This window comes from Xenopus tropicalis, chromosome 1 (genome assembly GCF_000004195.4).
Source record: "Xenopus tropicalis strain Nigerian chromosome 1, UCB_Xtro_10.0, whole genome shotgun sequence".
NCBI lineage: Eukaryota > Metazoa > Chordata > Amphibia > Anura > Pipidae > Xenopus > Xenopus tropicalis.
This window is the reverse complement of record NC_030677.2, coordinates 142678805-142748023: the sequence shown is the minus strand read 5'-3', so window position 1 is coordinate 142748023 and position 69219 is coordinate 142678805. Positions and strand designations below refer to the sequence as shown.

Below are 69219 nucleotides of genomic sequence, written 5' to 3'. Positions count from 1 at the left end.
CAACGTGACAATTCTTATGATTTATTTGTAATGGTATTGCTTGCAGTCTTGCATAGTTAGTTCCTTTTGTAAGTCGAGTGTAACCCATCAAAAAAGATCACCTGCTATCTGTCTAAAATGCCCTCTTTTGTAAAGGGTAATCGTGTCCCATATTTTGAGAAAACAACAGTACTTTGCTACTTTGCTTTAGTAGCCACTGACTGACACCTTCTAGATTTACTGAGTTTGTTACACACACAAAAAATGCCCCCCAAAATCCCAAGATTCTTCTTAATAAGGAGGCTCCCTACACACTATCATTTAGTGTATAACTAGCATTGATGTTATTTCTGCCAAAGCTCATAATGACTTTAATTAACTCATGACTTTAATTAACTCATGACTTTAATTAACCACAAACAATTAACAGGTTAAGAGAATATTATTTATTTGGAATCATTTCATCAGTAATAATTCAGGAGTTTAAAACAAATTGGCGGAAAATAGGTTTTACATTAAAAACTTATATACAGAATAATAATGTAAATAAGAAAAAACGCATGCATTTTGACGCCAGATATGATGTTTTTGGGGGAAAGCAGGATTTACTTTCATTAACACAGTTACTTTACATACCTAAGTTAATCATAAGTGGGGTGGGTTTTGGCCTGAAAATGCACATGAACATTTTCTGCATGAAATCCACCCTGTGTGCACAGTGACAGGCAGATTCCATACACTCCAGTTACTTCACACACAGGTTGACATGGGGTGCCATTAGCTTAAAAGATAGGACAACACTAGCTGATATCAGCTGAGACACTTGGCAAAGTGGCTGTTAAAGGAACAGTAACATCAAAAAATTAAAGTGTTTTAAAGTAATTAAAATATAATGTGCTGTTGCTCTGCAAAAAACTGGTGTTTTTGCTACAGAAAAGCTACTATATAAATAAGTTGCTGTGTAGCCATGGGGGCAGCCATTCAAGCTGGAAAAAAGGAGAAAAGGCACAGGTTACATAGCAGATAACTAGTAGATAAGCCCCATATAATGGGGTTTGTCTGTTATCTGCTAAGTAACCTGTGCCTTTCTCCTTTGAATGGCTGCCCCCATGGCTACACAGAAGCTGACTTATATAAACTATAGTAGTCTTTCTGAGGAAAACACACCAGTTGTAGAAATGCAGGGCAGCAGTAGATTATATTGTCATTACTTTTATACACTTTCATTTTTTGGTGTTACTGTTCCTTTAATTACAGCAAGTATTATTACTTGTGGGTAAGAATAGTTAGTATTCTTAATAACTGCTTGATGTGTCCAGTGACGCATGTAGTCAAGTTGGACATTGGCCGAATGTCAGGAAGATGCTGGAAAAACACTGGCAGAGGAAGGTTGTCCATGAGTCAAAAACCTAATATAAGTTTCACATTAATGGTTAACCGTAACTATTCTGTCCAACAGACACAGAACTATTTTGTGAGAGGGACAAGTGGCCTGTAGTTCAGATCCAAAAGGTTATACTTCTTTTTAGGGTCAGTTCTCCTTTACATTTATATCTTGCACCACAGGAATGCTAAGCATGCAGTATTTTCACCACAACAGTCAGTGAACTACAAGTTCCAGCAATCACTGGGATTGTAGCTGAACAACTGTTGTAGTGGCAAAAGGTGGATATTACTGCTGTACACTGAGAACAATTCATTCTAAAGTGGTTTTTCCACAGAAAACAAATGAACCAAAGCTTAAAAAAAAAAAAAAAAAACTTACACAGTTACTATGTGAATGATTTTTTTTAAACAATACTGTGCCAGGAGTCATAAAGACTCTTGTACTGTAGCAGCGTCCTTGAACACTGTCCAACACACGCTGCCTGCCCCATAATAATGTAAAATAAACAGCCAGAAGGTATGCTGGGAGGCGTGTCAGGCGGTATGTCAGAGGCGTTCAGGTCACAAACTCCAGGAAACCTTTGATTAAACAGGGAAATATTATTTTCACATGTTGTTTCACATTTTTATATTTCTATAAAAACAGAAAAAAAGTTCAATGTTTGTTTTTAATAAGCAATGTATTATCAACTACTTCAAAATTATTGCTCTAGACACATTGTTTTGTTCATGCTCAGATATGCCACGTAGATTTGACGTAGATTAGCTGCTGTTCCAGTGGGCAGCTTTCCAGGCACAAGTAAAAGCAAAAAGAGGTTTCAGAATTATTTCCTGTGTAGCGGCTATGTCCTCAACCTAGAATTCAGCGTTAGGACCATTTCCATATACTTTGTACTTATATTTGTGTTCCTGCAAAAGGCCTGATAAGAACACTGATCTGCACAATGAATGCCCCTCCTGTGCACCAAATATTTGACACAAAGTTGTGCTTTTTTTGGGGGGGGGCGGGATCAAACTAGGCATGTGACATTTGTGACTCTCCATTTTTGAGTAAAGGTAAAATTTAAAATATGTTAACTTCTATAAACCTCACTCAATATTGACTGGGAAGTAAAACCCCTCGCAAAACCCCTGGTATGTAATAATGCGCCACCTCTTTACTGGGAATGGAACATTATCAGTGACACAAAACTGACATACATATATTGTTTTTTTTTCACCCATGGTCTTACAGTGCATTGTAGGACGGGGCAGCCATGGTGGCTACAGCAGAATTACAGCTCTTAACCCCAAAAATAATCACAGTGGAAAATAATACAGGTATGGGATCTGTTATCCGGAAACCCATTATTCAGTAAGCTCTAAATTATTGAATAGACATTTCCCATAGACTCAATTATTAGGGAAGCAGCGAATCCACTATTTTGGGATTCGGCTGAACCCCAAATACTTCATGAAAGATTTGCCCGAATACCGAACCAAATCTGAATCCTAATTTTCATATGCAAACTAAGGCAAAGAAGGAATAAAAAGAACCATGTGCGGCGAATACATTTTAACCTCCACATTTATGTAGCAAAAAGTCACATATTTTAAGGATTCGGATTCAGTTCGGCCAGGACCGTGGATTCGGCCAAATCCTGCCGAAAATTGTGCATCCCTATTAATTATAAGCAAATTATTTATCAATGTTTGGGTAATTTCTTTGATGAATGATGGCCTGGGCAGAAAAATAAGAAGGCAGGAATGAGTCCCACATTCTAATCTCTAATAACTGCACAAATGGCCCTCCCTAAACTGTATTACCCCATCAACAGGGACATGAGACTAGAGCAGTGGTGAAGGCTGATCTATGATTACAAGAAATGTTGCTGGAAGTAAATATAACAGATATATATATATATATAGCAGAATTCCCCTAACAAAACTTAGTTTAATGAAGCACTTCTGCCTTTTTGTTCTATATTTGCACTATGCATGACATGCTGATTGAGCCTGGTTTGTAGTGTAGGGGAGCCATGTACACCTTCCTTAAGCAGAGTTAACTATAACTGTGATAACCAAGAGTAATTTTGGCAACCCTTTATTTGTGTTTAGAATATCTTTCAAGGTATGAAAGGAAGCTGTAATGTAATTTTCCAGTAGTGTGTATATGATGTAGTATATATATATATATATAAAATTGCACTCCACCACTCAACACACTTGAAGCCTGTTAAAGCTAAGCTTGGTAGTCTCATGATATGTTACAATGCCAACTATAGGTCACAAGATTTCAATTTTGTTTTGCAGCAACATCATTTATGAGTCTGATGAGTCTTATGACTGGAACACTGTCTCTAAAATGTCACCATTTCAATAAACGATATAATAGAAAAGGGACAGGCATTCATTTTGTAAGCCAGATGGCAGTAAAGGACATTAGGGAACATCTCAGCTCTTTTGCTGTTTGACCCTTATGACTTGAAACAGGGGAGGGAAAACTTTGGTGCATAATATCTAGCAATACTGCCTGCACCCTGTAACTGCCTGTAACTGATTGATGCATTGTTAGTCAGATTAAGATGTGTCAGTTATGACGTGCTATACATACTTCTGCCCCACAGTGCCTGGGATTTAGCTATACGGTAAAGTATATATCTTTTTTTGAACAGCATGCTGCCACAAGTAATAGTTGAAATTAAAAACAAGAGCTTATTGCATAAAATCTCTTCAGTTGATTGAAATCCCCTGCAGCTCTAGTGAGACCGGGACAATCAGCGTGATGCAATCATAACGAACAATTCTGTTTGCACCCTTATTTGATAAATGCTCTATTGCTTATTGGGCTGGGAGTTGCACTCTGCAATAGCTGACTTATTAGATGGGGTAGCCTGTAGTTATGGGATAAGGCAAAGCAGACTATGCAGGACACCATTTATTCCCGATTTATATAAAATAATTTAGTAGCATAACTTTAGGGGCAAGAAAGGTTTTTGTGCTCGACCTACCCCCTGCTCATGGGTTAGCCATAACCCCTACCTAGCCAGTACCAGTCCAAACTTTTCCCACATGGCACACACAAATCCAGCAATGTGCAAAACACATTCCCAGCCAGTGCCCAGAATTGTAAAACAAAAAAGGAAATCAGAAGTAAAAAGAATTCATGGAGGAGTTTACTCATTCATGCTGAGCTTTTGCAGCATGGCAAAGTGAGTGTTAATTGATATAACTCTCCCCTTTCTAAATTAAAATTAAGTATGTAATTGGCCTAAAATACCACAAGAAAGCGTATATGTAACTTACTGTAACATGTGATGTAAAAGACAATAAACTGACAGCTGTGAGTACAATGTACAATACAGTAACTCAGGAGGAGAATCTGCTTGGAATCAATATACCTTAAGGTGGCCATACACGCACCGATATTATCGTACGAAACCTCGTTTCGTACGATAATCGGTGCGTGTATGGCATGTCAGCGAGCCGACCGATATCGCAGGAAGCTGCTGAAATCGGTCGGCTCGCCGATCGGCCAAGTTAGAAAATTTTGATCGGGCGCCATAGAAGGCGCCTGACCAAAATTCTCCCTTCAGAGCTGAATCGGCAGAAGGAGGTAGAAATCCTATTGTTTCTACCTCCTTACCTGCCGATTCAGCCCTGAATGGTGTGTGGCGGATCTGACGATGTTTCGTGCGACCGACGGTCGTACGAAACATCGTGAGATCGCCACGTGTATGGCCAGCTTTAGTTATAGTTCACCAGTCTGTAGACATTGCACATCAGTGATAATCAGAATCTCAAGAGTTGGAATTCCAAAGATAATAGAAGGAGTTTGAACACCTGTATTTCTGTATATTGATGTCAATGTCAATATTATCTGTACACATGCATTTCCACTATGGTGACGTTGCTCAGTGTGTTAACATGAAACTGGCCCGAAGAAAAAAGACACTCTGACCATAAATATATTAGATACCAAAGTCCATACTCATCTAAAATACATAGAAAATCACATCAAAACATCAAATACATTGATATAAATATTTGCATATTTGTAAATATGTGCAACAGCTGGCAGCAAAGTACTCATTGCTTATATATAAAATTATAAATAAAAGTCCAAGTTCACATAAAATGTATCACAGGAGCCCCCTTGGATGTTTGACACTATAGTTACATAGGGTTGAAAAAAGACCAGAGTCCATCAAGTTTAACCCTTCCAAGTAAACCCAGCACACACACTACTGACCTATCTATACACTCACATACAGAAACCCATACTGACCTATCTATACACTCACATACAGACCCACACTGACCTATCTATACACTCACATACAGAAACCCATACTGACCTATCTATACACTCACATACAGAAACCCATACTGACCTATCTATACACACACATACAGACCCATACTGACCTATCTATACACTCACATACAGACCCATACTGACCTATCTATACACTCACATACAGACCCATACTGACCTATCTATCCACTCACATACAGACCCATACTGACCTATCTATACACTCACATACAGACCCATACTGACCTATCTATACACTCACATACAGACCCATACTGACCTATCTATACACTCACATACAGACCCATACTGACCTATCTATACACTCACATACAGACCCATACTGACCTATCTATACACTCACATACAGACCCATACTGACCTATCTATACACTCACATACAGAAACCCATACTGACCTATCTATACACTCACATACAGACCCATACTGACCTATCTATACACTCACATACAGAAACCCATACTGACCTATCTATAAACTCACATACAGACCCATACTGACCTATCTATACACTCACATACAGAAACCCATACTGACCTATCTATACACTCACATAAAGACCCATACTGACCTATCTATACACTCACATACAGACCCATACTGACCTATCTATACACTTACATACAGACCCATACTGACCTATCTATCCACTCACATACATTAACCCATACTGACCTATCTATACACTCACATAGACCCATACTGACCTATCTATACACTCACATACAGACCCATACTGACCTATCTATACACTCACATACAGACCTATACTGACCTATCTATGCACTCACATACAGAAACCCATACTGACCTATCTATCCACTCACATACAGACCCATACTGACCTATCTATACACTCACATACAGACCCATACTGACCTATCTATGCACTCACATACAGAAACCCATACTGACCTATCTATCCACTCACATACAGACCCATACTGACCTATCTATACACTCACATACAGACCCATACTGACCTATCTATACACTCACATACAGACCCATACTGACCTATCTATACACTCACATACATAAACTATATATACCAATAAAAAAGTAAGATGGTAAATACCATGCCAATAATCAAATATTCAGACTCATCCACACTGTGTGCTTCATTTGCTGCCCATTGATTACAGACACTGTATATTTTATTATTGTAAACTCTAGATTTGAGCCTGACTGTAAGAATCTAGATACACTACAAAACAACAGGTGTCTTTTCCCTGAATTATTTAGCAAACTCCAGCACAAAATCAATAGTGTAAGGGGGGGAGGGGTTGGAGTAGCAACAAGTTTCCTTTTCTTAGTGTGTGTTTAATTGGTTGAAGGATTGCTATATTCATTTGCAAATTCGATTAAGGCAGATTCTTGCTGAGTTGTCCAGTAGGAGGCAGTTGGTCAAGGAAATTGTTTTGTAGAGCAAATAGCCTGGAGCACAAATCAACAATTCTGCTCTTTCAGAGGCCAAGAAGCAGTGCATTCACTTGTAAGCAGATTGTGTTATGTGGAGATATTTATTGTATTGCAATATTACCTTTCACACACTGGTGTCCTATTTATCAAAGGCAGTTTTTGTGATGTGGAGCCTGCAATGTACCAGCTTCTAAAAACTTGCAGGATATATGTGTACTTCCAATCAACATATTAATGATATTTTCCACTTGCAAATCTCCTCTCATATTTGTCTTATTCATCAAAGAAAATGTTGGTAGAATTACAGTTTGTAAGGATATTCAGTTTTTTATTGCTCCTTACCTGTTTTACCTGCTCTTTTACTCCCCAAAGGTGATTAATAGATTAAGAGGCATATTTATGAAATGATGAAATAGGGCTCCCTACAGTCTGCCAATGGTGAATTTCACCATTCATGTATGTAGGATTTATATAGGCATTTCAAGCTCCATTTTCACTCTTTGATAAAAATCATATACACAAGGAATAGGAAGGAGTGAAATTCCCCATTTGTGGACTGTGTAATAGTTAACAAAATGTAAAATAAAGCTCACCACCGAAGGGCAGAGGGCATTTCCACCATTCTCTTTTTACTTTTATGAGGACATAATTATGAAAATGTAAAAGGGGGAGCTATAAATATTCCCCCTGAAAGCAATGGCTTCCAACACTGAATAATAATGTTTAAAGCATAGAAAGCTAGTTGGTGGTGCTGCAATTAAAGGTGCATAAATACAATGTTTAACAAAGTTATATGCATACATACAAATATTGTTGTGGCGTCCCACACACTAATACAGAAGTTATATATGTTGGTGCTGGTGTTCGCTAGATTCCCAGCATGGTATCAATATGGTACTGCAAATAGCAAAATATGAACTACATACACAGTTTTCTGTAAAAAAAGGTCAAGTTTTATTTTTCCACATGGAGTGCAACAAAAGGATCAGTGTCAGACTAAGATGCCAGGGGCCCACCAGAAACCCTTGGACCATAGGCCCACTTTCTAACCTATTATTCCTCCTCTCCTCTCTCAACCTCTTTATTATCCAAGTCTCTTTTCTTTAGCATTCCATCTCTTTTTCCCATACAGAAATAGAGAAATGACCATGCAATTGGCCAAATAGTTAGAAGCATAAGGGTGCACTGACACCTGGGCCCACTGGGAGTTTTCCTGGTATCCTGGTGGGACACTGAAAAGGATAACATATCAGGCAGTCAAGCCACCCCTTGTCAGATCTGCAAATCATTTTCCTTTTGTTGCGCTCTCTGTGGCCAAATAAAACTTGGATGCTACACCTTTTTTTGTGTGTGTGTGTGGATCCTATTTTGCTCTTTGCATGCATACATACAACCCAGCATTAAACAGCATACAAGTATTAAAGTGGATTCTCTGGCCGAGAAAATGACCCCAATATTTCAGCTGGAATGCCGACAAAGGCAGGGGACCTTGAATTCAAATTATGGTTCAAAAACTTGAATGTCTGGTATTTATTAAGTGCAAAAAACCCAAAAACTCAAATGTAAAACTTCACCATCTAAAAGCTTGTAGAAGTCAATGGGAGTTGTCGTAGGCAAAATCAAGCCATAGTATAAATTCGAGATATTTGAGTTTTTGTGTTTAATTCGAGTTTTACCACATTAATAAATGAGTGAGCACTGAATATGCAACTTTATTCAAAAAACAAACTCGAATTCGCAAACTCGAAAATTGACAAATAAGTCCATTAGTCTTCATACCTTGCAGATCTTCAAAAAGTAGTTTGTTGCCCTTTAGGTTTTCTTGCTCTATACTGCTACATGGAGTCTGACAGTGATAAGGGGAAAGGTGAGTAAATACTCTATATTAATGTATACCTTAATAAAAACCGTCTGGTTAATATCCTTAGTGAATCTGAATGATTCAAGTCAGGCCCAGGGGGAACTTTGGGGCCAGGCTCAATTTGAGTAAGTATTTATTTAAATCCAAGAGTGGCTTACTCACTGTGGGCGAGAATCATATATCCCTAGTGGAGAATCATATTGGAAGAAGAGTACATATGAACCCAGTATTCCGAGCATAGAATACAGTCATTTCGGAGGAGAAAAACACATTGTCAAATACGACAGGTAGAACAGAGAAAGCTGTTGTAATAAAATTTGACACTATGAAATCCTAGTATCAAATTTCATTACAATGTTGAAATGTAGAGTGAAAGTGACACCTGACTTAAACAACTATCCTTACTGTTAATTTACTCTTTGACAAACTCTTTCTGAAGCACTTGGCTAACTTGCACGACAACACTAGGGGGCTGATTTACTAAGACACGATTTCGAATCCGAATTGGAAAAATTCCGATTGGAAACGAACATTAAAACTTAAAAGGCGCAACGTTTCGCGCAAGTTTTAACGCTACGAAAAAATCGCGACTTTGCGCAACTTTCGTAATGGCTACGAAAAACTCGCGTTTTTACACAAAAATCGTAAAGACGCCGAAAAACTCGCGTTTTTACGCAAAAATCGTAAAGACGCCGAAAAAATCGCAAAAAATACGAAAAAGTCGGAAAGACGCCGAAAAAAATCGCAAAATTACCGATCATTACGAAAAAAACGCAATCGGACACATTCGGCCCGTTCGTGGGTTAGTAAATGTGCCCCTAGGATTTATGTCAAAGTATCTGATTATTTTTTGGAGGAGGGAGTAGTGAACTTTGCAGTGAAAGCATGTCAGGCCCATGTGGCAAGTCAGGTCATAGGTAAAATGGGTCAGGACTGTGAGTTATAGCAATTTGGCTGCATCTTACAGTAAATCATAGGTATCTTTGCATTACATACCTAGGGGCACATTTACTAACCCACGAATGGGCCGAATGCGTCCGAATGCGGTTTTTTCATAATGATCGGTATTTTGCGATTTTTCGCAAAATTTTCGCGACTTTTTCGTAGCCATTCCGAATGTTTCGCAAAATGTCGCAACTTTTTCGTAGCGTTACGACTTGCGCAAATTGTCGCAACTTTTTCGCAGCTTTCGCGCCGAGTACGAAAGTTTCGGATTCATTCAAGCTTCAGTATGGTGACTTTTCTTGGGCCAGGTTGGAGTTGCAGGGTGCCATTGAGTCCTATGGGAGGCTTCCAAAATCATGCTAAGTCTGAAAGTTTCGCCCGCCGCTTCCGAGCGCTCAATACGAAAAAGTCGCGACAAGATACGAGCAAATCGTAACGCTTACGAAAAAGTCGCGACTTTTCGCGCAAATCGTAATGGTTACGAAAAAGTTGCAACAATTTACGAAAAGTCGTAACGGCGACGAAAAAATTGCAAAAAATACGAAAAAGTCGCAAAATGTTCGGTTTCCAATTTTTCCAATTCGGATTCGAATTCGTGTCTTAGTAAATCAGCCCCCTAGTATTGACAATAATGTTCTTTGTGCCCTTCTTGGTGATGTCTCCTCTACTTGGTTGAGCAGTATGTTTTTAGGATCCATTGGGAGTGTTATGTCAGTTTTTTCTTTTATCAGCTGTATTACATTTCCCCAGAAGAGTTTGATTCTAGGGCATTCCCATGTCATATAGAGAAAGTTTGCGGGGTATGCTGGCATCTTGGGCAGTTCTGGGATAGGTTGGGAATCATGCTGTGGGGTAAGATAGGTTCTATGTAAGTAGTTTAATTGAGTCATCTTATCCTTACTGCTAATGACCCCGTCAAAGGCGGTGTCTAAAATATCCTCCCATTGTTCTGTTGTGATCTGGGGGATGTCACTCTGTCATTTCATATACAGTCTATTCAGGGATGTGCTGCCAACTTGTAATAATTGTGCATAGAAGTTTGAGAGGGTTTTTTTTAAAGGTTTCCTTGTGAATCCTTATTTCTGTTTGTTTTGGGGTTGTATCACTTGGCATATGCCCAAATTGGGCTTCCGCAGCATGCCTCAGTTGTAAGTACCTAAACAACATCCTATTAGGAAGAGAGAATTTTTGTTTAAGTTCTTGATAGGTAAGTAGATAGTTGCTACATTAGTTAAGGTGGGTACTGTCCAGTTTCTTGCTACTGTAAGTTGTGCTGCCAGATAAAAATAGATTTGGAGCCGCTAGCCCACCTTGTTTTGTAGGGAGTTGTAAAGTTGTGAGGGCTATTCTCGGGGGTGAGTGATTCCCGAATAATGTAATCATTAGACTTTTGAGTTTGGCAAAGATGGATTTATGTAGCACAGTTGGGGCTTGTCTAAAAATATAGGTCAGTTTGTGAAGAATTACCATCTTGAATAGATTTAAAGATCCTATTAGTGTCAAGGGTAGATTTGCCCATAGTTCAGTTTTTTTCTCTATTAGCTTAAGGACTGGGTGTATATTGAGTTCCTCAAATGTATTTAGGTTTGGTGTGTATCCAAATTCCTAGGTATTTAAAGGACTTGACCCATTGTAGACCTTTAGTCTGAGTGGGAGCGTCTGGTGGTCAAGGGTCTATTGGGAAAAGCACTGATTTTTCCCAGTTGATTTTAAGGCCAGAGTAGTTAGTGTGGGAATTGATTACCTGTAGTACCAGTTCTAGTGCACAATCTAAGTTGGGTAAGTAAATGAGGGTGTCATCTGCATACATTGAGATGATTTCTCTATTGGGACCCACTTTCAGACCCTCTATGCATGGGGAGATTATTGGTTCTTTGATCTTCTTTTAAAGCTTTGACCTGAAAACAAACAAACAAAAAAAAAAGGTATTTGACACTAATGTATATGGCAAAAACTAAAAAATCTAATTTTTGGTACTGGCTATTTAAAGGTGAATAAGTAGAAAATCTGGGCAGCATATAGTGCAACTGTGCTTGCAGTCTTACGACCCCAACTGTATGCAGATAAATATTTATAATAACAATGCTTTACTTACATTTATAAAAAACCAAAGGTAGTATAAACCATCTTACTGAAGATAAGACAAACCCGTGAAATTTTAAAAGCCTGGCGCCATAGAAGACTTCTAGTTTTAATATGAACCCAACAAATAAGGAAAAAGTAATAAGAATTTTTTTTTTAGAAAAGTGATTTTTAGGCAATGATCACAAAGTAGCATTCCAACAATGACAAAAGAGACCTGTCAACTGTATGGGCAGTGACACACGGGGAGATTCGTTTTCCTGAAGCTCAAGGAAACTTCGGGCTTATGCCATCCCACTGGTGATTTACATTCTTTTTTTAAAAGGTTTTTATTTTGCATTTTCAAACAAAAATAAACAAAGGAAAAAACAGATACAATAAAGTGAATTGGCACTTACATCATCGTTAAGTACAATCATTTGCGTTACATACTTAGTGACAGTTTTGAAGCAAGACTCCATGTGGTATCAACTTGTCAAGGTACACCAGGGGTTATTTGTGGATTAATCATCCGGTAGAGATATACTAGGGTTGGCATCTAGCCAGGGTTCCCATATTTTCTCGAATTTCCCAGGTGCACCCCGGGCATTATATGTCAGTTTGATCAGCGGTAGTGTCCCATTTATTAGTTCTATCCATTGTTGGATTGTGGGAGGAATGGGGCTCATCCACTTCATTATTACTACCTTTTTTGCATAGAACACAAGGGAGCGTAGTAATGCTCTGGATTTTTGAAGGGGTACTAATTCATCTATTATTCCTAACAAACATACTTCGGGGGACCTGATGCCAGGAAGAGACAAGTGTTCCTCTATATAATGGGTGACTTCTGTCCAATACGTTAATACTTTGGGACAATCCCAGATCAAGGTGATTTACATTCTTGCCAGTGGGATGGCATTGCGGGGAGATAAGTCACCCGCGGTAACGAAGGTATGGCGGGGGCGACTAATCTCTCCGTGTGCCACTGCCCTAGGGGTAAAGACACACAGGGCTATTAATAGCAACTACTTTTTCATGGCTACTAAACACCAGGAAACACCCTGCCACACTCTGCTGAGACAATTATCAGTAAATGATCAGCCAGTAGCCAGACAAGTAGCTGCTACTAGTAGCTCCAAATGTCTTCACCCTGAAGGCTTCTTGATGAACTGAGTTTTGTACAGGGAGAATGCATAAAGGATAGTTGCTTCTGATGATGCTTTATTTGGTCATTACCACTGACCAGCAAATTTTGGCTTGCCACACCCAGTGATATCACTGACCATATATTCATGCCCCCTTCTGATTTCCTTTTTAAACATCACATTAAAATTTGGTCTTATATCAGATCAGCAATAAAAAGTGAAAAAAGAAAAAGTTTATAACAAGATAAAGCAGAAACTGAAGTGTTAAAGGTGTTATAGAATTCTACATTTATATGTTAATGTGTAAACTACCAACATACAAATTAAAAATAACTAAAAAAAAAATACGTCTTTTTTATTGCGTATTCTTTTACCTTTAGCCTGCCAACCCTGTCAATATTGGTCCATTCATGCAATTCCACATATTATCAGTACAACCTTTACACATATGCATTTAGCTATTTTTTTTCTTCTTTACTCTTTGGCCCCATAGTTTCCACTTTGAACTTGACAGGGAATTTAACCCATTATGCCTAGGAGTCTTTACCACCTGCAACACATGCTACTTCACTGAATTATTGAGTGCTGGTTGAGGGGTGTAAAATGCACTGCTGCTATGGGGCCCATCAAAGTACGATTGGGTACGATTACAAAAATTTTTTATTTTTTCTAACTTTTAGAACTGTGCATATTTTCTATGATATTTTCGTTAATTTCCTCTACTTTTTTGTACTTAGCGACAATTTGTGCAGCAAAATCGTATTTGTTGCAACGAGTACGAAAGTTTCGTAATTCATTCAAGCTTCAGTATTGTGACTTTCCTTGGGCCAGGTTGGAGCTGCAGAGTGCCATTGAGTCCTATGGGAGACTTTCCTTGGGCCGGGTTGGAGCTGCAGAGTGCCATTGAGCCCTATGGGAGACTTTCCTTGGGCCAGGTTGGAGCTGCAGAGTGCCATTGAGCCCTATGGGAGACTTTCCTTGGGCCGGGTTGGAGCTGCAGAGTGCCATTGAGCCCTATGGGAGACTTTCCTTGGGCCAGGTTGGAGCTGCAGAGTGCCATTGAGCCCTATGGGAGACTTTCCTTGGGCCAGGTTGGAGCTGCAGAGTGCCATTGAGCCCTATGGGAGACTTTCCTTGGGCCGGGTTGGAGCTGCAGAGTGCCATTGAGCCCTATGGGAGACTTTCCTTGGGCCGGGTTGGAGCTGCAGAGTGCCATTGAGCCCTATGGGAGACTTCCCTTGGGCCGGGTTGGAGCTGCAGAGTGCCATTGAGCCCTATGGGAGACTTTCCTTGGGCCAGGTTGGAGCTGCAGAGTGCCATTGAGCCCTATGGGAGACTTTCCTTGGGCCGGGTTGGAGCTGCAGAGTGCCATTGAGCCCTATGGGAGACTTTCCTTGGGCCAGGTTGGAGCTGCAGAGTCCTATGGGAGGCTTCCAAAAACATGCACTGAAGGTTCAAAGTCTGAAAGTTTTTCACGCCGTTTGGATAAGAAAATTTTGTAACTTTTGGATCGTACCACTAAACTTTCTGATCGTAATGATACGAATTTTCGTAACATTTACGCACATCAGAAATTATCGTTAAGAATACGAATTTTCTTCAATTGGACTTTAAAACAATCGCAATTCGGACTTTGATGAATTAGGAGGAAGGGCTGGTGTTAGATTTTAATTTAGTTTTAGAGAAAACAGATGTGCAATAGTGGGATAAACACGTAGGGTCAGCCCTATGTGTTTATCCCACTATTGCACATCTGTTGCGCACTTATGCAAATACCTTCACCTTTTCTCTAAAACTAAATTAAAATCTAACACTAGCCCTTCCTACTTTTCTCCAAATGCAATCCTTTATGCTCCCTGCACTCAGCTTCTGCGTTTGTTTCTCTACATCAGCGGTTCTCAACCTGGGGGTCGAATGACCCTTTCACAGGGGTCGCGACAGTCCCGGTTTTTACAGCGCGTCCCGCTGTCCCGGATTGTTCAATGAATGTCCCGCATTACGGAAATGCAGAACATTCATTAAACAAGCCAGGCCAGCGGGACGCGCTGGCTGCAGCGGAGCACTTGTCTCTTCTTGCGGCTCCTTCTTCCTTCTTCTTATTCGGCTCCTCGTACGGCGGCGACAGTTCCTTTTATAAGGTTGCGCCCGTGCGTACGTGTGACGTCACACGTACGCACGGGCGCAACCTTATAAAAGGTCCTGTCGCCGCCGTACGAGGAGCCGAATAAGGAGCGGGGAATTTGGAGGTACTCTCTATGGGGGCAATTGGGGGGCTCTGTGTATGGGGGGGTACTGTGTATGGGGGGCACTGTATGGGGGGACACTCTAAGGAGGGCTACTGTGTATGGGGGGGTTCTGTGTATGGGGGGTACTGTGTATGGGGGGGCACTGTGTAAGGAGGGCTACTGTGTATGGGGGGCACTGTGTATGGGGGGCTCTGTGTATGGGGGGTACTTTCTATGGGGGCTACTGTCTGTAGGGCAATTGAGGGCATGGTCTATGGGGTCAATTGGGGGCACTGTCTATGGGGGGGTACTGTTTATGGGGGCAAATGAGGCACTGTGTATGGGGGGCACTGTATGGGGGTGCTGTCTATTGGGCCATCGTGGGTACTATTTTAACTATTTTAAAAATGGGGTGTGGCAATTGGGGCGTGGCCACAAAGGGGGCGTGGTCAAAAAATTTGCTCTACATGTTCTATATACAAATAAAAAGAATGATACATTTTGACTTGTGTCTAGTCCCTTGCTATCACCTATAAATTTTTGTGTTGGCCACTTGCATTGCCATTACACACTGGAAGAGAAGTTGTTTTTTGCTAATCTGAAATGGGATCGAAACATATTGTATAGTGTAGACTAGCAAATTAATTTGATTTTTTTTGGATGACACTTGGGTCATCCTAGGTAAAGTTACCAAATTTTCATCCAGTTCACGTATGCCTTTAGATACACTTTTAGCAAAATACCTGGGTTAGCAAACTATCCACTATTGCTATAATATATTTGGATATTGTGATGATCCAGGGAGGTATTTTAAATAAGCAGTACCTAGAAACAAACAGAAGAAATGAAGCTGAAATTAAGTGATTCACCAATAACAATTACAAAAAACTAAAATTATTACACTGTCCGATCCTAAGCAATACCTGATTGATCAGCCTGGTCAGATCAATACCATAAGATTAGCCATAAATGCACATAGTTGACAACCCAAATGACTGAAACTGCAGGGATTGAGAAGGTGCTGCAGTTTCACTCTGCTCCTCTGCTTTACCTATAAATGCCCCCAATCAGTTTTGTCCTGTAACAACAAGTGGGTGCAACCTTGCTGTGTAGTGCTGTCCTAGTGCCAGAGTGGGTTGTGGTGCTACCCAAGCAAGCATGCTACCATTTATTCTGTTACCTTGACATATTGCTCCATGTTTGGCCCCAATTTTACTTGTTTGTGGTGACCAATGAACTAATAATTCAGGGCTAACTAAGTAGTATTGGGCCCTATGGGTACTGATGGTGGTCCTGAAGATAGAGAGGCCAACCACCCTGGTTCTGACGTTGGGTGATTTTTGGTCATGCCCTGTTCCACCCAGACCACTCCCCATTCTGCCCAGACCATGTATGCAATCAGTTCAGAGATAGTTTAAAAAGCAAGCCAAGCATACTTTATACAGGTCAAAACCCTTTTGTTATTGCTCCCATTAGCCTAAAAGCAGGTGCTTATTTTTGAATTCCTGGCTTGAAGGCAAGTTTTAGATACATCAAACCATGTGTACTGCCAAATAGAGCAAATAGGCTGCCAGTCTATAAAGGACCTACCAAGAGCCAATCACAGCCCAAATTTGGCATCTCCAGAGAATGTATTGCACCCCTGTGTTGCTCTCTAAAGCCGGCCATACAGCCACCCATATTATCACACAAGACTTGTCAATCGGCCAGGTTACAAAATGCTGTCAATTGTGCCAGAGCGATCAGGGCTGAATCAGCAGGTGGAGGTAGAATTTCTATTGTTTTTACCTCCATATCTGACAATTCAGCCCTGAACGTTAGTGGAGGGTGGGAACCAATGGTCGCACAAAAGATCTGAATTGCTACGTGTATGGCCACCTTAACTCTTTTTTAAATTTGAATGTGGCTCACATGTACAAAGTTTGGGGATGCCTGGAGTATAGGGAACATTTTTTAACACGCATTTCAATGAGTCGTGCAACACCATTAAATACTGACTGAAACCGATGACATCAGGAGCATGTATATATTAATTTAGTAGCACATTCACTATTCTTGTATAAAACATAAAATTAATTCAAAGTTACTTCATATCATTAGATCCAATATAGACTAAACCAACTACTTCTACAAGGTTAGTAATATCGGTTTAAATTTACTTTCAAGCTACCATAAAACGTGTTAGAATCTCAGAATTAATCGACAGCAAGTTTTGAAGCGCAGCTACGCTCCTTGTCTATAGGTGTCGCTCTAACCCCACACAAAGCAATTTCCGCATCAGTATGAAAAGACTCTTCGGTCACCCCTAAGCGCTCAGTCTTTATACTATTTCCGCTATCGTTTGTTTTGGCCTAACGCTTCCGGTTCGCTCTAGCCGATGCTACTTACTCTATGGTGTTGTGGTTGTTTGTGGTTTGTGCAGCATGAAGGTTCTTATCGGTGAGATCACGTGGGTGGGTTTTGTGTAAGACTTGTACCGGGGCCAGAGTTGGCGATCATTCTATTTACCGTATATACAAGACATGATGAGCTCCGGGAATCAAAGCATTTACATGATGTTTAAGAAATTAAAATTGCGCCTTACTAAACTTATCGTACCAATGTTAGGAGTAAAGTCAAACGATGTGCAAGTTGTTGTTATCAAATGAAAGTTACAAAGAATTAATGATTTCTTATGGAATTTGTTGCTGTGTAATTACCTTATTTTCTTACTGGTTTGCAACCATGACTCAATCTCACAGTGCCTTGCAGGTTTCTTTAAAGATCTACTAATCAGCTGCCCTCTGATCCATCGTTTCAGTAGTCAGAACTAGCAGTGCAGAGAATAGCAAGTTGACTAGTAACAGCAATTATACTGAATTACCACTGACATTTTGTGATGAATGTTTATTGGAAAAACTGCATAGAATGATACTTTCTTTAATTGAGCAATATCTTTGTAGTGTGGTTAAAGGTTGCACCATACTGATGCACCCGTATGGGCTATGCATCTGTCATTAGTTAGTGTTAGGAACCTGCATTCATCTTTATATCAGGTGCATTGTAAAACAACTGGCTCCCCTACCTGCTGTATGCATTAAACTCGCTGGACTGTAAGGCTAATGTCAGACCAGGCATACGGCAGCAAGTGTTTTTCAGCTTGCCGAAAATATACGCCATACGCCTGGTCTGACATTAGCCTAAAGAAATATGACACTTAATCCCTCACCACGGGCCTGTTTCAATGTCAGTCTTTTTCTTTATCATTTGCCTTTGTCTTCACTCCACCCAATGTGTCGCATCTTTTGTAGATTTTCCTCAGGAAGAATTTAACCAGTTAGGGCTCTGGCACACGGGGAGATTAGTCACCCGCGACAAATCTCCCTGTTCGCGGGCAACTAATCTCTCTGAGTTGCCATCACCTGCCATCCCACTGGCGAAAGTGTAAGTTGCCAGTGGGATGGCACACGCGGTGGCGCGATTTCGGCAAATCGCCGAAAAAGCCTCGCGAGGCAACTTCGGTGATTTGCCGAAATCGCTCCGCCGCATGTGCCATCCCACCGGTGGGATGGCAGGTGATGGCAACTCGGGAGATTAGTCGCCTGCGAACAGGGAGATTTGTCGCAGGCGACTAATCTCCCCGTGTGCCAGAGCCCTTAGGCCATATATAGAATGTAAGTTCTTCTATATTGATATCTGTGTTACAACATCATTAAAGAAATAGTTATGTGTATCTTATATAGAGACACCCTCTTATTTGTTTTAGCCTGTAGTTAATGAGGGGTTTGTATTCACTGGAGTTAGGGTGAAGACTCACAGAGCAACTAGTAGCAGCTACTTGTTGTGGCTACTAAAAAAGACAATGCTGGTCATTTACTGATAATTGTCTCTACGTGTGTTTTAGCAGAGGCAATTCTCAGTATTGTCTATGGCAGGGTATTATCTGGAGTTTAGTAGCCTTGAAAAAGTAGCTGCTACTAGTAGCCCAGTGTGTCTTCACCCGTAAATACAGATTTTAGTGCCTAGCAAGAGCAATTACACACAGAGCTGCTTGTAGCCTGTTTCTTGTTGTGGCTACAAAACAGACAATACTGATAGTTGTTTCTATGTGTGTTTTAGCAGAGACAGTTCTCAGTATTGTCTATGGCAGGGTATTTTCTTGTGTTGTGTAGTTGCGAGAACTAGCTTGCTACAAGCAGCATTGTGTGCCATAGCCCTAAGGCTGAAGTCCCACCGGGAAATTAATTGACCGCAGTAGTCTGCTCTCGCGGGCTACTAATCTCCCCAAAGTGCCTTTCCACCGGCAACAAAGAGAATCGCAGCTGGAAAGACATACACGTCACTTTGTTTTATGAGGTTGCGCATAGTTGTGAGTGGATCTTCTCCCAATATGCCCACCTATGGATGGGCGATATTGGGCTAATTCAGTTGTTTGGCCCTAGGGCCAAAACATTCATATTAAAATGGCAGGCTAAAGCGCCATTGGTTTGGGGTTTGACAAGCTTATGTTGTCACTGATCACACGGAAAAATCAAACCTGCTCGAACGAGAGATGCCCAATTTTAGCCCAGATGATGGTTGGGGAGGCCCGTCGGTGGTGCCCATACACGAGCAGATAGGCTGCCAAATCGGTCTAATGGGCCGATATCGACAGCTACAAAAGGCCCATGTTTGGCCACCTTTACGCTATCAAGTTTAAATACAAACCCAAGCTACCTTCTAGGTTTTGCTTACTTTTCACACAGTCAGTATAAGTATAAGACCAACAACACTCATTATTTTGACTTTCTCTATATCTCTGCAGGAGGAGGCAGTGGGTTCATTGGTCAGTCACTGTCAAAGCTACTAAACAGCAGAGGTCACAAAGTCACCATTGTCTCCCGAAGGCCTGGAAAGGGAAGGATTACATGGGTAACTGTTACAGTTCACCTCTTTTAACTTTTGTCTTATGGCATTTCTATTTAGAAAGAATAGAAGAAAGGGTAGATTAAAGTTTGTTTCTGAAAAAAAACAACTTGCATAAAAATGCTTCCAGTCCTGTTTCATGCACTATTATAGATTAATTAACTACTGTGTAGGTATGCTGGCATACATAATTTCCATCTTGAAATGTCTCAGCACCACAGAGATGATAAATTATTATTAAATGTACCCTATCATAACATTTCCATTAGGTGTGGCTCATCAATTATTTTGATACATATTAAAGGAGAAAGAAAGGTTAAAACTAAGTAAGCTTTATCAGAAAGGTCTATGTAAATACAGCCATAAGCACTCACAGAAATGCTGCACTTACTTCTCTGTCAAAAGATTTCTTGTGTCTGTAATTCTTGTGCCAGAGATATGCAGATCTCTGCTCTCTCCTGCTCCCCCCTCCTTCAAGAATGCTAAGAACTCACCCCCCCCCCTTAGGAATATGGATCTGACTCATAGTCTAACTAACTGAGCATGTTCACTTGGTCTCGGTCTTGGTGCAGGAGTGAGGCATTATGGGAACTTTCTTTACGCAGCTCAGCATTTTTTCTTCCTGTTTGGCTTCTGATCATCTGAACAGGTGAAATATGGGGAGACTTAAGGGCACTATTGAGATAACTGAAGGTATGCCTGCAGCTTGAGATTAACTCTTTATTAGCCTTTCCTTCTCCTTTAATTTGGCTTAGCACTTGTGTGCTGGCCGCCTGATACCCTCCACGTCTCTCTTCATTTTTATGAATGGATATTGTGTGTCACAGTTTGTGTCTGATTTTGGTTGAAAAATTCTATTCATATGAATGACTCTGAGGCGAGAGGGAGCAGGTTTTTCTCTCCCTGCTAAAATATGCCAGGGAAGAAATGCTACATGTGCCATAAGACAAGTTGAGAATCAGCCCCCTATGCTGGTATCGGCCTTCTTCCTTGCCTGCACCTGGAACCAGCAAATGTCCTGTGTGCCCCCAGCCTTACAATGGCTAGACACAGGAGGAAATTCACTTATCATCATGGATCTATTATTTGGAAAACAAAACCCCTTTATAGAAGTAGATGACTGCAGAGCTTTGTGTGCAATTTATATAGAGAGAAAACTGGCTGCCAGATCAAATGTTTTTGTCTCTCTGCTGGGCAGAGAATGTTTGCTATCAGTTCCACAGTACACAAGCACTGCGTAGGTTTTTTCCTCCAAAAATGTTGGCAGCAGTAATACATTTATTGTTATTCCTAGCAGAAGGCAGACTAAACCAGACAGAAGGGATTTATTATGTGTGTAGTTTGCTGTGGTTTTGAATTGTATAATTGGAGAATAATGTCTTTAAAAACCTGAAGTTTTTCGCGTATATCTTGAGAATCATTGGCAAAGCATAAATTGCGAATATTGTTTGGAATTTAAAAGGACATTTACCTTGAGGTCCCTCTCAACTGTGATCTTACCTAAAGGGACAGTTTACATCCTTTTTCAACATTGGTGCAATGAATATTTTTTAAACCAAAGCCATAATCTACTTCCTGATCCTAAAAAGCAATGTCAAATAAACCAGCAGCCCCCTGAGAAGCCCTCTGTATAAAGAAACCCCTCCCTCCCTACAGAGGCTTCTAAGTTGTCTTTGGGATCAGGAAGTAAAATGTGGCTTAACAGAAACCCTAGATATCTTCTAATTAGAAGAATAGGCAAAATGTATATCCAACACAAACCTTATTCACTGAGCCATTGAGTTAAAAAAACGAGGTATATTGTCTCTTTCAACACCAAACTACTGCTCTAAACTCACATTTTGATAAATCTGCCCCTAAAAGTAATCTGTTCTATGGACATAAGTTAAATACATACAGGCTAGTTTTAATGACATAGGTACATAAATACTTAGACTGGGATACACACCCTTTCAGTGTGATTGGTAGCAAAGACTAAAAGTCAGTCGACTTGGTTGTTAAGAATATATATTTTGGTTTATCAAATAGGAATTTTTCTCTTACAGACCGCATATTCACAAAAATGTTTAATGATCTGGGGGTTTCTCACAAGATTTCTCACAAGAACTGTTTCATATATCTAATAGTTTGTGTATGTGCACTTTATTTCTGGTCTTATAGGAAGATGTCTCCAAAATAGGGCTCCCACCATGTGACGCAGCAGTGAATCTTGCGGGGGAAAATGTTCTGAACCCATTAAAGCGGTAAAGCAATGGACTTCAAAATAAAATTCCCTTTTCTGACCCTGCCATCGGCAATCTTTGTAGTACAGGTATAGGATCCGTTATCCGGAAACCCATTATCCATAACGTTCTGAATTATGAAAAGGCCATCTCCCATAGACTCCATTTTAAACAAATCATTCAAATTTTTCGAAATTTCCTTTTTCTCTGTAATAATAAAACAGTACCTTGTACTTGATCCCAACTAAGATATAAATAATCCTTATTGGAGGCAAAACAATCCTATTGGGTTTATTTAATGTTAAAATGATTTTTTAGTAAACTTAAAAGCATGGAGATCGCTTATCCAGAAGACCTGGATAACAGATCCTATACCTGTACTATCAAATCTTTTACTCATCTATCATTGTCCATTTTAGTCATCTTACTGTGCTGTCTGCAATATAGATATGAGATCCGTTATCCAGACACCTATTATCAGAATTCTGGTTTACGACATGTTTCCCTCTTGCAAAAATATTGTTGCTTCTTGTTTTCTTTTCTACATACAAATGAGGCTTGTAAGAATAAATGAGCCTTTATATGGTCATTGCTTTTCCCAGGTGGACAGAGAAATTTAAGCAGGAGGTTATCTCCAGCAGAATTGAGACAACCCGCACTCTGACCCAGGCCATCAGCAAATCTCCAAACCCCCCACAATCCTGGATTTTAGTTACTGGAGTGGGTAAGTTAAAGGCAATAAACTGATGTGTTCCTTTAATGATTTTATTATCTGTTACTGTACATTGCTTTCTATTATGTGTTTTGCTGCAGGATATTACCCACCAAGTCAAACACATCAGTACTCTGAAGAGAGTCCTGGGGGAGATGCAGATTTCCTCTCACGTCTAGTGAGAGATTGGGAGCAAGTAGCAGAACTGTCCCCCTCAAATAGCAAATCCAGTACACAGCTGGTGCGGGTGCGCTCAGGTGAGGTTTTTTATATACCCAAAAAAGAAACGAAGTATAATAATTAATTACTGCTTGTTTTTTTTGTATACAAATATTGAAGACAATATAAAAAAAACTTTGTTAATTAACCCTATGTTAATTACATTAGCTAGGATTCTACTGATAATTAATAGATAGTAGCTATATGCTTCTGCTTTCACACACTGCCAAATTGACAAAAGCACTTGTTCAAACCAGGGCTTTCTGATCATGCACCTCAAGAATGTGACACTTGACAGAGACCACCTTAAGGCATTTAGCATCATCAGTATAGAATTAGTTTACTCTGCAGCATGGATCCCTAAACTCTGGGCACAATGGAGAGGAAAGAAAGTACCAAAAATAGTGATCAGTACTATAATCCCATCAATAGGCAACAGCCCCAGATGCACTTTGTTTCAAAACCAAAACAACACTGTTGGCTATCACTATGAAGGAGAACGTACTGTAGGACCTGAACTGTAAATAAAAGCAACATGGAGAGGGTTGGCCTACTTCATTCTGGGACTGGATAAGGGGTGCAACATTTTGTTCTAAGAGTCTTGGGTGGGCATCCCTATTAGGACAAGGTATTTGGAGTGATCTGATCCCATTAAACACCAAACTACATTGTTAGTCTACTGTTGATGAGTGAATGGGAATTGAAGTGGGTCACCTTGTATATGCACTCCTGAGCAGCTGGTGTTTTCACTGCCAATAGTGCTGATCAACATGATTCATACACCACAGGCCTAATTTCCTGTCACTATAGTTGTAAGCAAAGATAAATATTTGGCCACAGCACACACATATTTATGGCATATCTTTTTAAAGCTGACAAACATGATACATAATGTTTCTGATTTTTTTCAAGGTGTTGTATTAGGACGAGATGGGGGTGCGCTGCCTTCCATGCTGTGGCCATTTCGCTTGTGTCTGGGGGGCCCTATTGGATCTGGAAATCAGCCATTTCCTTGGATTCACATTGAAGACTTATGCCGACTTCTGTGTCAGTGTATTGAGCAAGGGGGATGCAGTGAGGCTATCCTAAATGCAGTGTCACCCTCCTCTGTTAAAGACACTAATAGTAACTTTACACAAGCTCTAAGCAGGGCCCTGGGGCGCCCAGCAATCCTGCCTGTACCAGCCCTAGCTGTTAAGGCTCTTTTTGGGGAGGACAGAGCACCAATGTTACTTGAGGGACAGAGAGTTGCCCCACAAAGGACACTGCAGAGTGGATTCACCTTTCTGTATCCAGACCTTAACTCTGCCCTTGCTGACCTTTTGAGATGAAGTACTATGCACTTCCTACCATCATCATTATGGCATAAATGTGCTCTATGCTGCTTTGTAAATGGATTGTATTAGTAAAGACCGAAATAGACAATTATAACAAATACATTATGAATTCAGCTGATGCTTTGCTGTCTTTTCTCTACAATATCCAGATCCCCTATAGGAGTTGTGCAACAGCTGCAGTACTGCAATTTTTGTCCAACTAGGCATGATATTTTGCACATGGGGGGTGATACCTAAGGTAGAGTTAGTTGGTATAAGTGGTGGTGTGCAGATATGAAAATTGGTATCTAATGTGCAATAGCCATAATTGTATTAGTCTTTTACACACAGTAATGTTTTAAAGTAATACTGCCACTAAAAACTACTCTTCGAAATATTAATATACATGAAAAATTACCTATAGGTCATGTTGATCATTTTTAACTGATAGGGCTACTTTTATAAGTACCGTATATACTCGAGTATAAGCCGATCCGAATATAAGCCGAGGTACCTAGTTTTACCCAAGAAAACTGGAAACAATTATTAACTCAAGTATAAGCCTAAGGTGGGAAATGCAGCAGCTACTGCTAAGTTTCAATAATCAAAATATATATTTAAAAAAATATATAATTAAAAACATATGCCCCACTGATGCCTCAATTAATGTAATTACATTAATTGAGGCATCAGTGGGGTATATGTTTTTAAATATATATTTCAAAGAAAAACAGTTAAACTAGCTCTGTAAGTGGAGAAGAGGGTCAACAAAAACAATATGAGTACTACCCCATGCTCATTGTGCATTGGCAAACTTGCTGCAGACGCAGTTCTGGAGGACACGTAAGGGGAAATAAGTATGGGAGCGGGCCAGGGCACTGGAGGGTCTGGCTGTGGGTGGCCTAATTTGCACACAAAGGACAAAGGGTGCTAGCCTGGAGGGACCCATGGCACCCGACTCGAGTATAAGTCGAGGGTGACTTTTTCAGCACATTTTGGGTGCTGAAAAACTAGGCTTATACTCGAGTAAATACAGTAATAGTTACTTAAAGTTCCTAAGCCTGACTTTTGCCAACCTGACTGTCCCTTCTCAGCCTGTCAATAGTTTCTAACGGACTACTGCTGCACAAATATGGCAGCCCCCTTCATAGAGGAACATAGCATTGTTTTGCAACATTTTTTTTATTAAAAAAAATAAAACTACATATGTATATACAGATTTTATATCAAACATTAAATTAACATTTTCTGTACAACGTTGGAACTTTCCATGTTTTGTACACTAATGGTCTGAATTAGATTTGGATAGTAGACCAGGTGTAGTGAATAAAAACTGTCATATTTTTAAAATGTGTTTGTCCCAAAGCAGATTTTGCCAGCTGGATATGCCAAAGAGAAGGAATCATATATTGATTTTAAAAATGGCAGTTTTTTTTTTATGATGACAAAGTGGAAACAAGTGGAAACATGGAAGTAAATCTTGTAAGCTGCCTCTACTAAATAAGGTATAGGACAGGGGCAGGGAACCTATGGCTCGGGAGCCAGATGTGGCTCTTTTGATGGCTGCATCTGGCTCTCTGCCAAATCATAAATAAAAAAAATAACGAGGGGCGTGGCCTGCACTCGGCAGATAGAAGACGTGTTCTAAGCCTTAGAACACGTCTTCTATCCGCCGAGCGCAGGCTATGCCCTCCTCCGCATCGCATCCGGTATCCTTGGCACCCACCCTACCTTGCCCCTGTGCTCGGCGGATAGAAGATGTGTTCTAAGCCTTAGAACACGTCTTCCATCTGCCGAGCACAGGCCACGCCCTCCTCTGCATCGCATCCAGCATCCTTGGGACCCACCCTACCTTGCCCCGCAGCATCCGCGGCCAAACATATTGTATGGCTCTCACGGAATTACATTTTAAAATATGTGGTGTTTATGGCTCTCTCAGCCAAAAAGGTTCCCGACCCCTGGTATAGGAGAACCTGCTTGCTTCAGTTACTGGGGAATTTTAATTTTTAACACTTAAGTGTTATTATGAGTTCAGAAAGTTTGTTGAGGTCAGACAGATATGGTTCTCTATGAAGAATATAATCCACCTTTGAATCCTGGGAAGGAAATATATTTAGTAGTTCATGTCTGAGTCTTTGTGTCTCATTAAATGACCGGACATCTGCCTTCCGTTCTTCTAGCACTGCGCCAGCCTTTCGATCTCGAAAGTTTAAGACTTCTGTCTGAGATGATTTCTTAGGTGCTGAGTGGGTTCCTCTTCGGCCAGCAAATGAGTGTCCTTTTGACTTGGTCCTGCATAAGATGGAATTTAGTCAGAAGGAATCTTAAGGCTCAGAACCTTTTTTCTGTGCAGATTTGAAAGAAGTTATGTTCTTACCTGGGACGTAAGTTTTTACTAAGGAACTGGTTCAGTGGTGGTCCATTTCGACCTAGGGGATCATCTGGTACCATGAAAATATCTCCAACAAATGTATATTGTAGAAGTCTGTAATAAATGAAAATAAGGATCAGATAGTGAAAACTACAAATCAAAAGAATAGATGAAGGACAAAAGATTGGTATAAAACTATATATATTTACCTATCCTTAATAATAGTTTTCCAGGCCTGGGACTCAGCAGCTATGTCTCGTAGGTTATCATTTGTGACAATAACACCATCTGTCTTCTCTGCTAACTGCAGCATAAACCTGTATTGATAAAATGTTTTTATCACTGCATGAATTTATAGCTTGCATGTTAATGTAATCGATCCCATATGTTCTGAAAGAAAACTTCACCACCACATAATGTATATCCTAAGTGGCATATCAAAGGCTCTTATCATATCATTGCCATATACATATTACTAAAACTTGCCTCACTTTATGCACAGGCTGATGTAACCTAGCATGCATACATGCCCTTGCTTTGTTCACAATTATGGTGGTTCATAAGTGAGTCAGTGGACTATTCCAGTAGCAAATATTAGATTTATTTTTTTTTCATAAAAAAAAGCTTTATTTATATGAAAAGTATTTTTAAACATTGTTTGATACACTTTTATAGAGCCATGCAATTTTTCAAACTTTAGTTTGGCTTTAAACTCTTTGATATGGTGGCATACTCTTTCAGAGTAATTAAAGTATAATGTACTGTTGCCCTGTTCTGGTAAAAGTTGTGTGTTTGTTCAGAAACCCTAAGCTTATATAAACAAAGCTGCTATGTATCCACAGGGGCAGCCATTCAATCCAGACAAGGGAAAAAAGCACAGGTTGCACAACAGATAAGCTGTGCAGATTCCCATTGAATTCTACAGAGCCTATCTGCTACGTAACCTGCCCCATTTCTCCTTTTTCAATCTGGAAACTTGGCTACACTGCAGCTTTGTTTTTATAAACTATAGTAGAGTTTCTGTAGCAAACGCATAATCATTACCAGTGCAGGGCAATAGTACATAATATATCAATTATTTTAATACACTGTAACTTTTTGTTACTGTTCCTTTAAATAAGGGTGACACCTAAAAACTATGGTACACAGTAAGTATATAACATCCAGTTTAGTAGATATGACACAGCCTTGTAAAAGGCGCAGCCTAGATACCAAAGCTTTTGTAGAAAACTGGTAGAATGCTTTGAGCTTTACCTGTCATCATATGATGTTACTCTTTTGCCTTCTATTGTTCTTGATGGAGTAAAAGAAAGAAGTCCAAGATCATTCAACTCTGTTAGAAAATGCTGTTCTGTGTAAAGATAAATCTGTGTTAAAAATATATACATAACACCCTTAAAGAGATACAGTCATCATGTAGTTCCATGTTCTGTAATCTTGCTGTAGAATAACCCAAGCTTTGAAAAAACACCTGTTTAGAGACAGCTTGGTAAAATGGTATTACACCAAAGGTATAGCGTAAGGCTAATTATATATGGGGCCAATTCTCCGCTTATCTAAAAGTAGATTTCGGGCACGAAACATGTGAGAAAATGCTGATGCCAGAGTAGGGGCCGATTCTCTGCCTGCAAGGCTGAGAATCAGGCCCGTCTGGGGTAAGCCTCTGAAGTGCTGTTATACCAAGGGTTGTAAAGGAGATTTATTATGTGTAATTATTTTTCTAACACTTCAATGACAAGCTGCAGTGTGGGATGTAAGACGTGGGACACTAGTGCTACTATAAATTAACACTAGGGTATGTTTTACATTGTAATCTTATTTGGGCAGGAAGCCTGGTGTCAGATAACAGATGCGTTAAGTCTATGAAATATAATATAAGAGCACACAACACTTATGTTAGAGGAGCTTAAGGTGGCCATACACGGGCTGATTCTAGCCGCTGATATCGGTCCCTTAGACCGGTTTGGTAGTTTACCGGCCAGTTTAGGGGCAGCAACGACAGGCCTGCCTGACCAATATCTGGCCTGAAAACGGCCAGATATCGATGGGGCAGGTTAAAAAATTTAGTAGGATCGGTGACCGCATCGGCTCCTTGATGCAGTCCCTGAACCAACTGTGTCCATTACCGTCCTTATAATCCGATCGTTTGGCCCCAGGGCCAAACAACCGAATTAGCCTAAATTCGCCCGATATCGATCACCCGTAGGTGGGGATAGCGGGAGAAGATCTGCTCGCTTGGCGACCTCGCCAAGCGAGTGAATCTTAACATGTATGGCCATCTTTACCCCATTTATTATACCAGTCAAACCACAGCATCAACATTTTGGTGAGGGGATAACTCTCCAGTTAGCAAATTATTTAGCATGTACAATGTCCAACCACAAATTCTCAGATCTAGCTTTAACAAGCACAAATGATTTTTTTCCTAAAAAATGGTATTTCTAAGGACTATGAACTTGCACTGTATTTTATGGACTTTAACAACAACACTTTACCTAACTCATTTTGGTGTTACCCACACCAAAAGTAGAATTATTCCCCTCAAAAGGTTGGTCCTTTGGTTTGACTGGCATATGTGAGCTCTTGTATATGCTTAGTTTACTAGAGTGGGACCCAAGTAAAAATGGGAAGTTAACTATGAACACTTTTGGATACAGTTAAGGCTACTAAAACAAACACAAATTAGTCAAATATCAAATTATTTGTTTAAATGTTAACTAAATTTTGGGAGATAGCTGTCATAATTTTGATTTTTTTAATAATATTTTTCTGGATATAGATCCCATAGCTGTACTGCCATTCAGAATAATCATTTAGACTAATATGAATACACAATCTTACAACTGCTGCATTTTAGGATTAGTTTCTCTTTCTCTTCTTTACCCAGCAGGTTATAAAGACACAAAATCTTAACCCTGTGACAGGCATTTAGTATTACCTTTGACTTTACTGTCTTTCTTCATTCGCCACTGAGGAACAAAGACTGTGATGCCCCTATGTCCTCGGTCCCAGAAATACTGCACAGCAAGTGCAATCCCACGACAAGAGAAAAAACGGTGAAGTCCATGTCTGAGAATAGAAATGAGAGGGTAAGATAGTTAATACTTTAAAGTGAACCTGTCACTCAGACATAAAAAGCTGTATAATAAAAGTACTTTTCAAATTAAACTACAAACCCAAATTAATTTTTATATTAACACATCCAAACCCATTATAAAGGCATTTAAAAATCCCAGCTGTTAATCATATATTGCCTGCCCTGCCTCTATGCCTTAGGCATAGAGGTGGGGCAGACAAGTACTTTAACTTTCAGTTCAGCACTATGTAGATGTCACTGCACATCTCACTTTCCTCCTCTCTCCTAACCATCTAACTGTGTAGCAAGTGCATGGGTATGGGCATAGGTCCCCCATTCTGGCACATACACAAGATTTGGGGGTAATACAAAGCAGTCCACAAAGTGGCACCTGCCTATTTGATGTTATTGTGTAATTCCAAGACTGAAGAAAACAAGATTTATAATATTTATATAGTGTAAGTGAAGTTTATTTTGCTTAGCAAACACAATAGAAAAGAATTTTGAATTATTTCTTAGTGTGACAGGTCCCCTTTAAATATGGGCCCATTGAAATGCATATAATACTTTTGTTCTCTTTAAATGCAAGTAAGATCAACAATTGAACAGGACTGTGCTTAAATACCAACTGAAATACAAACAGGTAGAATACAATAGAATTAATTAGCCTGTGCATATAGGTGCGCCCAAACCTGGGTGTATAGACAATTTATTATTACTTTACTGTTGTGGATATTAGTTTCCTGAATTCTTAAACCCACTTTGCTTGTCTCCAGCATTACACATAGCTGCTTTTGGGGTTAGTGCTAGCAATCGAGGGCACACAGATCTCCATAACACACTATGAAGTATATTTATCATGCTGTGTAAAATGAAGTGAAACATTACTGGTGATGTTGCTCATAGTAGCCAATCAGATGCTTTGCTTTGGTTTTCTAACTGTTGAAATCTAATTGCTGATTGGTTTCCCTGGGCAACATCACTGGTAATAGATCGCTCTACTTTTTACATGGAATGATAAATATACCCCATCATATGTCCCCGAAAATGACTAATACACAATCACATCCAACTAATGGTAACACATAATGGAACACATTGGAACAATTAAAAATATTTTATGAAAATACCTTACTGCTATTAATATGGAAATCACATGCTACTAAGCTTCCATGTGACTCAATAGTCATGAATGTGCATGTGATGCTTGTCATCATAAACCAAAGCTGTAGTATTTACCAAATCCAGCTGACACTAAGGGGCAGATTTAGTATGAAATCAGAGCTCACCGCAGTAAAATTCAACCACTTTTTATTAATTCTTATGGGATTTTTAGAAGCATGTTTAATGCTAAACTCTAACTTTTATCCCATTGATAAATATGCTTCTATAACTCCCACAGGAATTAATAGAAAGTGGGCACATTTTTCTGTTGTGAGCTCTAATTTCACACTTTGATAGATCTGCCCCTAAATATTTGAACCATTTCCATATTGTGAACCAATCCATGGGATAAACTGGCTCTAACAAACATGAATTGATTTAAACCTACTTCTCTGAGTAGTTTTGATAATTTAATTATTTTTCGTGGCTTCTGAAAGATTTGCACATTTAGACTGCTAATACTGGGCTTTTGGCTCAGCTAAGAGCCAAGGGTTAACTGAATACAGGAAGTGTGTAGAAAGTCAAGGTAACTTTCCTTTGTATAATCTTGGCCTATGGAGACCCTTCACAATAGGATCACACCAGTGTACATAGCCTACTATTGTATGATTGTAAATCAAAATTATAATACAGGTGAATTAATTCATGTGAATAAAAACTGCAGTAACTCAACTGCTGTCATAGTAACACCCAACTACACATAACACAGCATCACAACATACCCTAGCCCTGCCTATTTTTACTTAGTTCTGGCTGGTTGCTAATTATAGCATAATAGACCTGTATTCATGTACTGTAGCTTTATTGTTCTTGGGGTAGGAGCTACAATGTGAGTCACTATATGTGTCAGGTTCTCGTGTCAAAAATAAGGTATTATAGTAAGAGAAATGGAGTGAGGTAAAAAAACAAAACATTTTCCGTGAGTTTCACTCTGTGACACATTCAGTAGTCATATCTAACTACTTGCTTGTCAACTTAGTTTCATTCCCTCATCACTAAAACATGTTCATCAGGAGCAAGTTTCCTATAGAATGTTTAAATAGAACTGTCCCTTTGGCAGTTTAAAGGACAATTAATGCCATAATTGAAAACATATACAGGTATGGGACCCGTTATCCATAATGCTTGGGACCTGGAGTTTTCCAGATAAGGGGTCTTTCCATAATTTGGATCTAAAAAAATTAAACAATTATTAAATCCAATAGGATTGTTTTGCCTCTAATAAAGATTCATTATATCTTAGTTGGGATCAAGTACAAGGTACTGTTTTATTATTACAGAGAAAAAGGAAACCATTTTTAAAATGTGAATTATTTAATTAAAATGGAGTCTATGGCCTGTCCGTAATTCGTAACTTTCTGGATAATGGGTTTCCGTATAAGGGGTATCCAATACCTGTATAGGTATGGGTTCCTAAAAGGCCATCTTTCATAGGAGTCCATTATAAACAAATCTAATATTTCTTTTTTCTCTGTAATAAAACAGTAGCTTGTACTTGATGGTAATTACGCTGCGTGAATCCTATTGATGGCAACATAATCCAAATAAGTTTATTTCATTTTTAAGTGATTTTTAGCAAACTTAAAATATGGTGATCCAAATTACAGTAAGCTTCTCTTATCTGGAAAAACCCAGGTCCGAGAAATCCAGATAACAGATCCTATGCAGGTATGGCACCTGTTATTCAGAATGCTTGGGACCTATTGAAAAAATAATTTAAACTTTAAATAAACCCAATAGGATTGTTCAGCTGGAGCTGAGTTTCTATGGGAACCAGCAATGCCATCTCTTTACTGGCTGCTAGACTGGAGGGCGTGTTTAGTAATCTGAGCTTAGAACAACTGAGCATGCCCACAAGCCAACAGCCAAAGCAAATTCCTGAGGGAGGGGGCCGAGTGGGTTACAGGAGGAGAAGCAAATCTAAGTGATTAAGGGGATGTTGCAGCCTTACTATTAACCTCTGGACAACTGGTGTGGCAGGTATTGAAAGATAAGGCTGTTCACTGATTGAATTTTTGTGTGTGGGGTTTGCATGTCCTTTAAGAAAGTGCAACACAGAAATAATGTTTGCAGTGTAATAAACTGTGCAATGAATATTATTGCATTGCGGAAAGCAATTTTTTTTGTTATTTTCTGGTTCTTTCTCTTTATTCTATTTACGTGTTTTATTATGCAATGTCCTATGTATTATTCACAGGTTTTCGGCTTTGTAAATCTTTATATCACAAAAGGAGGGTTATGGCATTTTATAAGGAAGGTTGTGACCAACAAGCCTGAAATACCTTAAAGACATAACAGCATGGGAAAGGGCAGATGTAATACAGGGATAATGTTAGTTTAACATTCCCTAATATTAAGTAAATGAAGCACCTTTGTTGAATCCAAGAACATTAATTTCAACATGAAAATCAACTGCCTCAAAATCTATCACTGCACAAGACTGTCACACAAAGTCACATGACAATAACCAATCACTTTAGCAGGGAGAAGGGAGAAGCCCATAAGGTAAGTTAAGGTCACCTTAACATGAGGGCAGATATAGCCATGATACTACACCAACAGCGTCACTTTTGTAACAAAGGGTTTGGGACACAAGGTGCTATAGATGCAATTAAAGGAAAACTATACCACCAGAATGAATACTTAGCCAACAGATAGTTTATATTATGTGAATCTCGCCAAACTGGAATATATATATATATATATCAGTAAATATTGCCCTTTTTCATCCTTTCACTTGAGCCACCATTTAGTGATGGGCTGTGTGCTCCCTCAGAGATCACATGACCAGAAATAATCCAGCTCTAACTGTAACAGGAAGTAGTGTGGAAGCAGAATCAGAACTCTGTCATTCATTGGCTGATGTGGCCTAACATGTTTGTGTGCCTTGGCCTGTTAGTGTGCACTGTGAATCCTATGATCCTAAAATGGCAATTTTCTATTTAGGAGTACCCAATAGCACATACTACTAAAGTATAGTTTTAAGAAAATGGCCTATTTATATGAAGCAGGGCTTGTTTATGCAATATATTTTTATAGAGACCTACATTGTTTGGGGGTGTAGTTTTCCTTTAAGTCAAAGATGAAAGGTTTCAGAATATCCTGGCACAATTATAAATTATATTAAAGGTGAAGGCCGATATTACATTAAAAATCTTTATCGGATCCCTTGAAATTATGCTGCTAAAAGCCACCTATTCTGGTAGCGACAGTTCTTTTAATCCTGAAGGAATAGCAATGGTAGAAACTTGTTTGTTTTTGAAACTGTATGCTGTTATATATAAATACATTGAAAAGTATAATTATGCTAGGTGTATAAAAACCTTCCTTTAGGTATCATGATATAGTACAGCATATGCTTGTGTACAAGGTTTAAGCATCTGCATTACTCACATCATTGCTACATTACTGCCATCTATTATGATATATCTCAGCTCTTCATTTCCTTTTTCATTTCTGAGGTTAAGTTGAAATGGAGTTTGCATAGCTTCATTAAACCTCTGTATTCCAGTGACGACAGGAACACAAGGTTCCTTCTCCTCAGCTGGACCCTTGCCTTTCTCCAACAATCCAACCTCTTGCTGGGCCACACCAGGATAGAGGTCTTCCACAGGGTGGTTGCAATGTTTGTTACGTATTAACTTATCTGATGGATTCACTTCAACTGTATTGAGCTCAGACACTTGTTCTAGTTTAAGGACATCTGAAAACAATTTAACACCTTCTGTATCATCCTGATTCTGGTAATTAGAAAAGGCCATTTGATCTTCCAAAATGTTTTTCTCATTAAGTTTTCTAAGCAGTCCTGCCACAGATCCATTCCCGATATCTACTATTTCACTAGGACAATAGCCACAGTTCTTGGCAGCTGATTTAACAACTTCCAAAACATAATCATCATCTTCATCATTCTGGCTGGATGCAGTATGTGACAGGTCTTTATAAGGTACATTTACATTTTGTGACTCTGTTCGTTGACTGGTGTTAGACTGCTCCAGCTTAACCTTGTCCAGTATCTGAGAAGGTTCTTGAATTCCATTTTCAGACAATACTTTAAGAACTGCAGCTTCCTGGTAACCCATGGTCTTAAAAAAGTCTAAAAGCATATTAAATTCTTTTTGTGTACCCAAAGAAAAGTGTTTTTGGTCACCATTTTCCCTACCCATTATAGTGTCTAGCAGTCCAGATATCTGCTGAAACTCTTCGTGATCATCTTTGTATTGCAGTTCTCTTTCACCCACATGTTGGAACTGGGGCAAATCAATCCCAGTTATCTGTACCATGGGCCTCTCATATGTATCCAGGTTGGGGATTTGTGGTTCTTGACTGCTGCAGTCCCATTCATTGTTAGTAGCTAAATGCAGTGGCTCAGAAGCTCTATGGTGTAAAATGACATTACTTGGCTTTGATTTACATCTTACATCTAGTTTAGAACTTATGCTTTTTTCATATCTTTGATTTTTGTGGCCTTCTGTAGGCCAGAACTGCTGAACATGTGTTGTATCATTGGTATTTTCAGGCATTCTATGCTGGTCTTTTAATTCCGTTATTGCTGCTGAATCAACAAGGAGGCGCTTGCCTACTAAGGACAGTAACTCCTCTTTGACAGAAGTTGGAAGAATAAGAAGGTCCAGCGCATGTTTATCTGTAGGGTCCTCTACCAGGTCCTTGAAATGTCTTTTGATTTGGACCTCATTTACATTGGGCTTAGTGTTTGATTTACATTTCTCTACAGAAGCACAGACCCAGCTTTGAGCCATCACTGCTCCCTCTGCTAGGCCAGAGATCCTGATTCGGCCAGGTGTTAAGGGCTTTACATATGCTGATGTGTCTCTGATCAGGCAATCAAGGAAGAGGCCTTTGGCCCCAACAAAAATACAATGCATCTCCCGTGGGTAGTCAAAGTCCTCGGTTATCTCCGGTGTGCACAGTCCTTTAATATAGTCCTAAGCAAAACAGAAAATAAAATAAACTTATGTTCTTGTAACTCCCATGCTCAGTTTCTTTTCTCTCAGTTTAAGTTACATTCACAGTCAGCATCTGCAGACAGAGCCAGTTAGTGGTTGTTATACTTTCTGTTTCTGTGTATAAACTGACGAGGAGCAATAGGGCCATATCTTTCTACCTGTTACAATGTGGTCAACTGTGGCATCACCATGGAGCAGAAATTATAGAAGCTTTGATTAATGCAAAGTATGCAATTGTATATGTTGCAAAAGCAAGGCAAAATATTTTATCTAAGTAGCTAAGTGGGTATGTAGAAATGTTGGAATAGTTTTAAAAGCTAGGTTTCTCAAAATTACAGGTATCTACATTATAGTTACGTACGTATTTACATGCAAAAAAGAGGGCATGAGGACTAGGACAACCATGAGATTAGCACCAGTAAGTACTATGGAATAGTGATCCTGTGCATGCCACACATGAACCATTGGCTGAAGGGAGTGTTAGACATCAGCTTCCCAAAAAATAAAGTCAAATTGAAAAATCAATTATTTTGTATATCATGTATGGTGCTGCAGTATTGCTGTAGGGTATACTAAGTACATACAACTGCATAGCAAACAGCTGTAGGCCACTAATACACCCCAGTGCATTTGTGTTCTTAGTTTTCCCAGATTTAAACTAGGCCACTTGCCCGTGACCAATCGCCACATCTTACCTTAGCTTTTCCAATACTCCTTCTATCCCCTCTCATCTGAAGCCACATCTGCAAATGTCCCACAGGTTGATGGTACAAGGGGGGTTGATCTAGTACCCCTATGATGTTAAGGGAGACTCCAAATATCCTCTCCACATGAGGCTGTTGATCTTGTATTTCTTTTTCAGACTCCTGAGGCACAGTAAACTCATCCACGCTGAAGTCATCCTGTGCTGCTTCATGTTCTCCCCCTTCCATGAACATTTTAATTTGTACACAAAATCCCTCAGTTTAATGATTTTTGGCTGATGATACATAAGTCTCTTTATAAAAAAATAAATGTAATTGCTCCACAGGGGCTAGGTACTGTGCTCGGGATTGCTTTCTACCACACTCTCTCCTTGTTGGTGCATGAAGATTCCAGCCCTGGCCTTTGCTGTCTCTTGCTTTCTATTCTGGCTGAGCAATTTCTTTCTATTTCTCAGCTTCCTATCATTATATGGGCAGCTTCCTCATTCTGTCAGTGTTTTGTTCTGCCACTCCTCTTGCCCACACCCCTTTGTGCTTTCCTATTTATCCAACCTACCTTTTACCTGGGTAAATACTGACTCTAAGCTTTCTATTCCCACCCCCCTGTTTGCGTCTTACTCACTTTACTTTACCGTGACCCCGATCCCTCTCCCTTTGCCTTATCTGAGTGTTTGGTCTGTATAGCAGATAGCTTGCTTTCGTTTGTATCGTGTTACCATAGCCCAATGCCGTGTGTAGCCCTGCTGTACTGGTAGAGATAATAATTAGCAATCAAAACACAGCAGCCACAAATACAATTCAAACGCAGACCAAATATTGTACAAAACAGTTTGTCTCCCAGCACAGCTCACTCAGTTCTCCCTTTTCGTCTTCAGTTATGGTGTATACAATATCACAAGAATCCTCCCCTCCGTTCTGATGACTGATTGGAAGTTCCTGTGTGTCAGACAGTGGGGAATTCCACTCGGTGAGCTCAGAGAGGGGGAAGTGCAGCAGAACTGTGCTACCTCCCTTTCATAATAGTGGGACGGTCTTTTTCAGGCGAACGTCAGTGTTGGATTCAGATTTCTCAGATATTTTGCGTCTGGATCATCAATATCAGGAAACTCCGAATCTGCGCAAAGCCCCATCTGCTATATGAAATAGGGATTGCTTTATACCCCACTGCAGCACTCCCATTCTGTATAGAAAGTGATAATTGCCAACAAACAGGCTTGCTTAATTGCAACACTGTTATGACTGCAGTGTTATTTCTTTGGCAAAGCAAAGGGCGTTTGAACTGCTGATTCTATTCTCAGCAATGGAGTCACCTGAAGCCCACGTTTCAGATTGTTTTCAGTGTTAGCAGATAACCTTTGGCACTCCAGACTGCTGCAGAATTGAGCATTTTTAATCAGCAAAGAAATTGTAATTGGAATAAGGGCAATGGTTTAGGCTAATGAAAAACAGACAAAAGATATCACTGAAACGCTTTCTTGTGGTAATAAAGTAAATCGCCAATGGAAAAGCGTATGCAGCGTTTCTCTTCAGAAAATGAAGTGCCACGTATGCTTTCTCACCTGCGATTTAGTATACTGCCGGTGGGAAAGCATTACTGGGAGTTTAGTTGCCCATGGTAGCCCGGATTTAACCATGGACGGCAAATCTCCCCATGTTCCATTAGCCTTAGGCTAATCTCACATTAGGCTGTTTCTCTGCCTGCTTAGAAACACAGACGGTGAAACAGCCCAGTGGAGCAAAACTGCACTTGACGTTACATGGAGCAGATTTTTGGTGTGAAAACACAAGAGTATTCATTATTTACACCAAAATCTGCATTCTGTATATGCTCACAGCTGGCACATTGCCTGTCAGTACCCTTAACACATGGAGCGGATGGGTGCCAACGTGCTCTGATGTTTCTACACAGACATATAGCTCTCAAGCCAACAGGAATTTTTAAACCTGCCCTATTGACATCTGCCCAATTTTTAGAGAGACATTGGTTTAGCAGGCCTGTCAGAGAGCCCAATGTATGGGTAGATAAGCTGCCAATTTGGTCTATCTGGGCTGAAAAGACAGCTTAAGGGCTATGCCACACAAGGCTGATTCTCAGCAAGTGGAAAAACAATTTTACATACATATATTAAAACTGCAATGTTATATTTATTATTGCTATAGACAGATAAAACAGTCCGTTATGCCAGATGTACCAATAAACTTCTGTTAAGAAGAGGGAAATAAAAGAATGAGAAAAAGGAACATTGTATTATACTTACTAGCACCTTCCTTTTTTTGGATGAACTCCATGTCAGTACTCACTAGAGTATCCCCTCCCCCTGCTTCAATCATAAGGACCCAAATCTTTAAAGACCAAACCCACAAATGCCTTATCTGCTGCTTGTTATGCATTAGAACCTATTACCCTACCATTATAGAAAAAGTAGCTTGCTACATCCAGGTAAGTACTCACATGGAGTACATCAAGGAAAAAAGTGAAAACTGGATCATACTTAATGTGGTTTTCCTTCCCTGGACAAACTCCATGTCAGGACATACCAATCCACTTTCCAGCAGTTTGTGGAACCTTGTAGACACCAGTAAGGTGGTGCAGTTGAACTTTATAGATTTGGGAGGGTTCTTTTGATGAAAGCAGGGGGTAGGGGCAACCATTGTGAGTAATGACATGGAGTTTATTAATAGAAAAGGGGTTATTGGCAGGGTAGCAATTAGCTGCAAAGGCAGCCAATGCATAAGGGCACCTAATGCAGGCCTACGTATCACTTAGCCCCCTTTATCTTCTGCAACCACTGCCTCACTGCAGCAGCTAAGAGCAGGGCCAGAGTGTAAGGAAGAAGGGGCACGTGCCTTGGGCCCCTCCCTCAACCATCGCAACCTAGAGACATGCCTCTTCCACATACCCCTAACTGCGGGCCTGATTAGCTGTGATGACTGTCAGGGCAAATGTATGTTATGCATCAAGACCTTATTAGAGTCAGCAGCCCAGAATGCTGTTCCAAGGACTCAGGTAAGGCGCAGCTGTTCTCAGTCAGCATGAGAGTGCTGTTTTTGTGGAAAGGGCTATTAATCTAGTGTCCTATGATATGGTGGCATTTCAGGGGCCTGACTTCAGCCCAGTATAATAGGCAGCAGGTAAGATGAATTCGCCACATGGCTTTATTTGATGTTGACAGTGGGATGGGGGATTTAATAAACAACAGTGAAAAGAAACATCAAATGTACTATTTGCATTTGTGAATTAAGTAACATTTATGTATACACTCACCTAAAGGATTATTAGGAACACCGTACTAATACCCTTCTCTGACCTCTAGCATCAACAAGGCATTTTCGCCCACAGGACTGCCGCATACTGAGTAACATATGCAGTAACTGAGCAGATTGTGAAATATATGCATTGAAGCAACTGCCATGTGATTGGTTGATTAGATAATTGCATTAATGAGAAATTGAACAGGTGTTCCTAATAAACCTGTGTATTATATATTCCTTCACCTATTGCTTCTAATAATGTGTTGTGAAATCCCCCTGTGACTCCCAAGGCACTATCTGAATACTATATATTGCCTTGATTCTGGTTTCAGGAAGGGGATTTCTGAGAACCATGTGGCTCCAGAGTTGGACTGTGCTGCCGGGGCACCAGGAAAAAACCTGGTGGACCAGACCCCCACTGGGCACTACCCCAAGCCACTGGTCTCCCTCCCTTCTTGGACTACTACCCCAGGGGCCCCTGCACCCGCAGTCTGACCCTGTATGGCTCTCTGCAGCCTATCAGCAAATATAATATAATTTGGTAAAATTATTTAGCATTCTGTTTGCAGATTGTCCCTGCAGTACAAAGCATCAGTTGGTTATCATTGTGGCTAGATATATTGACAAAAAGCTTTTTTCTAAAGGTGGGTGAGAGTGTGGGGACTATGGGTACAACAGTAAATTCTGTAGGGGAATGAGCAAGCAATATGTAGAGCCATTTTGCTGGAGATTTAATTCAGCCCCATAACACCACTAAAAGTTGACTGATATCATTCATTCCTATCAGTAGTGAAATTTCCCTGCACATTCATATAGAAAGGAAGATTACCAGGCAGATATTTGTATTGACCTTGTTTGAATATGTTCATCACATTGCATTCTTAAAGGGAACCTAACACTCATAATTTCTAACTGTTTAAGGACAGTAACATTTGTATTCAGCTACAAATTTCAATCTGCTTAAGTCATTGCTCGGTATGTACCCAGGTCAATGTGGTGCCAGCAGGTGTAGAAACATCACGGAATGGAGGTAAGACGTCAGACTGGAAAAATGCAGCCTCATCTGGCTGTAGCCTTAGTTGGCTATCTGTGCAGCTCTAATAACCAGGGGGACAGAGCAAGCATTATGGATAGATTTCTTCATTGAGATGCCATCTTCATAATCAGTTGCCCTAGGGTGCTTGTATAATAGCCCTCAAGATTAATGCTTAGGCACTTAATAAGCAGACTTTCACTAGAATAACAGAGTCTCCAGTGGCCTCTTTAAATCATCCTTTGGCTTCCCTCTGTTAGTTAGCCCAGCTCTCCATACACTCCTCCCCACACCACATCATTCTGTTATCTTGTCCTCAGTCTACCTATATAAGTTTCTGACACAGAATTTACTACTGCAACTAGTACATGAATAATTAATATCCTAATTTTCTGAGTGCTCCCCTTGATTGGTCATGGGTACTATAGTGAACCAAGACTCCTTGGTCTGCTAAAGTGGTCATTTGCTGGTAACCACATAAATGAAAATGCTACAGTATGAAAACCTCTTATGTGGGTCCTCATTGAAAATCCTTACCAAAAATGTTCAAGCAGCTGTGACGGACCAGCTTAGTACTGTTACTTCACCATTAGCCAAATTTTCTCCAGTCATACAAAAAAAATAGGGAATTGATTAATGCACATTCCCTGGTCTACTGTTTTACTAAAAATTAGTTCATATATTTCCAAAAACAGGTTTTTAGTCACAAATTTATGATCATACCATACCACGCCATACAAAATTTTCGTCTCCTATTGTTTTTCCCACTCTCTTGTCTCCTTCGACTGCTTTACTGGTACTGGTCTGTGCCTAATTCATTAAACTGCACTTGAAACTGTTTCTAGGGTACACAAATGCTATGCCTTTACTACATGCTACAGGGGGTAGATTATTCACTATATATAATATATATTTAGCCAAGTGCAGCACTCAGTTGCAAAATAAATTAGCTGCCCGGGTATATGCTAATAAATATGCATAAATACAAAAAAAAAAAAAAGTATCAAACTCACAAACTGTTTGTTCTCCCTTGAGAAAGGTCACACAATGTGACGGAAACGTTTGGATACTAAAATACATTTTCTTTGAATTTTGACATAAGTCCTCTGAGTGTGTTACTTTTTTCTTGTATATACACACACACACACACACACACACAGAGGTAAGGGGTCTATTATCTGGAATGATTATGACCTGGGTTTTTTTTTCTAATATAGATCAATGTAACTAAATTCTACTAAATTGTTTTGCCACCAACATTTAGACACAAGGTATTTTTTTATTATTACAGAGAAAAAGAAAATAGTTAGATAAAAAAAATTATACTCTGCAGAAACAGAATTTAGGGTGGGTCAAGATGTTATTTATTCTGAGTTTAAAACATTTGAATAGGTGCAAAAAATATTGAAATAGAGTTGCTTGGAAAAGCCCCAAATGCCATAAAAGCCCAGGCATACAGGCCAAAAGAGGAACATTCATAAGCTAATTACCTTGAAGAGGGTGGCAGCTGAACTGTTTTTATATAAATAATTTCAAGAATATATTTGCTTTGGTATGAATTTGTCTCTCATAGCCTTTATGCATGTGTTTACTTGAGAGAAATGTGGCTTATATTATTAGGGCTCTGGCACACGGGGAGATTAGTCGCCCGCGACAAAACTCCCTGTTCGCGGGCGACTAATCTCCCCGAATTGCCTTCCCCTGCCATCCCACTGGCGAAAATGTAAGTCGCCAGTGGGATGGCACACGCGGCGGAGCGATTTCGCGCAAATCGCAGAAAAAGCCTCGCGAGGCAACTTCGGTGTTCGCCCGCGAACAGGGAGTTTTGTTGCGGGCGACTAATCTCCCCGTGTGCCAGAGCCCTTATAAGTGGCAATCACTCTAGTACCTATAGACATCGTAAACTAAATAATTCAGGGTTGGTCTAGAACAGGAGAAATATATCTGGCAGGCAAATTTCCTATAGACTAGTGAATAATGCCCTTGAGCTGCACAAGGCGAGACTATACCTGAATAAAGGTTTATTTTAATTAGTATTTGCTGACAAAAATATTTGCAAATCACAACACAAGATACCTATTTCCAAAAATATAAATATTTTTATTACAATGCTGTACAGTGTTTTGTTCTGAATGAACAATGTATGTGCCATAAACTAAAGACATAGTCGTAGACAAACATCCAAAATTTGCATTTTACTGTTTGTAACTTGTTACAGTAGTTTGAATCTAGAAAACAATAGCAACTGAGCATCCAGACCTCTGTATTGTCACTTGGATGTCCAACTCAATTGAAGGCATGATAAGGCACTAAAGTTTACAAATGATACTAGGCACTACATAGAACTGAAAAAAGGCACTGGAATTATTTATCTTTCAATTTCAAGACATAATTAAAACAGGAGGAATAGAGACTGATGCAGTCACCTGACAAAAAAACATGCATCAGACAGAATGGAACTTTTTTGTGGTTTATGTGCAGGTGTGCAAAAGGAACTGAGGAGATCACAAGTTTTGAAACACCAAAAAAATGGATATGAAGCAATTAGGCAGATTTTTGCCTACTGCTTTCTATTTGTAAAGGCTGAGATCTGGGCTGTAATACAGACACATGTAAGCATCACATAACAGCCGACGGGCATATGTTGGCATAGTCTTTGGGTCTTCCTGCTGAAGCTCCTCAGGAGTCATTTTTAGATACTCAGTCAGCTCTGGACAGGGAGTAACCCGTGGTATGTTAAATCCATTCTCTCCACCTAATGATGCATATAGAGAGTAGTTAAAAAGAGTGGGACAGCTGTAATTAACAGCAGATAGAAGAGGATTGAAGAGAGGGTGAAAATATGAATATGAAAATAGTAGAAAACTGAAAGAATGGAAAATGAGTTATAGTGTAAACAGACAGATTTTGAGACAGATCAATGACATGAAATGTATGGGCTCTCACCCTCTCTGTCAGCCATGCTGTCAAAGAATGCCCACTGTGTAGAGTGATGGAAACTATGCCGAATAAAAGCCACATAGTGGCTAGTTTCTATGCAAAGAACTGCATACAGTTGCATACACTGTCGATGAAGTACCGCCTGCTCACTTAGATCTCTAGGCACACTTAACCCACGTGGGCGGTGGCCAATGCGTCGTCGGTGAAGGTGAACCTAGCCAGAAAAAAGCATATGATCATGACCATTTTGAGATTTGTTCCATTGTGGCAAAAAACTTTTTTCTCCATTTGTTTCCTGTGCAATTGAAAATACTTTACCTGTTTGCTGCAGAGTTCACAGTACTGTTTGATATGTCCAGGGCTAATGCCAGTATCTTCATAACATTCCTGACATTCCACCACTGCCAGTGACTGACAGATAGAGCATTGCCTTGGTGCTGCAAAGAGAGGCACACTAATGGAATACTAGTTGAAATCTAAACAACAACATTTTCCTAGTTTGCTGTCCTCCTTCAGCTCTGCACATACAGTGAGGAACATAAGTATTTGAACACCCTGCGATTTTGCAAGTTTCTCCCACTTAGTCTGAAATTCACATTGTAGGTGCATTCCCACTGTGAGAGACAGCATTTAAAAAAAAAACATTCAGGAAAACACATGATTTTTAAAGAATGTATTTATATTGCACTGCTGCACATAAGTATTTGAACACATGAGAAAATCAGTGTTAATATTTGGTACAGAAGCCTTTGTTTTCAATTACAGAGGTCAAATGTTTCCTGTAGTTCTTGACCAGGTTTGCACACACTGCAACAGGGATTTTGGCCCACTCCTCCACACAGATCTCTTCTAGATCTGTCAGGTTTCGGGGCTGTCACTGAGCAACACGAAGTTTCAGCTCCCTCCAAAGATTTTCTATTGGATTTAGGTCTGGAGACTGGCTAGGCCACTCCAGAACCTTGATATGCCTCTTAAGGAGCCACTCCTTGGTTATCCTGGCTGTGTGCTTCGGGTCATTGTCATGTTGGAAGACCCAGCCACGACCCATCTTCAATGCTCTGACTGAGGGAAGGAGGTTATTGCTCAAAATCTCACAATACATGGCCCCATTTATCCTCTCCTTAATACAGTGCAGTCATCCTGTCCCCTTTGCAGAAAAGCACCCCCAAAGCATGATGTTCCCACCCCCATTCTTCACAGTAGGGATGGTGTTGCAACTCATCTTTATTTTTCTTCCAAACACGGCGAGTGAAGTTTAAACCAATAAGTTTTACTTTGGTCTCATCTGACCTCATCATCCAGATGGTCATTGGCAAACTTCAGATGGGCCTGGACATGTGATGACTTGAGCAGGGGAACCTTCTGTGTAATGAATGCATGATTTGAAACCATGACGGCGTAGTGTTCTACCGACAGTGACCTTTGAAACTGTGGCCCCAGCTCTCTTCATGTCATTGACCAGCTCCTCCCTTGTAGTTCTGGGCTGATTCCTCACCTTTCTTATCATCAGTGATACCCCACGAGGTGAGATCTTGTATGGAGCCCCAGTCCTAGGGAGACTGACAGTCGTCTTTAGCCTCTTCCATTTTCTAACAATTGCTCCAACAGTTGATCTATTTTCACCAAGCTGCTTGGCAATTGCCCCGTAGCCCTTTCCAGCCTTGTGGAGGTCCAAAATTTTGTATCTGGTGTCTTTTGACAGCTCTTTGGTCTTGCCCATGGTAGTAGTTGGAGTCTGACTGACTGTGGGGTGGATAGGTGTCTTTAAAGAGCTCAGACAGGTGCTACTAATTTACATTAATGAGTGGAGTTGAGGTGGACTTTTTAAAGGTAGAGTAACAGGTCTTTGAAAGCCAGAATTCTTGCTGATTGCGAGGTGTTGAAATACTTATGCGCAGAAGTGCAATACAAATACATTCTTTAAAAATCATACAGTGTGATTTTCTGAATTTTTTTTTTTTTTAAATGCTATCTTTCACAGTGGGAATGCACTTACAATGTGAATTTCAGACGCCTCCATGATTTCTAAGTGGGAGAACTTGCAAAATCGCAGGGTGTTCAAATACTTATGTTCGTCACTGTAAGATTATCAACATGCAGAACATAACAATAAGACTGGCACCCTGCAAGGTTTAACACAATTTTATGGTGAAACACGAATCTGTATCATAGGTTTTACTTTAAATCTATTTTATTTTCTGTTGTTCTCTTTAGATTAGATACAGTGGAGGAAATAATTATTTGACCCCTCACTGATTTTGTAAGTTTGTCCAATGATAAAGAAATGAAAAGTCTCAGAACAGTATCATTTCAATGGTAGGTTTATTTTAACAGTGGCAGATAGCACATCAAAAGGAAAATCGAAAAAATAACTTTAAATAAAAGATAGCAACTGATTTGCATTTCATTGAGTGAAATAAGTTTTTGAACCCTCTAACAAAAAAAGACTTAATACTTAGTGGGAAAAACCCTTGTTTGCAAGCACAGAGGTCAAACGTTTCTTGTAATTGATGACCAAGTTTGCGCACATTTTAGGAGGAATGTTGGTCCACTCCTCTTTGCAGATCATCTCTAAATCCCTAAGGTTTCGAGGCTGTCTCTGTGCAACTCTGAGCTTGAGCTCCCTCCATAGGTTTTCTATTGGATTAAGGTCCGGAGACTGACTAGGCCACTCCATGACCTTAATGTGCTTCTTCTTGAGCCACTCCTTTGTTGCCTTTGCTGTATGTTTTGGGTCATTGTCGTGCTGGAACACCCATCCACGACCCATTTTCAGTTTCCTGGCAGAGGGAAGGAGGTTGTCGTTCAGGATTTCACGATACATGGCTCCATCCATTTTCCCGTTAATGCGAATAAGTTGTCCTGTGCCCTTCGCAGAAAAACACCCCCAAAGCAAAATGTTTCCACCCCCATGCTTGACGGTGGGGACGGTGTTTTGGGGGTCATAGGCAGCATTTTTCTTCCTCCAAACACAGCGAGTTGAGTTAATGCCAAAGAGCTCTATTTTGGTCTCATCACACCACAGCACCTTCTCCCAGTCACTCACAGAATCATTCAGGTGTTCATTGGCAAACTTCAGACGGGCCCGCACATGTGCCTTCTTGAGCAGGGGGACCTTGCGAGCCCTGCAGGATTTTAATCCATTGCGGTGTAATGTGTTTCCAATGGTTTTCTTGGTGACTGTGGTCCCTGCTAATTTGAGGTCATTAACTAACTCCTCCCGTGTAGTTCTAGGATGCTTTTTCACCTTTCTCAGAATCATTGACACCCCACGAGGTGAGATCTTGCGTGGAGCCCCAGAGCGAAGTCGATTGATGGTCATTTTGTGCTCCTTCCATTTTCGAACAATCGCACCAACAGTTGTCACCTTCTCTCCCAGCTTCTTGCTAATGGTTTTGTAGCCCATTCCAGCCTTGTGCAGGTCTACAATTTTGTCTCTGACATCCTTGGACAGCTCTTTGGTCTTTCCCATGTTGGAGAGTTTGGAGTCTGCTTGATTGATTGATTCTGTGGACAGGTGTCTTTTATACAGGTGACTAGTTAAGACAGGTGTCCTTAATGAGGTTGACTAATTGAGTAGAAGTGTCTAACCACTCTGTGGGAGCCAGAACTCTTAATGGTTGGTAGGGGTTCAAAAACTTATTTCACTCAATGAAATGCAAATCAGTTGCTATCTTTTATTTAAAGTTATTTTTTCGATTTTCCTTTTGATGTGCTATCTGCCACTGTTAAAATAAACCTACCATTGAAATGATACTGTTCTGAGACTTTTCATTTCTTTGTCATTGGACAAACTTACAAAATCAGTGAGGGGTCAAATAATTATTTCCTCCACTGTACAATTTTTGTACTTGAAATCTCAAGTCCCTCTTTACAAATGCACTGGGAGAAATATACATTTCTGGTGTAAGGCAAAATTTTGTGCACAATGTTAATTTAACCTGCATATTCCATTGCACTAATTTAGTTATAGAAATTATCAATATCAAGCTAGAGGTTACAAAATCTATAGGGGTATCCTAAGTGCTTACTGTCCTCCAGAAGGTCTGTTATGTCCAATTCCAGGGTAGGTATAATGGTAGGGAACATTTTAAAATTCTTTCCATTCCTGGGCATTTGGATTATGAGGCAGGAAGGAGCCTAAAAGAAAAACAAATGAACATAGGCCACAGTTAAAGATTTTCAGGTTTATTGAAGCTACTTCAAATTATACATCATATCCAACAATTAAAAAAACTGTATTTAGTAATGTGACATGTTACATATGTAAACCATACATCTGGAGTTTCATATTCATATGTAAGCCTTTTTCAAGCATGGCCCACAATTACAATAAAAGTAAAATCACACCAACACAGAATGTTAAAATAGCATTTTTATGGGCAAAATCCATCCCTCACCATGGGAGCCAGCAGTCTCTAGAAATGGCCTTGTGTATTAATGTCAGCATGTCCCTTGGTGACCTTGATACAGTTTTTTTTACCACATTGGTGATAGTCAAAGGAATTATCTTATTAAGTTGCCACTTTTAAAAGGTATGACATTATATTCATTTAAAATGTACTGATTTCCTGTTAATTACATACCAATACAATTTTAACTTCTCATGTTAAGAAAAACTTTCTTACTTCTGTGAACTTAAGATCACTAGTGACCATGGACCACTCCAAGAGCTGCTGAACACTGGGTATATTCACCGATTGCCTTTTCTCCATGAAGATTTGGTAGAAAATGCATCCTTGGGGCTTCTTCTTGCATGTCCTTGTTTGGGATGGCATCAAAGAAAGCATTTATTCATAATAAAGGATCAAATAAAGTGAAAGACGAGTGGTAGACGGAAGCAAAGATTAGCAAGGGCTTCACATGACGCTGAATTTTACCTGATATAAAATAGAGGCTCTACTTTAAGAACCTGGAACAACTGGTTTAAAAATTCCTCTGGATCTATAAGAGAAAACCACCAAATGTAACAACACGAAACCAAAAATCAGCCTTACGATAACAGCAATTTAGTTTTAGTTACAGTGTACAGAACTGCAGTTGTTAATAATGGCTGTTAATTACAACAAAATATAGTATTAAAAAGAAATCAAAAGTACATATAATAGCATATAGTAATACATATAATAATATAATATTCCGTACACATGCATCTGTGCAGTATATTATATATATTCAAAGTGAAGTCTGCACACAGTCCTCTTCCCAACATGTGCACGGTCAATTGTTAATTTATAGAAGATAAAGGACCAGCACTCCACTTCTCGGGAATACCAAGAGAAACGGAGTGCTGGGCAGGGCAATAGTACATTATATTTTTATTACTTTAAAGCAATTTCATTTATTTGGTATTACTGTTCCTTTAAAGATGTGCACTACTTTCTGTGCCCATCACTCTTTCTGGATTTTAGTTTAGCAATGATGTGCAGCTCATGAATAGCCTGCACAGCACTGCTGACTGGTCTGCCTACTATGATAGTGGAATTTTAGATTTAATCAAACAGTGCTACTTATTATTGGTCACTCCCTATGAAATCAATGGAAAACATTCCAAGCACTGCATACAGATTTTTAGGATGCTCTGTGGCCTTCTTAAAGAGGCAGTATACCCACTTGTTCAACATGAGTTAAATATTGTTTTAAAGGTAAAGTAAAGGTGAAATTACTGAGGGGGTGCTAAAAGATAGGCACCCCCTCTAGTGACTATATTCACTTACCCAATACCCTGGGCTGATGCTCCTGTTAGCAGAAAACTGCACCAGCCCAGGATTCTTCCAGCAAGTTTTTGGCACCCCCAGTGATTAAACCTTTCCTTCTCCTTTAATCAAGAAAAATCTATTGTTTTTGTTATTTCTTGAACTAAACATGGCAATCAGGGAAACTGAAGCAACTCCATGTTTGGTCCCTGCAGTAAACATAAGAATAGCAGTACACTGACACCCAAAGATTTTTGATTAAAATAACTGACAAAAAAGAATGCTCAACTAGGGATGTACCGAATCCAGGATTCGATTTGGGATTTGGCTTTTTCCAGCAGACTTCAGAACGAACACTGTTTTAATAGAGTTGAATTGCAGGAGGGGGACTCTGCTAACTCACTACCAAACGGATTCTGATTATCTTCCACTTATCTATACTTAAGGAATTTTAGTGGGGGGGGAGCACTATCTTAGTAAAGAATATGTGGATGCGAACTCGCGTTCCTTAGCATGGGTAAAGTACTACATATGTAAAGTATTTGGGAATGTGAATTTTTGTCTTTCAACACCAGAAGTGTCTAAGGAACCCTTTTAAGGTCCCGAAAAATCTCAATTTGTTATTTAAAGGTAATTTAAGAGCCCTTCCATGTATTAAGGGAATTCCCCAAATGTTTTAAAGAAGCCTCTGGCTTATAAGCAATTATGTACATTAAATCTAACCCCTTTTAACGCAGTATGGGAAATACAATCTGTGTATATAAGGTACTATTTACATAAACTAATACTGTGTATATACATTAATTCTTTCCTTTTTAATTTTGTGTATTATTTAAGTTTTTTAATCACAAGTGGATCACAATAAAGTTTTGGAGTAATTTTATGAGTTTCCTTTGGAGTGTGCGAATTTCTATGATGAGCGCCAACTCCTAGTAGTTTAATCATTTAAAGAATACACAAAGGTAAGCAGTAACAGCAGCCAGACAGGTGGGGGGCAGCAGGCTGCCAGTTGGACAGCACTCATCTCTAAAGGATTAGAAAATATCAAGTAAAGTGGCAATTGAAATATACAGAAAATATATATTACAAGAAACCAATTTTTATACCTTTCTCTTCACTGGTAAATCCTGTACTCTTTCCTGCTGCTTCTAAAATCTTTCTTAAGGCCATTACTTTTGTGGCACATACATAGCCATTTCTACAAGAAACAAAAAATAAATTCTAGTATTATATATAATCACATACATATATATACATTTTGATATAAGCCATATAAGTGACTTTAATGTCAGATGGAATCTAGCAGAGCAAGAGGAGAGCCTTTACTTAAAATGTATCCCACGCAAGGTGCACTCACTTTCGCAGAGGATTCACTATTTCAATGCGCAGTAAATCCCGAGTCTCAGTGTAGGAATCACCGTCATTCTTGTCTGGAGGACGTAAGAGCATTGTGTCCAACACAGACGAGCAGGCGAACATGCTAGTTGTGAGAAAATTTAGGAGGAATATTTAACAGTGTTTCTTTATGACACTGAGACACAAAAGAAACAATAAAGATTACAAGTTTAGGGAATATTGTCACAGGAAAACATGTTTATTCAAATGTATCAGTTAATAGAGCTTCTCCAGCACAATCCTGCATTGAAATCTGTTTTTCAAAAATATTTTTTTATTTAATTTTTAAATTTCACATGGGGCTAGCCATTTTCTTCATTTCCTAGAGTGCTACAGTCATGTGACCTGTGCTCTGATAAACATCAGTCATAAACTTCAAACATTACTGCGGAGCTGCAAGTTGGAGTGATATCACCCCCCTCCCAGTAGAACAAAGGGAAGGTAGAAAGATAGCAGCTCCCAGTAAATATCAGAATAGCACTCAATAGTAAGAAATCCAAGTCCGGCTTGGGACTCCTCCAGTTACATGGGAGTAATAGAAACAATAGGTAATCCAAAAGCAGTTTTAATGTGTAGCACTGGCTCCTTCTGAAAGCTCAGAATCCGGTACAATGCACTAAGATGGCTGTCTACACACCAATATGACTAAAAAACTAAAAAATACATTTATTGGTTTTGCTATGTAAACAGTGTAATTAAGAAATAAAAAGTAAATACATTTGGCTTTGGCATGCATACAATATACTAATTTACTCTGAGTACCATGAGTTGTTTTTTAATTACCAGAAAAGTGTTGCATCCAAGTAGCAAGAGTTACAGTGGCCCTGAATGCCTTTTTTCCATCCTATCAAACGTTCAATAGCTTCTGTACCTGTCACAGGAGGTGTGTTCTCTTCAATGCATTCGCTAGTATAGTCTTTGAATGCTAAATAAAGGAAGATGTGGTGAAACACTTCTGGTTTTTAACCCATTTACATCACATTAGGTTATTAAAGTGTTGCGACTTTATTTTTTCTTTCAAGTGTTGACACGGTCTTCAGAAATATAGGTGCTTACCAATTGAATTGCATCTCTGAATCTGATTTGTTGATCCATAGATAGAATAGAATCGGGAGTCTGGCCGACAGTTTCTCAATTTGACAAAGAGTGCTTTATTAGGCCCACAATTAAAATACCGATTTCCCCTGTATATTCCATCTGTTCCAGCAGATGGCATTTCTAACTCCTGGGAACAGAAGTAACAGTATATTTAGGGTGAAAGCATGCTAGCATTTTCATAGACAGGACAACCACATAGCTAAGCTGAAATGATGCAATGTAATTCATTATTTACCATACTATGCAGGCATAATACTGTTTTGGTGTTACCTCTTGCTATTGCATTGTCATAGCCTTATTTTTAGCCTTTTTACATTCTACACTGCCTAAGTTTCACTAGCTATTTTTGGAGGTTTCTTTTTGAGAGTGATTAACTAATGATGTACAAGTTAAGTATGAGTTACTTTTTTTTTAATTTTACTTCATAATGTCGTAATTGGTTTATTTGTTTAAAATTAAATTTTTGAGGATTGGTTGGATGGTTTTCTTGTTTTGCCTTGTTAAATAACAATTGATTTCTATATCTGAGAGAAGGACAATTGGTAGAGTAGTTGGCTCTCTGTGCATTAGGAACAGGCTATATAAAGACAACTATTTCTGCATTATAATTGATATTTATATTTTATTGCATCATGAATAGCTGAAAGATTGCTTATTACTAGGCAATGGTTTGGCAGCAAAATGCTGTTGTTGCTGATATACTGTAAATACTCGAGTATAAGCCGATCTGAGTATAAGCCGAGGTACCTAATTTTACTTTAAAAATTTATTGACTTGAGTATAAGCCTAGGATGGGAAATGCAGCTGCTACTGCTAAGTCTCAATAATCAAATATTTAATGAAAGGATACTCAGCGTGACCCCCTGTGAATTCTACATAAATATATAAATGTTGGCAGCTGCAGATTAAGAGTAATAATATGTATTATAGTCAATTAATATATCTGCAGAACACTTACTTAACAAATATATTTCTATTAATGTTACATGAAAATGAGAAGGCAATGAGCTCTAACCTTTCTAAGCACTAAATCCCCCACCAGTTAGAGCAGTGTTCTCAACTGCTGCTTGTCAGGTACATCCGTAGTGTGTGCGCCGTGCACACCGCCCCCCCCCCCCCCCACGCACGCACGACGAATGTATCGGTCAAGTAATCTGTATGTATGTATGTATAACTTTATTTATAAAGCGCCACAAGGGTACGCAGTGCTGTACAATCTTACAGAATACAAAATTACACACAGGGAGGACAAGTGATATAATAAATAAATATATATATATATATATATAAAGTGCCATGTGGTATGAGACACAGTAGGAAGGAGGTCCCTGCCCCGTAGAGCTTACAATCTAAGTGAGAGCTTACAATCTGGCGCTGTCCTTACTACTCGACTCGAGTATAAGCCGAGGGTTCCTTTTTTAGCACATTTTTCATGCTGTAAAACTCGGCTTATATTCGAGTATATACGGTACTTCTGAAACTTTAGGGGAATACATAAATAAATGCTGACTTTACCATTTCAAGACCTGCTATAGGTTCAGAAGAATCTGGAATCTGTCCAATCCAACGGATCACCCCATAGATTGGGGGTTCATCGACTTCAACCATTGAATTGAGCTCTAATTCCACTTTTTTACGCTCTGTTTCAGACAGGGGGCTAGATGGAATTCCATTTTTTGGTGGACAGTAAAGACTAGGGAGCTGAAGACTATCTTCAGTTGCAACATGGAAATTGGAATGAATCTGATGTCCCTCCAAGGAAGTAGTCAGAGGTTGTGGTGCCTCTCCATCAGCTGTTAAAAAAAAACATTTAAATATATTACCCAATACTATCTGTTCTAAACCTTTCAACATTGCTGCATTCAACCTTGAGTACTTTAGTTAATTATGATTAATGATAAGCTGCACAATTGCCACTACTTGTCAGCTGGTTACTTTAAGTTGGCCATACACATTACGATTTTTAAAAAAACTTTTTGTTATCATAGGACCAAGCTTATCTTGAAACGATTGTTTTAAAGTAGGATTTATCATGTTATTATATTTATTACCATTTCAAGCGATATTGTCTAGCTGAAGCTAGGAAAACTACTTTCTTGGTCCTGCAAACAACTAGACAATGAGCAAAATTCATTGCTAATGATGGAAATTTTCAAACTTGCCCACTCGATTTTCGGATCGATGTGGGATGAAAAATCGCCCAATGTGTGATTGTTCGGTACCCACTAACCCTGCAATAATTTGTCAGATTTGTCGGATCACGCTGAAATTGGCATTAGAGAGAGAAAAAGCTTAACGTGTATGGCCAGCTTTACTCTCCAATGATCCAATTACTGTTGGTGGCTTCAACCCTTGCATTATTACATGTATTTAATCTCTCTACCTGGTGAATGTTCTTCTGGCACCCGTGTTTTGATATTTCTCTCTTCTGTTGCTGGCAGATGGTCTACTGAAATAAAATTAGAAGATCATATACAACATTGTCAGCATTCTAGAATCCTGCAAGAGAAATTTGTTTAATCTGAGGTCATTTTTTATAAACCACAAACTACTAGTTTTATATAGATGATGCCACTGGTTAAGATCAGTTAAAAAACCCCAGGGGAGCAGAGCAGTGACATGTAAACCCTTGAATTAGTACCAAGGGATAGCAGCATAGTTGTAGTGTCAAAATACTTCCTGAAATAGTAGAAGACAAGCACTGAGCACATCATACTTAAACAACCAAGACCCAAACACAAATCCTTCCAGTTACATTCAATCCCATTAAAAATTGTAAAAGTGTTTTACCACTTCCTTTCTCTGCAGCTCGCTGAGGACTTTGCTGCCTGACGCCTCGTGAAAGGAAGTTCACTGTTCTTTGGCTCTTCTCCAGAATATTCCTTGACCGTTTCATGGGTTCCTCCCTCCTCGCTGATGAAGTCTCCTCAAGTTTACCTCCTCTGCGTGTCTGGGTTTCATTATAATCCCAATCCAGGCGGCTTCCCGGTACAAAGACACCACAATTTTCCTCACAGTGGAAAAATTTTTGACCATGAAACGAGCCATCTGTAAAACCTTTTCCAACAGCAGAGCCCTATAAAAATCAGTGAGAACAATCTTTTTCTATCACAGAATATCTACAAGGAGTTAACAGGATTTTCTTATACAAATTAGAAGAAATTTTCATTAGATGTTTTGGAAAATCAAAGTCCTTATTTTATCAGACAGAAAACACAAAACTAATTAGAATACATATATATCTTTGTTTCCAACCACATTACTTACCACAAGTTGAACCCCAAATAGAATTCCTTGCTTTTGACAAACAGGTCCTTTGTAACGAAGCACGCCTCTCTCCCTGCGTCCGCTGGATGAGGTTACCTGCACCCTAACAGGGTCTCCCTCCTTCAGTTCTATCACTTCCTGCAATCTACGCCTGTCTTTGTAAAATGCATAACGCTCTTCTGTGTCAGTCACAGCCAGTAGCACCATCGCAACTTTGAATCGCAGTTCCGCTACTAACTGTATGTCAACACTCACTATCCTCTGGGTTTCCTGCACTTTTACCCAAAGTGGAGGTGGGGAAAGCGATGGGTCTACTCTTACAAGGGCAGATGGTGGGGTGTCAGCTTTGATAAGTATGCTTCCTTTTTCCACTTTCTCATACACTCTGTCAGGTAATTTAGGGAGTACTGGAAAATCATCAATGGCAATAAAGTAAGCAGGAGATGACATGTTTCCTTCAGTAGACCACCAAATCAAAGCAAATAGAAAAAGAACCTGAAAATGTAAAGAAAAAAAGATAGGTGTTACTAGGTGTCCCAATTTAATGATAATTAAGAAATCTCCTATAGTGTCTAAAAAAAGAATTTCAATTAAAAAAAAAAAGCAAATGAATTGAGAACACATATGAGCTTCTCTACCTGAAAACGATGCTGGAATCGGGTCTGGGACGGAGTGGCCCACCGAGTTTTTTCCCTGGTACCCCACGGGCCCAGTCCTACCCTGAACTTGCACCACAGAGCAATTGTCTTCCGCTTTTTTGTTTTTCAATGGTGCCAAGTGAAAAAGCCGCTTTTTTTGCTTTAAGTCCAGCTTTTCACTTAACTGTGCATGCACACCAGGTGCCAAAAAGCAGGAAGGAGTTTGTTCTGTGCTGCTCACTCAAAAGTACTTCTGCCCGGTGTAGTTTTCTGCTAACAGTAACAACAGCCAAGTAGTGATGGGTCAGTGAACAAATAGTTGACCCGCACCCATCCTGATCCTGCCTGCACCCAACCTGCATCTGCCCCATCTCTAACGCCACAGAGGGGGCGGGACAGTTGCATGCCTATAAATAGATGCTGCTGGAGATGAAGAGGGACACAGTTAATTCACAGGTGGGGAGGGTGGCAGAAATAGCTTGGTCATAACCCACCCATGACCCGCTTCTGTTGTGCGAATGCCCACACATCACTATGGCCAGGGTATCAAGTAAGTAAGGAGGTGCCTACCATTTGTCACACAGTGTTACAGGCCATTTTCCCATGTTTGTTATAATGCCATAAATTTTATTAATAATAATCATTTATTTTTTAGAATTTGGTAGGCCTAATTTTCCCATCAATGTGATTAAACAAACAATTTCACAGCAAAACTCCTTCATTAAACTGCAAAAGTACTGTAACCCTTGTTTGACACAAATCATGTTTCCAGCTGCTGCCAGTCCGCATACCATTTCAGTTGTGACCCTCTCTCTTAACTGGGTCTTTACAATTGTGATTGGATAAAGGGATGACATTGCTAATCTACAGTTTAGATACTGTGACTGAAGAAATAAGAGTGCCAGTGGTCCTTAACCATAACTGAGGTACGTACTTAGTATAATCAATCCACGTGGGATAGTTTGAGACCCTATTAACATTCAAATAAGAAGTAGATATACATGCACAAGTGCCAGAATGAGATAGGACAGTAAAGTTTAAGTTGACTGTAGAGGTAAAGTGGCCATACGTTATAAGAGCAGATCTTTCCCCAATATGCCCACCTAAGGGCCTCTAGGGCCAAACAATCAAATGACAACGTTGGAAATAGGAAAACTTGGAGCGAGGACTGCATCAATGAGTGGGGTAGTGCCTTCGGGGTTCCCCATACATTGGCAGACAAGCTGCCAAAATGGTCTAAAGGACTCGAATCCGCAGCATATATCTGCCCATGTATGGCCACCTTTATACCTGGGAGTGGTCCATATCCCCTCCAGTGGAAGCCTCTTACAGAGTGTTAAACTAGCCTAAAGGCGGCCATACACGAGCCGATTCTTGCTGCCGATTCGGCAGCTAATTGGCCCATCTAGGGCCCCAGGGCCAAACGACCGAATTAGCCTGGATTTGTCCGATATCGCCCACCCGTAGGTGGAGGATATCGGGAGAAGATCCGCTCGCTTGGCAACATCTTCTATACCAGGCTCCCCAGCAGTACCCATCTGTAGTAACAGGTCAATAAAAGAAAGAATTATGTGCTCTATCCCATCACATTAACTATGGACATAAACAAGTCATCAAACTGTTTTTTACCAATAGAGGATACATCCCTCCCACAGGGCATAGGTAACAGTAACTGGGACTTCTTAAACTAGAGGGGTAGTTAACTCCATTGGCCCCTACAGCATTTCACTATGGCACTCTGTTGGTTAATTCTCTTAATTTCCCAATCTCAAGCATCCATAGGAACACCTCCCTTCCACCACTGTCATCTTACTATGCCAGTAAATGTGCTTTCTGTGATGTACATAGTTCAGGGTAAACTTTTTGTTTGGGGAGCCTACCAATAGAAGGCTTTCTATTGGATACATTTTCTATATAGAGTACTTACAAGTGACCAATCTTGTAAATCATATGATACTGCAAGTTATAGTCTGGCAATAAAAAGAGCCTCAGATTAGGCTTGTTTAGCCCTGAGACAATAATTGGATCAAATAGTGGCCCATTCAAGCCAGTTGGGGAAGGAATACATTCACAATTACATGCAGTCCTTGCCCAACTGAATTATACAGTTAATATTATTATTATAATTATTACTGCCAGGCATTCTATATATGACTGAGCCCTTAGAGATACTGATGGTCAGCCTTTTAGTTCCATACAATTAACTACTGACAATAGTGAGTCAGCAACCAGTATTTCCCAAAAAGATAAAGATAAAAATGGATAAGGAATACTCTCAAGGAAAAAAAGTTAAGGTGCTACATCCTTCAGGCAGGGTAGGGGTTACTCACTCAATGCCTAAATTCCAACAATACTAGGCATTCTATTTTGCTGCCATTATAAGAGCAATAACTTTGTATGCTTTCAGACTGGGCAGTATTGCTCTCCTCCCTGCATACAATACATGAGGCAGAAGAGGAAGGAGCACAGCCCTTGCAGAGAAGGGGTTACACATTAGTTGCATAACTGAGCAGGGAAAGGGCTGGAATCAGAACTTTCAGCAGGGGCAGCAGTAGAATAATTGAAAAGAAAGACTGTATTGTGTTTTCTTTGTGTTGTTCCTCTTAGTTCTATTAGCAAGGTTTGCATGTAGTTCTGGCAGGCTCCCAGCCCCTCCTTCTGACCCAGACTTGCTTCCTGCTTCTGGATAGTCTATACAACTGACACCAGTGCGAGCCAGATGTTATTGAACTAAAACTCTCAGGAGCCCTAGGCTGATAATGACAAGTAAAAGTTGCAGTACAACAACCTCTGGAAACCATGTTACAAACAGCACTCGGCTTATGCTTCTAAACTAAATTCCCTTCTGCTATAACACGCAGCAATGCAAGCACTTACATAGCCAAATAAAACTCACCTTCCCTGAGTGGGCTGTGCTGACACTACGTGTCTACCATAGGGCACTGGCGTGGGTTTCTCTCCCGGTGTGTTGTGCCAATGTAAGTAAAGCTACATAGCAAACCAACATTTTCGCTCTCTCCTTTGACGCATGGCTGGGAAAGTACAACCAGGAAGTTATTGTGGCAGGAGCAGCTTGATAAAGGAGCCAATGAGAGGCAGGCTAAGGGGCTGAATAAGCCAATGGCTGCCAGCGAAATGGGTTAGGGAAAAGCCCAGACGGGAACAGAAAGCTATTTAGATAACTGTCCCAGTGGAAGAGGCACAGAGAAAGTGAACAACTCGTAGGGATTTCCGTGCAGGAGTAGGATCCCTAAGGTGTTGTTAATCTATAATGTCAAATTCCAAATACAGTTTCATGGTTGCAGTTTGGATGTCCATGAACTTTAGCAGCTTTCCAATATATATAAATTAAACATTTTCATTGGTTTTAATTTTATTAAAACAGCGGTGTATTAATCATAAGGCACCCCTCGGGTGCCTATATTTTCTTTATTATAAAATGCCCCCAACCTCTGCTGTAGATTTCCTATGGACACTGCATGTAATGTCACTTCTGGAGCGTCTTTACTGGCTGCTTTGATGGCTTACTCTTGTGTAAGATTTAAATGGTATCAGTACTGAGATTAACTGCCCCCCCCTGCATGGTTCTCACCTCAGATTCAGGCTGTAATCCCCCTGTATTGTTTAAATATGTAATCCCCTGTACTGTTCACACCTTTTAATCTCTGCATTGTTCATCCCCTGCAGTGTTTACACCTCAGGCTCAAGCTGTAATCACCCACATTGTTCACCTCTTCACACCTCAGACAGACTGTAGGAGCAGTAGAAACCCATAAATAATCCCTGCACACTACAAAAAGAACATATACTGAGGTGGTACAGCAATTAAAACATTTTTTAATATATAGTTATTGTGCAGACTGTAGGAGCAGTGCCAGCATTGTGTCACTGTATGCTGCCTGTGTGTGCCATAAGGCAGGCAGAGTATGGCACACACAGGCCAAGTATGGCACAAACCAGCCAAGAATGGCACACAGTCAAAGTATGGCACACGCAGGCAGGGTAGGGAAGGCAGAGTATGGCACACACAGGCAGCATAGGGCAGGCAGAGTATGGCACATACAGGCAGCATAGGGCAGACAGAATATGGCACACACAGGCAGCATAGGGAAGGCAGAGTATGGCACACACAGGCAGGGTAGGGAAGGCAGAGTATGGCACACACAGGCAGCATAGGGCAAGCAGAGTATGACACACACAGGCAGGGTAGGGAAGACAGAGTATGGCAGGTTTTTGCTGTACTACAACCATTAATATGGGTATGGTCATGTGATAACACGGGTGTGGTTTCAAGTGGGTGTGCTTTCAAAAAGGGGAGTGGTTAAAACTGGCTTCCATTATCGGTCCTCCACCACGAAGGTCGGAAAAATTCCGGCCCTCGGTACCACAGAAGTTGGACAGCACTGCTCTAGACTATTTTTCCTCCTTTCATCGCCCAACCTCTTTATTCTTCTAGTCTCTTTTATTTACATGCTAGAATCTATTCTTTCATCTATTTCTACTCTTCCTTCCCATTCAGAAATAGAGAATGACCATGAAACAGGCCAAATGGTCAGGATCAGGAGGGCCCACTGAAACCTGAGGCCACCGGGAGTTTTCCTGGTATCCTGGTGGGTAAATCCGACACTGTATTTAGGTCTGGTGCTTAGGGCAATGTAAATGCTGTGTTTGCATTTGCTGCACTGCTGGGTCTGAAATAGTGTTGCAAACCAGGGGATTAAAGCTGATTATTTGTTAAAGGTCACCCATCATATAAAAATGGTTTCCTCCACACCAGATGGGGGAAACAATGATATTTTTTAAAGAAGAAAAGCAACCCATTGAGCACTTTAGCCCACACACTGGGAAGCCATGTTTGACGAGTGGTGCAGACCTAGGGTTGTCTGCAGTTTTAATCCGGCCCAGCATAAATTTGGGCATTGCATTGACTGTATTGAAGTGGGTATTACTTTGTAATAAAATAGAAGTGGGTATTACTTTGTAATAAAGTAGAGAGAACTCAAAAGTTAGCCAACATTATTGTATTCAGCTGTGAAACTACAGGGCGTGGTGGTTAATAGCAAATGGCAGGTCCCTCCACGACATCCACATGGTGCCCTTCCAGTTACAATAACAATCAATAACACTGAAGTAGAAAGGCAAGGAAAACCTGCCTAAAATATGTACAAATGACCTTGCTTCTGAAAAAATATTTACAAGCGCTATTGTCACACTAGGTTGTTGGGGCCCTTCATCCTTCATCATTTCATATTTAGTAGGCAATGCCTCCAGGGGGTCTGATTACAGTAATTGTAAGGACATGGTAGGGATGGAAATACATAATTTTAGTGTAACATTCCTGAATCCTTTTTAACAGATTGACGAAGGGACAAAAAAGCTAAACACAAACATTAAAGCTACAAGAGCTACTGCAGGTGAGTAAGAATACCAATGTCTTCTACTGGGGTAGGTATATTTGGTTTGGCAACTACACTAAGCTAGTAGCTCCCCTTCTGCACCTTAAGTATTTGGCTAATTTTAATGCATGTTATTCTAAAAGTATACATAAAGTATAGCAACTAAAGACTCTCTACAATGAAGATTATCAACATTGGAAGTTCATTTTACAGAACAGGTAAGGAGGTAACATAGTAAGTTAGTTTGAAAAAAGACACAAGTCCAAAAATTTTAACCTTCTGAAGCCTCTCTAATTTGATGCAGAGGGGGAAAAATTCCTCCCTGATTTCAAATAAAGCATTAGAGAGATTATTATATGATCCCCTTATATACAGTGGTGTGAAAAACTATTTGCCCCCTTCCTGATTTCTTATTCTTTTGCATGTTTGTCACACTTAAATGTTTCTGCTCATCAAAAACCGTTAACTATTAGTCAAAGATAACATAATTGAACACAAAATGCAGTTTTTAAATGAAGGTTTACGTTATTAAGGGAGAAAAAAAACTCCAAATCTACATGGCCCTGTGTGAAAAAGTGATTGCCCCCTTGTTAAAAAATAACTTAACTGTGGTTTATCAATTTCAATTTTCAATTTCAATATCAATTTCTGTAGTCACCCCCAGGCCTGATTACTGCCACACCTGTTTCAATCAAGAAATCACTTAAATAGGAGCTACCTGACACAGAGAAGTAGACCAAAAGCACCTCAAAAGCTAGACATCATGCCAAGATCCAAAGAAATTGAGAAACAAATGAGAACAAAAGTAATTGAGATCTATCAGTCTGGTAAAGGTTATAAAGCCATTTCTAAAGCTTTGGGACTCCAGCGAACCACAGTGAGAGCCATTATCCACAAATGGCAAAAACATGGAACAGTGGTGAACCTTCCCAGGAGTGGCCGGCCGACGAAAATTACCCCAAGAGCGCAGAGACAACTCATCCGAGAGGCCACAAAAGACCCCAGGACAACATCTGAAGAACTGCAGGCCTCACTTGCCTCAATTAAGGTCAGTGTTCACGACTCCACCATAAGAAAGAGACTGGGCAAAAACGGCCTGCATGGCAGATTTCCAAGGCGCAAACCACTTTTAAGCAAAAAGAACATTATGGCTCGTCTCAATTTTGCTAAAAAACATCTCAATGATTGCCAAGACTTTTGAGAAAATACCTTGTGGACCGACGAGACAAAAGTTGAACTTTTTGGAAGGTGCGTGTCCTGTTACATCTGGCGTAAAAGTAACACAGCATTTCAGAAAAAGAACATCATACCAACAGTAAAATATGGTGGTGGTAGTGTGATGGTCTGGGGTTGTTTTGCTGCTTCAGGACCTGGAAGGCTTGCTGTGATAGATGGAACCATGAATTCTACTGTCTACCAAAAAATCCTGAAGGAGAATGTCCGGCCATCTGTTCGTCAACTCAAGCTGAAGCGATCTTGGGTGCTGCAGCAGGACAATGACCCAAAACACACCAGCAAATCCACCTCTGAATGGCTGAAGAAAAACAAAATGAAGACTTTGGAGTGGCCTAGTCAAAGTCCTGACCTGAATCCTATTGAGATGTTGTGGCATGACCTTAAAAAGGCGGTTCATGCTAGAAAACCCTCAAATAAAGCTGAATTACAACAATTCTGCAAAGATGAGTGGGCCAAAATTCCTCCAGAGCGCTGTAAAAGACTCGTTGCAAGTTATTGCAAACGCTTGATTGCAGTTATTGCTGCTAAGGGTGGCCCAACCAGTTATTAGGTTCAGGGGGCAATTACTTTTTCACACAGGGCCATGTAGGTTTGGATTTTTTTTCTCCCTAAATAATAAAAACCCTCATTTAAAAACTGCATTTTGTGTTTACTTGTGTTATCTTTGACTAATAGTTAAATGTGTTTGATGATCAGAAACATTTTGTGTGACAAACATGCAAAAGAATAAGAAATCAGGAAGGGGGCAAATAGTTTTTCACATCACTGTAGTTCTACATAGTTAACATACCACCCATTAAGGCCTCTTCTCCAGTGTAAACAACCCTAACTTGGCCAGTCTTTGTTCATAACTGAGACTTTCCATACCCTTTACTAGCTTAGTTGCCCTTCTCTGGACCCTCTCTAATTCAATAATATCCAGTTTGATCACTGAATACCAAAACTGCACAGCATTTTCTAAATGGGGCCTTACCCTTGCTCTGTAAAGTGGAAAAATAACACCCTCCTCCCGTGAATCTATGCCCCTTTCAATACAGCTCAAAATCTTGTTTTCCCTTGCAGCTGCTGCCAAGTGCAGTCCCATTAAGGGTACAAGTGGATTGTGTATTTTGGCATCCCAGGTGCATGACCTTACATTTATCGACATTAAATCTCATTTGCCACTTAGCCGCCCAGGTTGCCAGTTTGTCAAGATCCTGCTGCAAGGATGCCACATTCTAGAAAGAACTGACTGGGCTGCAGAGTTTTGTGTCATCTGCAAACACTGATACATTACTTATAATACCCTCCCCTAAGTCATTTATGAACAAGTTAAACAAAAATGGACCTAGTACAGAACCCTGAGGGATCCCACTAAGAACTTTACTCCAAGTAGAGAATGTACCATTAACACCCACCCTCTGTACCTGATCCTGTAGCCAGTTTCCTATTCATGTGCAAATGAAAGTAAAACACAGTTTAACAAAAAGTATTGTTCTATTAACGAGTAACTCACGCTATCTCTTTCCACCTGACAAACACTTCATTTCTGGAGAATTTCCTTCCTTCTCAGCAGGTCTTTCCACATCCAGCTGCTTCAGCACTCACTTCTGGGTCCCCACTTGAGGTGCTTTGAAAGGATGTCTCTCTTCTCTAGGCCTGCCGCGGAGATTCCTGTGCTGGTGGGGTGCTTAGGAATTTTATACTTAGGGAAAGTTTTTTTAAAATGAGGGGTTAATTTTTTTTTTTAGCTATTGTCATACATGACATTTTTGGTACAGAGATCACTTGCACTAAAACTAGGCAAAGAATTGTAGCAAACTGCTATTTGAATGTGTCCAAAAAGGTGTATGCACATGCACATGTTTTCTATATGTTTTCTATATGTCTGTTCATCAGTACTGTAGGGGGCACAATTACTCTCTCTGCACTAGAAGAGATAAAAATCTTAATTTAGGTTTGTAAAATTGATAGGAGGGGCTTTTTGCAGCCCCTGATAACCAGTAAGGCACTGCCACCTGAGGCATGCCTGCCTATGATTAGCACCCTAACTAAAGACTGAAAGCATCTGCCCTATGTTCCCTGAGAAACACCTCACCGACTTGGCCTGGCGCCCTAGGAAACCTGGCCGGATTGTCCCCCCCGTGAACTTATGAACCCACACGGGGGATGTTGGGGCCGTTGGAGGGGGGTGATGCGGTGGGGGAAGGGCACGGAACTAGGGGTAAGTGAAAGGAGAGGCACCTGCCTGGCGCCCACCCTTGCGCTCTAGGCAGGTGCCTCTTCTGCCTACCCCTAGCTCCTTAACAACTTGACACAGAGTTTCCCTTACAGACATATGTTGTCTGTCTATAACTCCTAGACTCTGAAATACAACAATGATACAGGCAGTAGTCTAATGTCATGCCTGTTTAACTGGAGTTTTTAGAGATGAAGGTAAGCATCAGACCACAGAAGGCATCACTGGGTACAGAAATATATACTCACCCAACCAAAAGTAAAAATAAGGTTACTATGGAGCACATGTAACTGACATTAAGCTCTAAATACGGGCCACCTTTATTTATCCCACTGCTAAATACATGGCAGTTCAGAGTGGCACTAACATTTTCTTAACCCTATCATTCCTATGAATAATTTTATAGCTTGGAGGGTTGAATTCAGTAGAATTTCAGATGTATAGACTGCAGCTTTTTTTGTTTGCTTTCTTCCTAAGTTTTATGTGCAGTAAGACTTGTACTGTTATTCACTGTGTTCAGCTAATTTGATCCTGACTTGGATATGACTTCCTTATTTCCTAAAATCTAGAGACTTGTGTTTTCTTTGAGAGGAATCAGATTGTTATCTATTCCATGTCAACCCCCTCTATTTTTAATTTTCTGTTTGTTTTAAATAATTTTGAATTAACGTGAAAGTACAAAAATAGAGTTGGGAAAAAAGAAAGCACATATAGGTCATGTGAAACTGCAAGCTCCTTTTAGCAATTTAAAAGGAGAAGCTTGAAAGACAAGTCACAGATGACTCATGGTGCCCGAGGTGGGCCAAGAAGAAGGAAACCATAGCTTAGTATGGGGAATTTACTGTACCAAAAAAGGGAGTCACATGCTGTCCACCAAAGCCTCTACACTCAGGAATTTTCTGCTATTTTTTTCTTATTAATCATGTCCTAAAGGAATTTTCCTTTGACAGAATTCAAATGTCTGGCAGTGTGACCCCACAAAACAGGACCATGACAGTAGAAAAAAAGATATCTACAAAGATTTCCAAGATTTCGCTGTAAAGTGAGCAATATATACATTCTTAAATATCAGTTATCACAGAGAAGAACATCGAGACAACCCCTCCAAACTCACTCACAGTTGCTTGCAAATGACAATTGCTGCTCCAGTCATTTGAATATTATTTATTGTATTTATTCATTATCTTGCACTAAACATGTTAAAATCGGAAAGTGAGCAGCTCATTATATAGAGAGTTTCTCAAAGGACTGCGGATTTGTTTTGATTTTGTTTATAGGAACAGGCAGTAGAATATGACTTTACATTCAGTTTCAAATTTTGCACTGTATAGTGTAAGAAATAACAAAAAACATACATGTTACAAAATTAAAACAAAAGGCAAAAGGTATGTCCTATTCATTAAACTGATGCTGAAAAGTTCAATACTACCTGTTTAAACCAATACATACTCACTGCTGGGTAAAAACTACCTGTTTGGATTTCCAAATTAGGAAATACGGACAGGACTATGATCAGCCAATCACAGATTGCTGTGTTATAGCCCCACCCAGTGACATTATCACCCCACCTCCAAAACTTCACTGCCCCACCCCTTGATGTCACACCATCCCCAATACATCATCGGCCTTCTGCTGCCACCAGGAAGAAATATTAAAGAACATTGCTGGAATGGTATGTTATTTATTCATAAACTCCACCAAGGTTCAACTCAATTCTCTAGGCAGATTTTAGCAACATCTCATATTTACTAAAAATTGTAAGTGTATTGTTGCTAAAGCAATGTGGCATATTTTCTCTTTGCGTAAATTCTGTGAAAATTCATCAGTCTATTTTGACTATATAATTACATGAAGAGATGAAATAGATACTGAGATGCAAAAGTATCTACTCTATAATGGCAGTTCACCAGCCTGAGCCTGACGAAATTTCTCTTGGCAGAAATTCATTCTTGTACTGGCGAAAAGATGTAGATATTTGCAAATGTGAAGAGCATTTACCCCAATGCAGAGTTAATTCCCCAAATCTTATTGTAATCTTCATCTAGTCAGGTGAAGATGTTGTGGTTTCATATTTTGTTTGGCAAATATGCCCCATGGTATCTTGCAATGTTGTGCACCTTACAGGCTTGTATATTCCTGATTTTTTTATGTTTTATGCTTCTCTGTCTGATTGCCAGCTTTAAACATGTGCTGCCCACTGTTTGTTTGCCTAGAGTAATACTCCTTAACTGATAGCACTTAAAGTAATTTTCCATTCAAGAGAATAGGAAGCTGTTCAGAATGATTTGGGGAATATAGGACCTTAAAGTGATACTGACGAAAAAAATACTCTTCAAAATATTAATTTACATAAAAAGTTACCTATAGGACATGTTCATCATTGTTCACTGATAGGGCTGCTTTTGTAAGTAATTGTTACTTGAAGTTCCTAAACCTGACTGTTTTTTCCAACCTCCTTATAGCTTCTAATGCTAAAGGCCTACTGCTGCACAAACATGGCAGCCCCCTCATAGAGGAACATAGGGGACCAGATAGGTAATGTTAAAACATCAGGAAATACTTTTATGACAAAATTATAAAGCTCATGCAAAGACAATATTATTATACAGTACATTTAAAAACAGTGAAATTTTAGGTGTCAGTATCTTTTAAAGCTTAATATGGGCAAGATTGAACTGCTTATATTCCCACCACATCCTGGCCCCCTCCCTCTGTATAACATTACAGTTGAAAATATCACCCTACATCCAGTCCTCCAAGACAAGTGTCTGGGTGTCACCTTAGATCCATCTCTCACATTTTCAGCCCACATCGCATCTCTTAACAGAACATGCTCCTTCTTTCTAAAAATCAGTGGGAAAATAAACCCCTATCCTGTCCTTCATACATCTGCTCCTGCTCCACCAAAACCGCTGAGTTGTGCATAAAATCTTTTTCGCTGATTGGGCCCCAGCTCTGGAATGCTCCATCATCTTCCATCAGGAAAGCTCCCACACTAACACCTTTCCTAACCTCCCTAAAAGCCACCTTCTAGATTAGTGCTGTCCAACTTTTGTGGTACAGGGCTGGAATTTTTCTGGCCTACTTGGTGGAGGGCCGATAATGGAAGCCAGTTTTGACCCCTCCCATTTTTTTTAACTGCACCCACTTCAAAACACACCCATGTTATCACAAGAGCTTTTAAGACCATCCCCACATTAATGGTGGTAGCACAGCAAAAAAAACAGATGGTTGTTGTAGGGATATCACCCTTCATTCATTTGTAAAAGAATTATATTATGTCATATTAAGACACACCCTTACATCCATATGCCTCCTCCTCCCCTGGGGATAGCACAGCAACCCCCGGCATATAATTACACACCTAAGGGTCCATATAATGACTTTCAAATGCTAACAAACTTCCAGAACAAGCCCCTGCCAGGTTCACCTCCCACAGGCATAGGGCAGACAGAGTAAGGCACATAGACAGCATAGAGCAAGCAGAGTATGGCACACACAGGTAGCATAGGGCAGGCAGAGTATGGCACACACAGGCAGCATAGGGCACGCAGAGTATGGCACCCACAGGCAGGGTAGGGCAGGCAGAGTATGGGACACACAGGTAGCATAGGGCAGGCAGAGTATGGCACACACAGGCAGCATAGCGCACGCAGAGTATGGCACACACAGGCAGGGTAGGGCAGGCAGAGTATGGGACACACAGGGGGTACTCTGCCTGCCCTATGCTGCCTGTGTGTGCCATATAATATTTGTTTCACTACTTTTCTGTTGGGATTAGCTTCCAGAAGTACCCCCAAATCATAACATAAAAGTGGCCACTGAGCTTGTAAATCTCTTTATATAGATAAAGCTTTGGTCTCTGTAGCAGCCATCATTGATCTATTGTAAATTATATAAAGAATGACACCCAGCTGCTAAACAGTTTTACAGCCCAAATACCCACCTTAAAGACACAACACTTCTTCTTTATATGGGGGATAGAGGACTTGGACATTTTAGGTTTCAAGATCATACTTTTACTGCATTTATCATGCACTCAACATTTGGCACCCATTTAAAGAAAAGAC

The 69219-nt window shown here is 39.9% G+C and overlaps 3 protein-coding genes across 4 annotated transcripts; 1 reads left to right on the top strand and 2 right to left on the bottom strand.

The window, feature by feature from the left end:
• The first annotated feature begins 17720 nt into the window (after positions 1–17720).
• sdr39u1 (short chain dehydrogenase/reductase family 39U, member 1) lies at positions 17721–25238 on the top strand. Its single transcript, NM_001016261.2, is given in 6 exon segments — positions 17721–17784; positions 20129–20235; positions 22390–22472; positions 23054–23175; positions 23265–23420; positions 24295–25238. Coding segments are annotated over 6 exon segments (903 nt in total). The 5' UTR covers positions 17721–17768; the 3' UTR covers positions 24714–25238.
• Positions 25239–26502: 1264 nt separating this feature from the next.
• On the bottom strand, positions 26503–40166 carry khnyn (KH and NYN domain containing). The gene is made up of 7 exons (XM_002934284.5): positions 36972–40166; positions 34703–36255; positions 30008–30138; positions 28324–28420; positions 27279–27386; positions 27076–27183; positions 26503–26990 (listed from the first exon to the last, which is right to left on the bottom strand). The coding sequence occupies exons 1-7, from the start codon at positions 37212–37214 to the stop codon at positions 26705–26707; spliced, it is 2526 nt and encodes an 841-aa protein (XP_002934330.2). The 5' UTR covers positions 37215–40166; the 3' UTR covers positions 26503–26704.
• Positions 40167–43344: 3178 nt separating this feature from the next.
• On the bottom strand, positions 43345–59423 carry LOC100489307 (ubiquitin carboxyl-terminal hydrolase CYLD). 2 transcript variants are annotated; one of them, XM_002934322.5, is made up of 15 exons: positions 59196–59423; positions 55662–56156; positions 55185–55470; positions 54778–54843; positions 53910–54187; positions 52353–52521; positions 52080–52221; positions 51259–51381; positions 51008–51099; positions 49086–49149; positions 48834–48966; positions 48237–48345; positions 44524–44642; positions 44212–44419; positions 43345–44020 (listed from the first exon to the last, which is right to left on the bottom strand). In XM_002934322.5, exons 2-15 carry the CDS (start codon positions 56109–56111, stop codon positions 43836–43838), a joined length of 2424 nt encoding a protein of 807 aa, XP_002934368.2. In that variant the 5' UTR covers positions 56112–56156; positions 59196–59423; the 3' UTR covers positions 43345–43835. The 2 variants fall into 2 exon arrangements, with proteins under 2 accessions (XP_002934368.2, XP_012826702.1); XM_012971248.2 differs by having other exon boundaries at positions 54778–54840.
• Positions 59424–69219: the final 9796 nt, after the last annotated feature.

Bases quoted from the DNA above. Each gene is read 5' to 3' on its own strand.
- LOC100489307 (XM_002934322.5), bottom strand. From the start codon at position 56,111: ATGTCATCTCCTGCTTACTTTATTGCCATTGATGATTTTCCAGTACTC. The intron at 52,522-53,909 runs GTAAAGTCAGCA...TTCTGTTCCCAG, and splicing joins CTATAGCAGGTCTTGAAATG to GAGTTAGAAATGCCATCTGC. The intron at 44,420-44,523 runs GTAAAGTATTTT...TTTTCTGGCTAG, and splicing joins GTGAACTCTGCAGCAAACAG to GTTCACCTTCACCGACGACG.
- khnyn (XM_002934284.5), bottom strand. From the start codon at position 37,214: ATGTTCATGGAAGGGGGAGAACATGAAGCAGCACAGGATGACTTCAGC. The intron at 30,139-34,702 runs GTGAGTAATGCA...TTCTATTCTCAG, and splicing joins GGCAGTAATGTAGCAATGAT to ACATGGACTTCACCGTTTTT. The intron at 27,387-28,323 runs GTAAAGCTCAAA...TTATCAATACAG, and splicing joins GTAACATCATATGATGACAG to GTTTATGCTGCAGTTAGCAG.